At 37.2% G+C, this 72,089-nt stretch overlaps 1 protein-coding gene across 2 annotated transcripts; it reads left to right on the forward strand.

The window, feature by feature from the left end:
• The first annotated feature begins 38,633 nt into the window (after positions 1-38,633).
• Positions 38,634-53,732, forward strand: LOC121319745 (putative interleukin-17 receptor E-like). Of its 2 annotated transcripts, none has more exons than XM_041257514.1 (11): positions 38,634-38,983; positions 43,303-43,330; positions 47,895-48,029; positions 48,298-48,407; positions 49,228-49,336; positions 50,843-50,887; positions 51,494-51,633; positions 51,866-51,937; positions 52,255-52,309; positions 52,589-52,752; positions 53,321-53,732. In XM_041257514.1, the coding sequence occupies exons 1-11, from the start codon at positions 38,744-38,746 to the stop codon at positions 53,384-53,386; spliced, it is 1,164 nt and encodes a 387-aa protein (XP_041113448.1). In that variant the 5' UTR covers positions 38,634-38,743; the 3' UTR covers positions 53,387-53,732. The 2 variants fall into 2 exon arrangements, with proteins under 2 accessions (XP_041113448.1, XP_041113449.1); XM_041257515.1 differs by lacking the exon at positions 53,321-53,732 and adding an exon at positions 53,165-53,224.
• Positions 53,733-72,089: the final 18,357 nt, after the last annotated feature.

Raw genomic sequence — 72,089 nt, forward strand, 5'->3', positions numbered from 1 at the left:
GGCAGTAAGCCAGGCTGGAACACAGTGGCACCACAAAACCCGGTTGTTCCTAATTAAAATCAGTGCTCATACCAAGGAACATTTTTTATTGACTTCAAGGGAGCTTCTGAAGAACATAAAATAAGTTGCCAATGTTCCTACTCTAGTGTACACAGTTGTTTTTTTTTTTATAAGAATAATTTGAAAAGATGCAGAAAAGTGTACAGTCACATATGCAAATGTTTAAGAGATTAAGAAAAGAAAATTATTTTTTTTAAAAAATATAGCAATATAAAAGTAATATAAAATCAAGTGAGACTTTTAAGTAATATATGCAAAACTATATACCCGGCTTCGTGGTGTTCCATCAGTTATTTTTTTTATCTGTAACTATCATGGGGTTTCCATGCAATTTATTTTTTTAACTTGAGACATTTACACAAGAAAAATGCCTTGTGTAAAATGCTTTTTTGGGTTTCCATTCACTCAATTTATTTTACTCAAGTATACTAGGCTTTTCACAGGACTTCATGCAAATGAATGGGAAAGGTGGGGGTTGATATGTAAATTAGCTATACGTAAAGTGCAGAGAACTGGTACACGAGTAAATCTAAGCTAATGTAATAAAGCAAAATACCTCATGTCTTGCTGGTTAATAATGTCTTTTACTACTCTTGCCCAAATTGTTTTTCAAATGTCATTACTAGTGAATACTGTTTCAACTAATGTATCTTACGACTGATTAATTAAAAATAAACTTGGAGGTATAAAATGAAACTAACCAACAGGTATTGCAGATCACCATGGATGAAAACTGGTGAAGATGTTTTATATATATATACCAATACAGCATATAGGGGAGCTGCATATACTACCCTGGCTTAGAAGCCCTACCTGTCCAGACGGCTGACAGCTGCTAAGAAAGCATTCAACACCACTCTTGGGCAAATACTGGTAGTGGGCACTTGAAAGGGAGGTGGCTGATACTGGGTTTCCATGGATTTCCCATGGTTTTGTCATTTACACGAGTAAATGAGATTTACCCTATACCCTCTCTTTGGCTGTTTTTTCTGGCCACAAACCTGATTTACCTGAGTAATTCTCCTAAATGTGCACGCCATTTCACGTGTAAATTGACCGCATGGAAAACCCCATGTATGTCAACAATTATGTATTTTTGAGATTTGTAATTTTCAGATGATTTCCCCATAAACAACTGACCACATATGGATGATACAATTAAATCTTAAATTTTCATCACCTGTTCAATGTTGTTTTGTTTTTATTCCATTTAGTTGTTTTTTTTTTTAAACATTCTATCTGAAAGTTCTGCAGTCACGTTGCATGTGATAATGCCATCTAAAGCAGCTACCTAACTGGTGGATAAAAGTTCTGTGGTTTAGTAGAAACAAAGCTTTACATTGGAGCATCAGTTATTTATTTGTAGGATTGTGCAACAATGATCTTATTTGTGGGGATCAAAGTGCATTGCCACAGCCAAGAAACAAGCTTTATTTGGGTTCCTTAGCTTCTGCACAAGCGCATACAAGAGTACAGTCTCACAATTGGAAATTATTCCATGTTCGAACATGAAAATCTGAATAACACAGTCTATTGCTCTAATTATCTATAAATTACATGCAAAACTGCCACTTCATTTGGTCTACTATGTATTGTATGTCCCCCTGAAAGATCCCAAACTAATGCTTCCTTCATCCAAAACACCTGATTATCTGCTGTGTTTGACATTTCTTGATTAGATTCAATTTGACAATATTTTATACTTTCTCATCCAGTTATTGATTATGATTGATGCTTGAGATTTTAATGGTAAACTGTTAGAGGAAGCAAGACTTCTCAGCTCTGATTTATAAGTTTCATTTGCGCCTGTTTAATATGGGTCATGTATGCATGACTAGAATGAATTCAGCTGAATGCTTCCCATTTAAAAAATGACAGCTCTGTAACTAAGTTAGAACTGTTTTTAATTATAAAAAATGTACATTCTAGAAATGACTTCGAAGTAATGTATGACACAGAATGTTCATAATTATGTCTATTCATTATTTAAAAGATATTCAGTCTTAGAAAGTGATTTGAGGCTGAAAACAATATCTACAGTACTATAATACTGCTTTACAAATCTTATTAGTTTTCTATGCAGTATATATTTGGGAAGCAGACTCTTTTTTGATGATGCTTTGTTACATTTTAATTTTATTAAATATTACCATTTGTTATAAATGTAGATGTTAGATTGGTAATACGATACATCTACAATATATATGATATATATATTATATATATATATATATATATATATATATATATATATATATATATATATATATATATATAGGGTGCTTGTGAACAGGATGGTTTGTGGTGACGTCAGGCCAGGAAGTATACAGACCACAGTTTTGTGAGTGAAGGCGCTGATGCGCACATTTATTGTAAAATAAATTATTTAAACAGACAAAACACTTTCCAAAAGAAAATGGCATGGTGGCCAAAACAGACAGACAAAACACAACACAAAACAAACACTAAATCAAACAAGTATCGTGCCGGTTTAAAGCCAGCATGAGTAGGAATTGTTTAAATTTATTTATTTAATTCTTACTGTCTCACTCATTCCACCTCTGAACGTGCCTCTCTATATACAGCTGTGCCGGGACTCAATTGCTAATTAATCATTCACTTGAATCCCAACACGTGAGCTAATTTTTGCAATCCCCATGCCCACATACTAATATACATTTTATCTACACGTGAAGTGCTTGTGCAACCCCTGTGCCTAAATAGAAATATACACTGGAAATCACTCTTGCTACATAGCCCAATTTATACCCTGTGCACTAATATATATACACCAACAATAACACACTACATACAACATAAAAAACTAAATACGCGCAGGGGTGGGGCATCCTGCAACAAGCAGATATCCACGCCATGAGACATCAGAGCACAGGCACACTCGCGGCTCAAAAACCTAATACAAATCTGACACTGAATAAAACCAGATGGCTGTATCATCACATCGATATCTATGTAACCACTTCAAAGGTGAAGTTTGGCCTCCCGACCAATGGAGGTCCTGTTGAGCTAGTTTTCCTGCCTTGTTGGATGTCTGACATTAAGTCTATAGCCGGGTTGAAGATCCTGCACAAGTGCTCCAGGTTCCTCTCTATCAGGTTCTCCATTTAGCAATATATTAATCAACTAAAAGATTGGCTACTGTGGGTTTGATGGAGCAGAACCTCGGATATAGAGAGAGCGGTGGTAGCCCAGGAAACGCTAGCTCAGGAGAGAACACAAAGGCTGCCCAAACAGGTGACTAACAAAACTGTGTTTCTCTACTCGTCTCTGTGATCAGGGCCGTACCTTTTGAATGGTCTCCCTAGTGACCAGAGTGTTATCCAAAGTACTTGCTGGACATTTCCATGGAGCTGCTCGTGCTGGCTCTGGCTACATTAAAACACCTGTACCTGGGTCTGGTGCATGCATGCCTCCTTGCTTGCCTAAAGGTTATTCATTGTTTTGTAAAACCACTAAATATCTGTAAATAAATACTTTGGTCACAGGGATTAATACAAATAAAGGCTGGAATGTAATCTACTTCCTGGAAACTCACTTTGTGCCCAACAGAATGGAACTTGTCCAATGGCACCATTTAATAAAGCTACTACATTGGATCACTGATGAAAAAAAAAAAATAATAATTTTGCACACCAGGTGCTAGTCAGGGTTTTAGTTTTGTGGCTTTTTGTTCAGTTATTTACTTGGGTAAAGACAAATCAGACAAAATATACATGAGGTGGAGAATTGCTTACCTCCTGAAAAACTATCAATATGTAAACCATACTTTAATGAGTAGCCTATGGTAACATGTACAACACCTGCTTTTACACTTTTTTTGTCTTGCTATAAAAAACAAAAATCGGTTAAAAAATTCCAGATGCACAAGTTGAAATAGCTGCTTTCACTAAGCCAGGCATACGAAGGTCACTTAATTTAAATAGTAAACTACAAAGTATTGTTTCTGACGAAAATATTCTGATACTCAGCTGGCTTTTTTTTTCTCATGGCTTTCCCATCATTTTGATGCATCTGCCAGTCAACTGTAATCACCATTCGGCTACTTTAAAGATCTGCAAACCTGTTTTTGAAGTTTGTATACGTCTGTTATACACAAATGGGGTGTATACATAAATACTGGTACAATATATTCCATGTGAGGAATTGAAAACACTTTTTTTAAATATGCCAGTCCTATATTAAAAACTCTGCTGGATATTGCAATTACAACTTAATTGATCAATTAAAATTCTGTTGGACAGCTATTGAACTGTACATTTACCTATTTTTAATGAGGCATTTAAAACACTGCTCAAGTCAGATATCCAAACGAGGGGCTATTACAATGAGTATCATTTTATCACTGCTCTCCTGAAGCTTAGCCAGCTTTTATGGTCAATTTCATGCTTCAAAAACATAACCATGTTGCCGGAGATGACCCAAAGCTTCTTTGGAGGTTAAAACGTTGTTGTCACTGTTCCCTAGATAACTTTTAACCGCCACACAAACACCACTTGAGCCATATTCTAGTGGAGTGCAGCAATTCTAAATCACTAGAAACTGAACATGTTTCTGCAAAATAGAAACAAAAATATTGTTGAGGTTTTGAATGTCACAAAATTAACTTTGTTATTTCTATGGATTTCATAAAAATGTCTTTAATATAATTGTTGTGACAGCAATGAATCTCAAGATGATAGTGATTACCTACTGAGAAAGAAGTTTGTCATTTAACCATTGATCAAATAAAGTGAATAAATAACCTTAGTCGTGTATTTTGTATTGTATTTTTTGTGAATTCCAGCTATTTTATGCATTCAGTATTTATTTTTTTAATTTTTTTAATGATTTCATTAGCCCAAATACAGATTAATAATAAATATGTTATATATTGATATGTCCTATAATTGAGTGTGGCTGTGGCCTATTTAGAAGTTTGGACACTAAAACCAAAGAATCATTTATTGGCAAACAAGACAAAAACACAAAGTACACTATCTTTGATATAAACCTTGTGATGACACCCAGGTACCTAAAACTGGCAAGAAAGGCTATAGACTCACTTTTATCTTCAACTGTAAAATAGTCATTTTAAGAAAATAAAAATTACTCTTACTGTTACTCTCTCTATATGTCAGGGTTGGGGTGACCAGGGGTCACCACAAGTAAATAAACCATTTGAATAGTACCAACTACTCCACCTTTATGATCGACTAATCATTGCCTTCCCAGAACAAGTTCTTTTTTTTTTCTTTTTTATCCACGGGGGTCCAACACATGCACACTCTAAAGGGAAACCCAGGTTGGTTAAAACTAATTTTATTGTTTCTCAACAGGGTGCTCTTTAAAAAAACCACACAAATGCGCAACAAATAGAAACAGTTAAAAATGAAGGAGAACCCCCCCCCCCAAAAAAAAAAAAAAAAAAAAAAAAAACAAACTGAGGTAACCCCCTCCTGTTGGTCTCTAAAAAACATATAAAAATAATGTTCATGTTTAGCTGCCACACAGAGTCCAGTAAAAGTACTGGAAGTGCGATTTAAAGTTGATTCCCAAACCGTTCAGCTGCCCACTCGTCCCAACATCCATTATCCCACATATCAAACCACCAGCGGACCTCACTGCAACAATATGCCGACCCACTGAAAAAGATGAAGGAGATCCTGGGAAACCTGAGATGGGGAAGGAGGGGCAAAGAAGGAGGCCTTCCGAAATGTGTACAACGGTAAGTAAAGCTTTCTCATGCACTCCTGTGTTCCAGCTGGAAACACAAACATCCCAAAACAGCAAAACAAAGGAATCAAAATTCTGTTACACTTCATATTGGATGGTTTTATAATATAGGATTAAAGATGTTCCAATTGTGTCTATAACACTGCTATAGTGTCATCACATGTAATAGACAGAAAAGGAAAAGCTCTTGTCCTATCATAAATCATCATGATGCCTCCAGTGTAAAGTACAGTTTATTTTCCAATGTTCATTTCTGTGATCTAATCAAAAACAAGCTTTTGAATAGTTTGTCACTTCGTGTCATGTTAGACAATTATGAGGTAAAGTAGTTTGTGTCATTACTTTTGTGTGATTGGCAGAACTGCATTACATAATTAATAATGAGTTAAGTGACTATGTAAGTGGTGAAAAAACATTGATGTAATTCCACATTTTAAGATATTCCTGCATTCAATCTTTATTTGTGTGATTTATAATAAGTTAATATGTTATGTGTAGGGTGCCTCCTATTGTATAAACATCATCATTTTGCACAGTCTGAGAAGCCAGAATCACTCAACTTCTCTTCACGGTTCTCTCATCTAAACTGCACAAGATGGCATCTCATACAATAAGAGAAACCTACACACAACATATTCACTTATACCACAAGTTTAAGGTTTCATGGAGGCTGTTTGTTTTCTGTCCAAGTGTGTCATTTTAGAGTTTTTATCACAAATAATTGATTGTATCATAATCTTAGGTATATGGAGGCTGTCTCTCTGACGGTTTATATGTAGGTCACACTAATTATTTTAAATGCATCCAGAGAACCCCTTGTCAAAAACTCTTCAGCACAAGTTATTGAGTGTATCATAAGCTGGGAGTATACGGAGACTGCCTGTCTATCTGACCATCTGCTTATGTAGTTTTTACATATATTTAGAGAAGGACTTATTCAGTTGCTATATAACTTGGTTTGGCCAAGCTATTGAGCGATCTATCAGAATCTGGGGGTATGTGAAGGGATCTGTCTGGATGTCAAACATACACGTGTACAGTGAATAAAGTTCATGGCCATCTTTTTCATGTTACTGATAGCTGTAATTTTGAATTTACAGGCATTGCACAAGGTGACTGTCAGGCATGCTTGTTGCTTAAGGGGTATCTTTACACTCAGGATTAATTATCTTGGGAGACGGTAACTTATTCCTAGAGTACAGAAATTGGCAGAAACCATAATGTACTATATATATATATATATATATATATATATATATATATATATATATATATATATATATATATATATATATTTTCTTTTCAAATCGGTAACATTACATTTCCACAAACAGAAAGCTGGTAAACTGTTGCCTCAAACCTCTTTGTGTCTTTGTGTCTGTATCAAAAAAGATTCAATACGTTGACTGTTTAAATATCTGTGTGTTCTCGTTCATCTGCTTTTGGAAAAATGAATAGTTCCATATGTTCCTTTTAAGAACTATATATGAATGCTTTTAGCCGGTACTGGTGTTTGATGTATGAGACACACACACTTTGAATTAGTTCTTGTCATGAATGAAAGGAGAAAGCCTAATCATACCATGAGGTGTGTGGTTACATGAAAAGTTTTTGCAGGTACATGACTTGTCTCTGGAATGGAAAAACAGTCAAGTTGGCAGCAGATTTGTTGGCCAGCTGGTAACTTTCAAAGGCCTTGCAATTCTTATGTTATCATAGCTTCTATGATAAGTTCCCAAAACTTGTGTTTATGATAATATTTTTTTTTTTCTGCAAATGTTTTAAGACAAAACTTTAATGCATTCAGAATATGAAACAAGACATTGAAATATTTCATGAAAAAGTACATTGAAGCTAATCTATTTGAACAAAGCCACCACAAACAAGTACAGACTGGCCCCTCAATGCAAACCAGTTTAATAGTCGTCAAATCTGCAAGGTTTCTGAACTCAGCCATCTATTTTATCACACCACTTCTGATTCTGCGAGCTACTTCTAAATGCCCAAAACCCAGCTCTTTTGTTTATTCATTATGGGGATGTCCCATGCATGGATAGCTCTAATTTTGCATAGCATGGGTCACCATTCAGGAATAAAAAAGGTTTCATGAATATCATTGTAAGCATCATAATATCTGGCACCAAGATCACTAAAGGTCCTGAAGTGAGCACCTGTTGTGCCAGCTAGCATTACTGGGACTCCTGTGTTGATCCAGCAAGTGATTTGCCCCTGATTGAAGTGCTACTGTGGATATGGATGGTGGTATGCAGACAGGACAACACAATGCTATAAAACTTAATATTAAGAAGCTGATCAACACTTGTTTCCTGTTGAGGAGGAAATCCAATGTTCTCACTAATGCCCACCCACTCCTTTTTTTCACAAGTCAATGTGCAAGAGAGAAAGCTAATACAATATTTGTTTATTAAAAGAGAACCCCAGAAAGACTCCTCTTTCAATCATTTTCAGTAAACAGATTTAGATTGCCTGTCGATTAGAACAATTAAAAAAAGAAAAGCAACATGGTCATACTCTATTTCTACCCATATAAGGCATTTCCAAGAAGCCTTAAATCAACAGAACGATCTCAGTTAGGCCACAGTTTAGAGTTTGCAGCAAAAAAAAAAGAAGCATTGTTACTGTTTTGTTAATCATAACTTTTAATAAGTTGGAAACTCAGCATCATTATAGTCAATTGCTCATTTAACAGGGAAAAGAAAATAAAGGAACATACATAACTGAGGTTTCCTTTATACATAGACAGGATGGTGAACATACTGTATGTTGTGGTCCTAATAAATTATAAAAGTAGCCATGATGAATTAAGTACATAATAAATTTAGCTGGACTAAAAGAAAAAAAAAAACAGAATTAAAATGGTTTTCAGTCTGGATCTCTGAAAAAGTAATGGCTAATACAATCTGTGACAACATTATATCTCATGGACATTTTTCAGAGAAGAATAGATTATTTGCCTTTGGATAATAAAGGTAGCCTGTGTACAATAGTGCTTCAACATTCAATTCTGTTATCTTTAAAATAATAAAGTTAAAGTCAATTCTCTTAAGTCAACAACTGTGTTTCTTGCAAATTTGCTTTGAGTTTGTGTTGCACAGCCATTCTGCTAGAGTGATTCGCTGTTCAAAAATGCTGGTAAATATATAGATATATTGGACCAATATGAACAACAAAAGACAAAGCAGCTGCACTGCCAATGCTTGCCAAATCAAAAACAGTATCATAGCACCATCTTGTGGCACTGCACATTTTATGCTTGAGACTTGTGAGGGTTGCCATTTTATTCCAAATTGTATGACACATATATTTTACCTAGAGGAAGCAAGTGTTCCTTGACTCTGTTCTGTCTGATATCTATCCTATGAACTCTATAACATTGCATGACAGTAAATATTCAGAAATGTTCTGTGTATGGGTTAACTACCCCCTATCCCCACTTTAGAACATAGAACTGAACTCTGGTAAAGGTGACGTTCCAGAAACTTCAAGATCCTTCATGAGTCTTCCTGTGCATCAGCATGGGGTTTTGTCTCCCATCCCCATAAAACCATCACTAAAAACAAAATGACTATTTAAGCAAATGGATGATAGACAAAGAGAAGGAGATGTGATACATTATATTGGACTAACTAAACAATAATTAAGCACAAGCTTTCAAGACCTCAAAGGACTCTTCAGGTGAAAGTAAGAAAGACAGCTTAATGTTTACATTCAAAGGTGGCATCAGAGCTTTAACAAAAATAACCCATTTTGAATCACTATAATTCTAATACAAGGAAAAAAAGTTGTATTGAAAAAAAGGAGAGTGGCTGCATGATAAACAATATAAAACAAAATAAATACATTATACGAATAAAATGTAAAAATTGTAACAATAAATAATAATAGGGAAATAGTGGAGATTTCAACAGTCAGCTGGAAACATCAGCAATGGACAGAGGAGAGAAGGAGGAGGGCATGAGAGGCAACTGGAGGAGCGTCAAGGCAGTCAAACTGGGTTTGTGGTGGGCAAGAGTAGAATAGGTGTCGATTTCCTTCTGAAAGAAAGAGGAGAAATCATGACAGATAAGAGAGGAGGATGGACGGGAGTTGGATCTGTCGGTGGCTGGATGTAGGATTTGGTCAATGGTCTTAAAGAGAACATTGGGTTTACTATGTCCCACAGTTATGATTTCAGAGAAGTACCTAGTCCTGGCCGTGGCGAGTGCACACCTGTAACTCGCGAGATGGTCTGTTCAGATCTCTGTGAACTGTTAGTCCACCTCCACTTACGCCCAAGCTCAGGCATACTTAAGTACTCAAAGTTTGAGGGTGTACCATGGGCAGTTTCGATTTTTCTTGACAGTTCTGGTTGTAAGGAGGGCAACAGTGTTGATGATCACCGCATCATCAACTGAGAATGGGAGAGTACCAGTTAAAGGGGATGCAGAGACACATTCTGAGAGTTTCAGAGGATTCAGCGGATTCTTGGGACAGAAGGAGATAACAGTATCAGTAGCAAAGGAAGGAGCAGGGAGATTAATATTAGCAGTGATTAAGAAATGGTCAGGTAGGGAGATATGAGATGGAGAGATTTGAGGGGTCAAGACTCTTGGTGATGAGTAGATCCAGGGTGTGTCTTTGGGTGTGAGTGGGGATGTTGACAGATTGAGAGAGCCCAAGACAGTCCAGAAGCATGCTGATGTCAGTCACTAGGGGGGAGGAAGGCAAGTCAACATGAATGTTGAACTCACCTAGGAGTAGGATTTTGTCAGTAGAAATGCAGACCAGGGAGAAAAATTCTGAAAACTCTGCAATAAAAGCAGAGTTGTTCTTAGGTGGATGGTAGATAACAGCAATGGTGAGGGACATGGGAGAGGGGAGCTTGATGGTGAGATGCTCAAATGAAGAAAAGGCAGGCAAAGAGAGAACTGAGGAAGCAAGCACAAAATTAGCAATAAAAGCAGTGCCCCACCTCGGGCCAGTGAGGCGAGGTTTCTCAAAGAGGGAATAGCCCTTTGGGGTAGCAGAGTGCCAGCTTTCAGCTAGATAGAGAAGATCAAGATTGGTATTGGTTATAAGTTTGCGGAGAAGGAGAGATTTGTTAGTCAGAGAGCGACAATTGAAAAAGGAGATTTTCAAGTTTGTAGCAGGCAGCGTGGGGGTGGGGGGAGTTAGTAAATAAACTAATAAATAAACTAACCGGAAACACAAATTCCAGCCAGAAGTAGGAGCACAAGTGTTTGCAGATTACACTCTTAAACTAAATAATTGCAGGGTTTTAGCTGCCAATATATGTGCAGGGAGCCACAGAACGGACAAATACGCCCCCTATTTAGAGGACAATAGAAAGCTAATCTGCGTCTAATAGAGTGCCCTAAGGGTTACGTACAATCCATCCCTGCGACTCTCCGCAAAATCATCCGAGAATTACACCCAATTTTACCTGAAGATTTCACCCTCTCAAATATTTTCTTGGAAAATATCCTACAGAAAACCACCTAACCTGTCCCATCTTATCACTCGGAGCAAACTACCAACTGTCGTAAACAATGCACACAACGTAATAAACCCTGCAATATCAACAGATGCAAAACTTGTCCACATATCTCCATGGAGAATACCGTCCTCACAGCACAAGGGCAACAGGAAATAAAAGGATAATTTTCCTGCAGATCCAAACATGTAATCCACATGATTAAATGTGATGGGACCTACATAGGGGAAACCAAACAACATCTTCAGACAAGGATGAATCTACACAGACACACCATCAGCAACAAAATTACCAGCACTCCTATTGGCAACCATAAACAACAATTTATAAAATTCCTGGACTCAAAGAACAAAGGACTCAATATACCAATATATATCTGTGTATATATATATATATATATCTATATATATATATATACATATATATACACACACACACACACACACACACACACACACACACACACACACACACACACACAGTATTATTTACTTTACATTTTTAACATTTTATTTTTATTATGTATTTATTTATGTTGTCTTTGTTATTGCTGTTTATTATGCTGTTTTTTTTTTTTTTTTTTTGTTTTTTTTACCACACCTTGTTTTCTAGCATTAGAATTGTAGTGATGGGTTCTTTTTGTTAAAGTTCTGATGCCACCTTTGAATGTAAACATCAATCTCTCTTTCCTACTTTCACCTAAATAAACCTTTGAGGTCTTGAAAGCCTGTGATTAATTGTTGTTTAGTTAGTCTAATAATAGGCATCTCTTTGTCTTTCATCTCTGGACTAATACGGCTACCATTTCATCTATCAATGAGTGAACGGATGAAAATACTATCACTCTTGGTAAAACTAAATCTCTTACGTATTTAGCTCACAAGATAACTTTGAAGGATGACTAGCACAATATAATTTATGGAGGCTTCAAACTGAAATACATAATTGTGAAAATAGCTTGAATACAACAATTCACATCAAGAAGTAAAACAAGGCATTTGCCAAACAGAATCTTGTTTTTAATTTTTATATATTTTTTTGTAAATCCTTGTAAAATACTCAAATCTCGAAAAGCTGTATTTGTCAAGCTATATAAAAAACAAATGTAAAACATTTAAAATAGATATCAGCTGATATAATATATCTTTCTCCGTAGTGTCTGCCAGCATAAAATTGCTGAATCTAGCATGAGGGCTGCACAGTTTCAATAAGATAACCTGTGCCAGCATATGACAGTTTAGTGAGCAGATGATCATTTCCTACCTTTTTCATCATGTTCTCAATTTGAAATGATAAGAAAATATGCAAATTAAAGTCTATTTCTATTTCAAATTTACATTTTACTCTATCTTATTTAAAGCAAGTGACTATACTAATATGTTTTAATATATGTACATTAAACTTACAATACAGTAAAGTTTTTCTAAACAAGAAGTACTGTTGTACTATGAGGCTGAAAAACTCTGACCCTATAGTCTCTTGCCCAGTGAAAGTTTGTAGTGTTAACATCAGAAATACTAAAAGAAACTTCCGACATTTTGACTAGAAGTCTTTTTCAATGTCTTCAGGTCATGAGGAACAACATAAACTCATGGTGATAATTATTATTATACTAACTACAGTTAAAAGTACTACAACAGGTACTAACATCTACTGCACATCCAGGGGCTGGCCAGTTTTAATCATCTTCACCCACAATCAGTAATAGAGGACATCTTACGTTCCCACCCTAAACACAAATCAAAGCATTACAATGGATAACCATTAGAAATATTTATATATGATACATAAAATGAATGTATGATACAAATAAAAACTAATTCTGTTTTAAAACAGTACACTGAGAAATGAAACAGCAATTCTTTAGATATTAATTGTATTTTCTGGACTTTCTTGTCTGGATCTGTAGGAATAGGCAGAATGTGGTTTCTCCAGATAATGTGATTATTCTCATCAACCCTCACTGATAATGGATTAAGGCATTTAGAAAAGTGTGTTGTTATCTTTCTGCTATATTAGACTTTCTGTGAAGTACCCTTTAATTATTAAATACATTTAAAATTCCAGATATCCACCATGTATTAAGAATGAATTTTAACATTATAAACATGATCTTAATGCTTAAATGTAGATATTTAACTGTCATATTGCATTGCTATGTTATGAATGTTGTAGGTATGTTTTGTTGCCCTCCATTTAAATTGTATCTGGGTGCCATTTATTGTTTTAATTATAGGTCAATTTGGCAAGAAAATTACATAGAAAACGTGACTGCTGCTTGCCAAAACATAACTAAGAATAATTTTTTTTTTTTTTTTTTTGCAATATTAATCAATATTTAATTAACCTTTAATATAATACATAAAAATGCTGCTATTTAGCTATTTAAATTTAAGTGGGTTAACGCTTCATATTAACATGTACAGGAAATCTATTAACTATTTTATTCACCTGTCAGAGATGTATGTACATTCAATTCTAGAAACTCACACTACAAATGATACAGCTAGGTGTAAGAAAATGTTATTTTGGTGCAGGAGATTAGTTTCTCATGAAATACTTTAAGGTAAAACACTCTGTAATTTACTTTTGTTGTCACTAAGACTTATAATATGAAAAGCGTCCCAAACCACATTCATGGACAAGTATTATATCTCAAAAAGAACAATCTTTGGAAAACCTTAATTGTTACTAACAAAGGCTGTTTCTGAATATAACGATTTGGCTGTGTTCAGCAAAAGAGTGCAGGACATATTGTGCTATCAGTTTACGTACAGTAAATAATGTGAACAGTGATCAGATTAAGAGCAACTCACGTTTCCATTTCTGTGAAGACACCTGAAAGGGATTCTTTTACAGGAAAAACATGGCTTCCTCTGACACAAACCTTTTGTCAGGTTGCATATTAAATAAACAAACATTAGCCTAATATTGACTTTTTTTTTTGTACACAAACACCTCCATCACAATAAATACAGTACTTAGAATCCCCAAATACACTAAAATAGTATATCTTGCTGTTTTGTTGTCTGATTAATCTCATTTTACTATGCTAATATCACAATGTACTTTACTATGTACTGTACACAAGCACCCCCATCACAATAATCCCCAAAATAAATAATAATAGTAAATAAACACATTTTGTAGATTAGCAATCTGCTGTAGTGGTCTCCACTTCAACTGTGCATTAATTAATCACCAGCCTCACAGACATCCCATATAATCTGGTAATACATTGTCATAAATCTTGCTCAACAAGAATTAAAATGACACATTATGTCTTAATCAAAATCATAACAAAACATTAAAGCACGATATGTTAATTTCACAGTACTTGAGTAAGAGTATCCTAGTATGATTTTCACAAATGACACCCTCTCTATATATACAAGCACACAATAAATATGTTACCTGGTGGAAGGAAGAGTGTTCCTTGAACTACAGACTCCTAATGCCATGTACCAGCTCTCCATAACAGTGCATGCCAATGCAAACTTCTCTTTGAAACCACTGCTAATATGCCCATCAAACACATACATATGAACTACACTTGGATTTGGACATCTATTTTTCTTAACCCAAAATATGAGGGAAAGACTGAATGACATATTGTATTCTGAAAAAAATGTGTTTTATTGAATGCCAAAGTCCTTCCAATGACTATTATAGGATGGAAACCGTATGCACGGGACTATTGATATGCCAATATTACCCTTACACAGAAGCTTGCTGTCCTATAACTTACCTATTAAGAATACTATATTTTTGTTCTAACCATATTAAAGATACTGTACTTTGCAGTCTGTAATTTAAATACTATTAATTAGGTTGATAAAACCCCAAGTCACCAAGAAGTACTGTACAGGTACAGTACTTTAATTTGTTTATGAACAAAACTATTGTCTTTTTTCTTTTTTCTTTTTTCCTTTTAAATGAAGCCTTACAGTACAAGCAGCTACATGTATTCATATGCATAGGTCAGACCATGTATATTATGCTGCTGTTTTATACTTATTACAATTCAGGTTGAAGCAGTGAGTCAGTGAAAGGGTTTATTTGTAATGAATACCACTGACATTGGAACTTAAGAAAGAAAATCAAAGAATACAGCTGTGTACCAAACTCCAAGTGTACTGTCTCTAAACAGCTTTAACTCCAAAAGTGGCATGACCTCATATGGCAGCCATACTAGGTGAGAGATAATGGTCACCAGCACATTGCATATGTACGGTTTATATAACCATGACAACATGAAGTCACTACAGCTAATGGCTTCTGTGATTAGAGGTTTCACACTGATAGCACTAGCTTTGCAAAAAAAAAGAAAATGGGTCAAGAACGGGTTACCTTTTCTTGGACGACACCCACGACCAAATCAGAATCATCGGATACATATGTGTGCCAAGTCACAGGTCAGGGGATGGAGAAGAGTCGTATTGCATGTGATGGAGAAGCATCTTATTGCATGCGATGGAGAAGCGTCTTATTGCATGTGATGGAGAAGCATCATATTGCATGGCAAGTGACTTTAGTGCTTGCATCTATCAAGTAAGTTTGACAAGGCATAAGTAAGTAACTAAAAATAAGGAAATATTATATAACCCAACATTGTAGCTTCTGTCTGGAGAGCTCCTACACAACTTCAAATGCTCAGTATGTATACTAATGAAAAATACAAACATTTTTTTTTTTTTTGTGCAAGGACATTATCCAGCTGAGAGGAATCGTGAGTGGAGTCAGTGTAACACGTGCAGGGGTTTGGTTACACACAGACTGTGCAATGTTAATCCCTCCTACTACACAGAAGGAGATTCAGCTGTGGGTGCATTGTGCCTGCTCCAGGTTTGTTTATTGATTTTTTAGAAACTATTATTAATTTCCTTTTAAAATAACTAAAACTGTGATGCTGTAATGTACATCTGGACTGAATCCATCTTGTAGGTTATTTACAATGTTTGATAAAATTTAATTGTTGTTGAAATAATGTGACAATATACTGAGACTATTTTCCTCTTTGATATATATATATATATATATATATATATATATTATATATATATATATATATATATATATATATATATATATATATTCTTTTGCAGCATAAGAACAATTGAAAAACAAAATTGAGGTGTTGGTGCATTATTGGATAAAAGTAAGTGTAACATAGAAGGTGGAAAGAAGCTTGAAATAATTGTATTTAGTGCTTTTATTTATTCATTGAGCTGTCTCCTTTATCCAAGACAAAATGTTGGGCATATCTGTCTTTCTATACATACATATATACATACACAGAATGTCAATATGTTTTAATTTCACTACTGTATACATTCATGGAAAGTGTATAAGTATGTAAAATATCTTTGTATTTAGATAGTATCTGCATGTATGTTCTCATGTTTTGAGCAATGTATGTATTTTCTCATGTTGTGATTGTGATATCTTTTCTGGGATACACGATTTGGAGAATGCCATAATTTGAGGAAGTAAAAAATCCAACAGGATGTTTCTTTTTACTAACCCTACATACATGAGAATATTAAAGCAATAATTGAAAACAATAATTTGTATTTTTGATGAAAATAGGGTAAGTCGTTAATGTTACGGTGATGTTTTTATGTGGTATGGCTGCCTTTATTAATAATCTCCACACCGTTTGTTTTCCTCTTTAGACAACTGCTTTATTAGATCACATCAAGGTAATGGGTTTCTGTACCAACCTTCGTAACACAACATTAATCCTGGATGTTCTTGGTCCAGAGTTAAGACCTCAGCATACAAACATATTTATGGAGTTCCTGTTACAATAATATAAGAAAGCATATTAACAGATGTGAATCACTCAATAGGGTCCGTTTGTACAGTTGTATGAAGTTACTATCATGCTGAGAACTTTCAGATTCAAACTTCAGTGTACTATAGTTTGTCCCAGTTAAAAGTATACGTGAAGCTTCATTTTAGCTCTGGAGTCTTGTGACAGAGGAGAATCTGTCAGGGCTATGTAGTCATGGATAGTCTCTGAATGACCAGATGCACACTAGGACTTTTGTTTTTTATTTAATTTTTCTAATGCCCATTTTGCTTTACAGGTTCAAAATCATTCAGAAGCATGAAGGTCTGTGCAGATGCAAAGTTGAGATAGCTCTTGTTAAAGCAGACTGCATAGAATGCAGTGCAGGACTGTAGTGTTGCAGTAGCATATTAGGTAAGTAAGGGCCTTTCACTGAGTGTAAATGTAGCGGGACTATGCCAATGAAGGAATTGCACCTTCAAAATTTAGTTTTAATTTACTAAATCATATATAATATATACAGGTTTGTTATATTGAGCAATATACTATACTGGGCAAGAACAAAGAGAGACCACCAAGAAGTAAAAATGTAACAATTTATTTATAATAAAAATCTCTTTACCAATTAATTACTGGTTAGTCTATGCATCAAATGTACAAAACTTGCAAATATTTGCATAGAGAAGAAAGGTTGATTCTAATACAGTACTAATAAACAGATCAGAAGGAAACTTTTACAGCCACATTCAGTTAAATAATGGCAAGTTATTGACAGAGTTATTCAGAACAGCGACCATTAATAACCAAACAAATGACTCAGCCAATAAACTAGAATCCTTATATAAAGTGCAACTACTCAATCAAATATTCTATTAGCAGCAATGCTGTAATTAAAAATAGAATTCAGGAGGGGGAGTTTCAATTACTGACAATGGTGTAACAATTAACAGCAGTGAGATAGGTAAACAGAGTTTAGCATAGGGATGTAACAATTCGCAGCAATGGAATAGTTACAGAGATGTTTTGTTTTCTCGTTATTAGATGGTGCACTGTTTATTTATTTATTTATTGCTTTTTTAATTGATCCAAGCAGCACTGTTTAATACTTTTCTTTTAAATTTGAATTAATACAACACATTTGTAAAAGCTAATGCAGCTGGAACTATTGTCTATGGTACCGGGATACACACACACAAAAGGTAAATAAGCAATGGCACAATACAGCTGGGAGGAAATAACACACAGCATGCAAACAAACAGGGAATTCAGTACATAAACACAAATGCATGGATCACTACAATATCTATGTTTGATGTATTTTAACAGTGCATTTAAATTTACTTGAACCAGTTATTTAGAAATTTTGAAAAAAAACTGAATAGTTTCTAGCAGTTTAACTAAAAATGAAAAACACTTTTTCAGTTGGGCTTTTCTGTTTAGCATCTGGAGAAGCCCCTACCTCCCTTTATTATTTTGTAATTTTCTATTTTATTTTTCTTTCTTATAGATATATATATATATATATATATATATATATATATATATATATATATATATATATATATATATATATATATATATATTTGTTTTAGTAATGTTTACTGATTATATATGTGTAGGAAAAATAAACTTGCAACAACTTTGCTCAAAGCATCACCTGTTTTATTTGGTATACCTAGACAATCCAACTAAATAGCATTAATTGTGTGCTGGCAATCCCAAAGCTCAATGCATTTCATTGTATTGATTATCAGACAAATATTTGCTGCGACAGCCTAAAGAAAGTCTGCTGTTAAGTTGAAGCTTCCATGCTTATATACATTATGTCTTCATCTCTTCCTGGCTTTTTATTAGATGTGCCCCGCAGATCCTGTTGCAAAGCAAACCCTCATTTACACATATTTCTTAAACTTGACTTTCCTGTTATATAAAAATGTATTAGAACTTATGACTCAGCTGTTGCTAGGCAAACATGTATTTTGAACAGACGCCAAACAACCCTACTTTCCTATTCTTGATGATTGTTTGTTTTTAAACTTGTGGTTTGAACACTGTTTTTTTTTTTGTTTTTTTTTTAACTTGCACACATACACAGACAGACCATTAGAACAAACAGTTCATCCCAAGTCAGAGCATGTGAGCGGAGTGCAGCACTCATAAACGCCGCTCCTCGCTCTCCATCTTTGAGACCGCTCACTCCAAGGCTATCATTTCCCCAGTCTGCTCCGCTCCTGTGCTTCTAATTCTGCAGCCAGCTCCTCTCCACTGCTAGTGTAAATCGCTTCCAAAATGTAGAGATGTGCGAACTGGTTCCTGCTTGGGTATCGATGAAACGGATACAAATATCAGGGATCCAGCTCCAGTGAGTACTATTATGTTTTTAGTAAAACTGATTACATCGTGTAACAATTTTTTTAAGTAGTAGTAGTATTTACAGTATAATTGTAAATCTCGAAAAACCACTCACTTCTAAATCTTTTGTAGTCATTTTTGTATTACTTTAGTATAAATACATGTTAATTTGGACTCGTATGTTGTTTTTTTCTGACTTTATGTGAACGAAAAGACACACATTTGCCCGTTTTCCCATTGGAAATAGTGATATTTTGAAATATCACTGTCCTGGTCACAAAAGCAGTTTGTGGGGAATAATAGCCATTTTCTATACTTTTGAGGCATAAGCAATTAGGAAATAACACTTACTACCCAGGAACAAAAATTGTGTTACATAGTGTTATTAAAACATTAATTTCTGTTAAATACATTTGATAACTGCAACTGACACAGTCACACTTATTTATTCACAAATATTTATTCCAGCAATATTTCTTTTTTTAAATTTAAAAAAAAAATATATTATATATATATATTTCCCTGGAGAATAATTGAACCTCACTTTTACATGAATTGATGAAAGCATATTGGGTAAAGTGAATCTTCTGCACCTTGATGGGATCATTTGCAAGACAACCCCAAGCCGAACACGACACGATTTCAGCTATCTAAAAAAGTAGTTTAACCCCAAACCGACGGGGTCATATTTCGGCTTGAGATCAGTTTCATTTTATACCTCCAAGTTTATTTTTAATTAATGCATCGTAAGATACATTAGTTGGAACAGTATTCACTACTAATGACATTTGAAAAACAGTTTGGGCAAGGACAACACATTATTAACCAGCCAGGCATGAGGTATTTTGCTTTATTACAGCAGCGTAGATTCACTCATGTAGCAGTTATCTGCGCAAGGAAACCACATTTTCAGAGAAGTGCAATAGTAATCTACAAAAACAGCAAGAGTGCTTTACGCATAGGTAATTTACATATCAACCCCCACCTTTCCCATTCATTTGCATTACGTAGAGTGAAAAGCCTGGTTTACTTGAGTAAAATAAATTGAGTGAATGGAAACCCAAAGAAGCATTTCACAAGACATTTGTCTCATGTAAATGTCTCGAGTTAAAAAAAAAAAAAAAAACTTACATAGAAACCCCATGAATGAAAATACAGCGGGGTGTATCCGGGGGTTGGTCCCGAATAATAGTCCCCATCTTATTAGTACATTTTGAGCTGTAATTTCTGTAAACTTAATTTATCCTACTGGGAAATAAGTATACTTTGTGGGTCAGTAGCGTAAACTAGTGTATAACCTAAATCATTAGTATGCTTAATAAGTATGTACTTCATTATGTTTAAAGAACACGTTTTAAAATGTTGACAGTGAAGTATAGTTCAGTCATTCACTTTTAAAGTAAACACCAGTATAGTGATTTTGTTTAGGTAGCAAACCTGCATGGGATGTAATTATTTGTATACCAAAAAACACTAATTTTGTTACATTGTTTGTTTATTTTCAAATACAGAAAATTATTTTTTACATTGATAACTTTCCTTGCCAGATGTGTTGTGTTCTCGCTTTAACAAAATCAACCTCAACATGAGATACTCCAAATGAAACCGGACATAATTAAAGTTATATTAAGGGCAATCAAGACTGAAAACTGGACTTAATACATGAGCTCAGGAGACACTCCCCAGGACCAACCCCCCCACCCCCCCCCCCCCCCACCCCCCACCCCTCCCTCCTGTTAGTTTGTTTTAACAATAACTGTTACAGTAAATTGAATTTAACTTAGAAAATCAATCTGCAAATAATGCACAGATATAAAAAGATTGAAAACCTACTCTGTATTTATTTACTCTTTACATACTCTTTTACTCTTTACAACTGTGCTCTGAATGAACTGCTAGCTTATTGTGAAAGCGTTCAATAGAACCATGAAGGTATTTGCAGGACAAACCCCATATAATATATATATATATATATATATATATATATATATATATATATATATATATATATATATACACACACACACACACACACACACACATGCAGTGTAATAGAATCCTATGCAACTGCATGGAAGTAAGAACAAATCTAACATTTCCTGGAATCAGCAAGTCTGTCAACTGGGAAAGATAGGTATTTATATCGTGACTCAGCAAATGTGGCAATTAGCACAGTTGTTTATAAAGTGACACAACAACTGTGTCAACAAGAACAGGTGATTACATAGTGACACAGCGACTGTGTCAACAAGTACATGCATTTATATACTGACATGGCCCACCTGGATTCTCATGCTGTTAGCTGTGAAAGTCCCCAGAATACTGTTTACATGAGCAGAGAACAGCTTCTCAAGAAATCATTCACAAGTCATCGTGTTTGATGTAAATGTTTATTAAAGATCTGATCTGAAGGTGGATACTGCCTATTTTTTAAATTCTTTCTTTTAGTGTTGTCGCCCACCCTGCTTTTCACACATCATCTGTATATATAGCTTCATCATTTGTGATGTACTTGTATGACTGTTTCTGCTAAATAAAAGACTTGGAATATTTAGTATTGTTAATTCCCAAGAAAAACTCCACACCACATTTTATGTTGGGAGTAGGTCAAACAATATTCGTACTGTGTATTGTATCAAGCTGCCTCATCATATCCTCTTCCCTTATGGATATGACACTCAAGTCTCTTCATCGTTCCAACGGACGTAAGTGGAGGATGGACACAGGTTTTGCTTAGACATAACTAGGATAAACTGCATGGGAGTATAGTTATACACATTTAAACATAGAGTTTACAATAAAGGCATTTTGGCAGTTGTTTGGAAAGTGTATTCTGAAGTACTGTTTAGTAGCTCTAACCACCTGAATTCACAAACCCACAATGCAATTTATCAAGCATTTTTAGGAACAGTTTTAAACAGAAATTTGAGAAATACAATCTGCATGGTACTTTAAAAACACATTTATGTGTATGATGTATCCATGTATGATTAGCATTATGCAGTGTTCTAGGGAAGATGGAGAAAAAATGGGGATATCTGCAACATCAATCTGATAAGGGAAATACTGCAAACAAAACATGAACTTCCCTGCTGCCATCTTTGTACCATGGTAACCTACGTATAACCATGTGACTTTAGAGTGGCTTTAGCAAAGGACTTGAATGAGCTAATTTTCATGAGTTGTGTTTACATGTGTAAGTGGGCGTTGATTTCACAAGCATTTCCTGGAATCTCACAAGAAATTGAGACTTTGACGGTGAAATACTGAGACTGTTTTTTGGGACATTTTCGCAAACTTTCCTTGCCAAGTTTCACATGCATTCTCCATTCACACGAAACAAACCACACATGTAAACTAGCCTAATGAGTACAGGTGCTTATATGGTGACACAGACCCTGTGTCATTGAGAACCACGTTTATATACTGACATTCCCTGTGTCAATTAGGACAGGTCATGTTAATCTGTTTCCTGGAAGTCAGCTTTGCAGTGGCTCTCTGTCCATGCATAAAATATTATCAAACCAAGGTGAAAACTTTTTCATTAAAGAAAATGCAAAACTCTTTGACTTCATTTTAATTTGATGAAGAACTTATGTTATTTTTCTACTATATGACATATTTTGAGTTGATACCTCATTACTGCAGACTGGATGAGAGTGGAAACACTCATTGAGTTTTTTGCAAATATGACGTCCCGGATTTAGGCTTTGGAAAGTTGATAACTTTAAGTAGTAATAGTGCATCCAAATCCGTTTTGGGATAGGATAAATACATATGGGCGATGTAGAGGGGTTTTTCCTTAGTGAGAATCAACGTTGAAATAAGTATCCCAAAGTGATTTTAACCCTGCAATATCCCAGTTACTTATTCAATTTGTGTTACATTTACTGGATGTGAATAAGAAGCTGGCTGAATAAGAAGCCAATTTCAGCACTGTGTTGTTTGGTGTGGCAGAGACACATCAAAAGCTGGGGTTGGCCTTGATGATCATTCACTGAAATTAAAATTACTCTTGACTTCATCTTCAATGGAATTTAAGGACCAGTTTGTTGGAGTTAGACTGTTTAAATTGTTGTTCAGTGCATCTGATATTGCCTTTTACACACCAAGATTCACCATAAATTTTGAAAGAATGTTACTAATACTAATAAAATGGAGAACATAATATAGTTGTGTTCTCCATTTTTCTCCATGTTCTCCATTTTCTGGACAATCTGTGGCACAGAAAAATAAAGATTAAGGCACATGAGCAAGTCCTCCAAAATGATTTCAAGCTACCTTATAATCATTGTGCCAGAGCAGGGCCCTGCCTGTAAATAATATTATTTTGTTGTGTTTTGGGTGTTTTGATGGTGGTTGGCAGGGATGGGGTTAATTTCCTACCCCTGCCAAAATACATGTGATAATGTGACTGGAGCTGATTGAATAATTAATGATAATCATTTTTTGAGGCTGCAAAGGTGTTTGACCATACCTTGCCTCAATTAGGGGGACAACCCAAACTTCCCAATTCCTGATCCCAGATTTTAACAACAACCAAGTTGCTGTAAGATTTTTGAAAAAGGTTATTATAAATATTAGAAACAACCCCTCGGATTGACTTGGATGGATCAATTGAGTCTGCAACTGGATGAGATGGCAGAGCCGCAGCCCATGGTACACCCTAAGCACGTATAGCTGACCTAAGTCTTAAAAACATGAAATAAGAGAAAGCGGGAAGGAAATATGCCTCCTTGATGTCTTGGAAAGTACGGAGACCACCACCATCAAATATATCCTTAAAAGAGGCAATACCTCTTACTAACCAGGCTGGATAAATAAAGGGTTGGTTTCCTGTCAGGAGGAAGTAGTTGGTCCAGATTGGAGAAAATGTATTACATTTGTAAGAACCCCCCAAATGTTTTTCAGTGCTTTTCCAAGTTCTTAGTGAATTAACTATAATAGGACCAAATTTCCAATCGATATTTCTAGAGCCAATACCAGAAAAGGGCAGATCTTGCAGTCTGTGAGGTGCACCAGGGCCTGCTCCACAGAGCGCCAGGGAACATGAGAGTCGTGTTCCATCCAAGTTCTCAAAGCTTTAATTTTAAAAGCCCATTAATAATATTTAAAATTAGGACCAGCCAGTCCACCTGCCAGTCTAGCTTGCTGGAAAGTAGATAACCTTACACGTGAGCGTCTACCCCTCCAGATAAATTTTGATATCATTGAGTGGGCTTCTTCAAAATATTTTGGAGGAGGGTCTAGAGGTAGCATAGAAAAAAGAAAATGAACACGTGGTAAAACATTCATTTTTATTGTAGCTATCCTACCTTGCAACGAGACCTGCAAAGCAGACCACCATACCAAATCTGCCCTGACCTCCTGCATCAATGAATTATAATTATTCCTAGAGATCCGATGTAAATAGGGATAGATTTGTATGTTGGGAGGTAATACGACTTTCCTGGCAGCAGAATTTAAAGAAAACAAAATAGACTTGGTCCAGTTAATTTTGTAACCTGACATCCTTCCAAAGGTCTCAAACAATGTTAAAACATGAGGTATAGATTCCAAGATGTTGGCAGTGTATAAAAGGACATCATTGGCATAGTGAGAGATGGCATGTTTTGAACCTTTAATTTCAATGGGAGTAATAAGAGTACTTTGTCTAATGGCTTGTGCTAAAGGTTCAAGAGACAATGCAAATAGAAGGGCAACAAAGGACATCCTTGCTGGGTTCCCCTTTCCAGAGAGAAAGGGCTAGAACGAGTGCTGCCTTTATTTTGTGTTCATTAAAAATGCGCATCAGCGCTTAAACTGCAGTTTTCTTGCCTCTGAGTCTCTGTACCTGCCGATACCACCTGGGCACGTAACAGTGTCCTGTCACAATCATACATATAAGCACATAGATATAGGGAGGCTAGTGCTCCAGTATGTTAAAACAGACAGACTTGTAATGTGTAGGGAACTGTTTGGACGAGTATTAGAGAAAAAATAATTAAAATATTAGACATGCTTTAGATTATTATTATTATTATTATTATTATTATTATTATTATTATTATTATTATTATTATTAAGTAATGCCTCATCATTTTAGCCTTCACATGGAAAGTGTATGCCTATCTTCATCACCGGAGTGCACTAATGCTCAAATATGAGGTCTAAACTAGTCATTTTCATGGAAAAGGATGAACATCCAAATGCATTTATTTATGCGTCTATAGGGTATGATAGTTTTGAATGTACACAAAAGGTTTAAATTAGAAATAAATAAATAAAAATAAAAGTTTTGGACAAAACCCCTTCAGTTGAGTAGAAAGAAAAGCAAGCACTTGTTATTTTTCTATGGATGATACCATATTTGTTTGGTGGGAATTGGTATGTGTATGATTACAAATGAATGCATGTGTTTCACCAAGCTTTCCCTAGTCCAGGAGACCTGTCCTGTTTGTTTTGCAACGTAACAATTTAAAACAGATTAATAGAAACAATGATCATTAAACTTACCGTATTGTGAAATTTTGGTGTGATGAATCACTGCCACTAGATGTAATTTTTTTTGTAATCTTATCATAGTTTTAACCTTGAACAAATTTGTATAATACACAGTGTTATGGTGTAAAAATCTACTTCACCAACTTGTTACGGTAAACTAGCAGGGCGCTTTATTGTGTGTCTTATACATTTCAAGCACGATGTCCTCACTGCTGTAAAGCAAGCACACATGCTTACCTACCGCAACACAAATAATCCACACAGAGCGACCCCCCCCCCCCCCCCTCACACACATCCTGAACAGTAACAAACACAGACAACCACACACAACATTCCCCCCTTCTCCTGCACAGAGTTCAGATGTGGAAAGAGCTCACAAAGTCCTGCAGGTAGCCCGGACGCTGAATAATCCGGCCAGGCCGTGCTGCTGGGTCTCTCTGTAATGCAGGAGGGTCTGAAGGAGAGCTGTTTGGAATGCGCAGCATTGGGCCAGGTGCGCTCAGATGCCGTTCTTGAGGGTTTGATTAAAACGCTCGACCCCCCCCCATTGGCCTGTGGGTGATAAACAGCTGTGCGGATGTGCTTCATCCCCTTGTCACTGAGGAAAGCGGAGAACTCGGCAGAGATGAACTGTGGCATTATCAGTGGTAATGGCCTGAGGCAGCCCCCAGCGGGCAATGATGATGTCTGGGATGTTGATAATGGCTTGGGAGGTGACTGAGCCCACTGGGAAGACTTCAGGCCATTTGGACTAGATGACCACGAGGAAGAGTTGGTGATGGGGTACCATGTTCCCATGGTTTGGATGGGCAGGTCAGCGGTTGCAGAGGTGGCAGAGCCGGCTGGTCAGTTTTCCCGTTGAGCAGGTAGGCCGTACAGTCCCTGACCATTACCTCAACATCGTGGTCGATACCAGGCCACCAAACTAGGTCCCTGCATCGCTGCTTCAATTTGACGATGCCCAGGTGTCCCTTGTGTGCTCTAGCCAGCACTCGTGCCTGCAGAGTGCTCATCTCAGAAAGGGGTATGCAACAGCTGAATCAGGCCATCTTTCATGCCCCCCGGCTGGTTGGCAGGGTCAGGAGCGATGACAGCTCTGGAGAGCATATCTGCTACCACGTTGTTATGCCCTGGGATGAACTGGAGCTTGAAGTTTTACTGTTTCAGACTACCCGCCCACCTGTACAGCCAGAGTGGTCTGTGTCTTGTGCCTGAGGTGGACATCAAGGCTGTGAGAGCCTTGTGGTCCATGCGGAGCATTAACGTCTGGCCATAGCGGTACATGTGCCAATGTTCGCACGCCCAGATGCCAGTGCCTCACCCTCAGACCGAAGGGTATGCGGGTGTAGCGGAAACAACAACGTGTGTAACTAAAGTAGTGAGGTCCCTGCTGCTAGGGTGTAAAGGTGGGTGGTGAGCTCCTCCACTGTAAGAAGTGGGTATTTGTCCAGGATGATGGCTGTGTTCACAGTTCTCAGATCCATGTAAATGCGGAGCCCTGCCAACTTATTCTTTGCTATCACCATGTTTGAGTTCCAGGGTAAAGCGATTGTGGGCTCAATAATCCCAGAATCCAGTAGGGCCTTCAGCTGACACCTGATCCCAAAGGGCGAGGGGAATACAGCACAGCGGCTGGATCACTGGGGTCACTGCAGGATCAACCTTGGGTTGGTGAATGAAGGCGGAGGGGCAGCCCAAGCCATCAAACAGCGCCAGTAATTGCTGGGGGAAGGCAATCAGTAGGATCTCATGATGCAGCTGTCAGTCAATGAGAAACCGAGCCCCGTGAAGAGGTCTAGACCCAGGAGTTTGGCTCCCTTCCGTGTAACATAGAATGAGAAGGCTGGCAGAGACGTGGTGCCATAGCGCACTGACAGCGGGAGGGAGCCCAGGACTTAGATTCTAGCATGTCCATAATCACTCAGAGTGGTGGAGGGGCGCTGAAGGGGCAGGTGCGAGAAAAAACTGTTTGTAGGTGTCGAAATTAAGCAGAGACACCTTGGCCCCAGTGTCCAAGAGCAGGCGAAGGCAGACATCCCTGGTGTACATGGCACAGGTCTTAAAGCCAGTAGAGTTGGAGAGCACATTTTGGATTGTGGCAGGTGCTGGTGCTGCTGCTGCTGGTGCAGAGCGACACCACCTTTCAAAGTAGTTAAATTTATTACAGTTGCTGCAGGTTTGCCTTCGTGCTGGGCAGTCAGGAGCTCTGGACTCATGCCTGTTGGACTCACAGTTTCCACAGCACTGCCTAAAACGAGCAAGAAGGGAGACCAGGTGCTGTGTCCTGTTGCAGTAAGGCAGGCTGGATTTTATGCACTGCAAGTTCAGTAGTTGTAGCAACAGAGTGAGCCCCAGTAATTTTAGCAGCACAGGCAACAGCAGACTCTACTTGGCAAGCTAATTGAATGGCTTTGGCCAAAGTTAAATCATCAGATTCGAGCAACAGTATCTCATGCACTTGCACACTGGAGGTTTTCTCAAGAAGTCCTGAATCATTTTTTCATACAGTGTTCCAAATGTATATGGCAGTGCCAATTCCCGCAATGCAGATGTATATTGGAGAATAGACTCACCTGGCCACTGTCTGAAGTTGGAGTAGGATGCTCTGGGTGGCAGCAAAATGCACTAGGAGTGCAGCGACAGCTTCAGTGTATCTGTCATGTGGTCCCAAACTGGAAAAGACACACTGTCCCTCTTTCCCCATGCAGTGCAGCAGCAGGGCGTGCATGCGGGCATCACTCATATCAGCCAGATCGAGTGCAAGCAGGTCTGGAAAGATGAAACCCAGCGAGTCCAGGGAACAGGTGGCTTGCCAGGTAGAGCCAGGAAGACGGGCGGGGGTGAAAGCGAAACTTCAGCTATCCTCGTCGACAATGTTATGATGTAAAAACCAACTCCAACAACTTCTTACACTAAACTAGCAGGACACTTTATTGTCTTATACATTTCAACCATGGCATCTCTCTGCCGTAAAGCAAGCATGCACGCACACCTACAGCAACACAAACAATCCATGCAGCACGACACCCACACACACACACGTCATGAACAGTAACAAAAACAGAACAACCAACCACAACACACAAACCGGAGTCAAATGTTTTTAACAATAGGCCCCATTGTATGTGGCACCTCTATCAAGTCAAAATCGTGGTGCTTAACATACCAGTGTTTATAATACATGTAACTAACAATAAAAAGGAATACAATGAGCCAACAGGACTATCTGACCTCACCATCTGAATCTCAGATATGTTTACAAGAAGAAAAACTTCAGTGTAGAGACATGTAGATTGCTGAAACTGCATAGTAATAAGTTTGGATCTTGTGGAGCCAGTGGAAAGAGACATTTTCTGAGAGGAATAAAACAATAATGGTATGAAACTAGCAGAGACTTGCAGAAAGAAGCTATTGTTCAGAGTTGTTTCTTGCTGACTTTATACCATTAAAGAATTTTTACTGTCCCTGTAAATTTTCACGATGTATGCAATTATTCAAATATGTGTTTTATTTTACTTTTTTTTATTATATAATCTGGAAAGTACTTTCAACTGAGACCAGGAGCTACTCTTCAGTTATAGTTGCCAGCATTTAAATTAGTAAGTTCCAAAATTATTATTACAGATTAATTTACCATTGTTGAATTACAATGCATAACACTATGTAACACAATTTTTGTTCCTGGGTAGTAAGTGTTATTTCCTAATTGCTTATGCCTGAAAAGTATAGAAAATGGCTATTATTCCCCACAAACTTTGCTTTTGTGACCAGGACAATGATATTTTGAAATGTACCTATTTCCAATGAGAAAACGGTCTTTTCGTTCACATAAAGTCAGAAAAAAACAACATATGAATCCAAATTAACATGTATTAATACTAAAGTAATACTAAAATGACTACAAAAGATTTAGAAGTGATTAGTTTTTTGGGATTTACGATTATACTGTAAATCACTTTCACAAATCAGCCCCCAAATGTAGTCTCCCATCATGTTCTCATTATACTGTCCTTGGTAGCGCCGTTCAAAGTCCAGTATATCCTGGTGGAAGCGCTCGCCTTGCTCCTCTGAGTACGCTCCCATGTTTTCCTTGAATTTATCAAGATGAGCATCAAGGATATGGACTTTGAGGGACATCCTACAGCCCATTGTGCCGTAGTTCTTCACCAGAGTCTCAACCAGCTCCACATAGTTTTCGGCCTTGTGATTGCCCAGGAAGCCCCGAACCACTGCGACAAAGCTGTTCCAAGCCGCTTTCTCCTTTCTAGTGAGCTTCTTGGGGAATTCATTGCACTCCAGGATCTTCTTTATTTGTGGTCCGATGAAGACACCGGCTTTGACCTTTGCCTCAGACAGCTTAGGGAAGAAGTCTTGAAGGTACTTGAAGGCTGCCGACTCCTTATCTAGAGCTCTGACAAATTGTTTCATAAGGCCCAATTTGATGTGCAGTGGTGGCATCAGCACCTTCCGGGGGTCCACCAGTGGCTCCCACTTGATGTTGTTCCTCCCCACAGAGAACTCGGTCCGCTGTGGCCAGTCCCGCCTGTGGTAGTGCGCCTTGGTGTCCCTGCTGTCCCAAAGGCAAAGATAGCAGGGAAACTTGGTAAAACTGCCTTGGAGACCCATCAGGAATGCCACCATTGCAGCCTCTTGATGCCATCTCAGAAAAATGCAGATATGTATCCACTTAGGCAGCTGGAACTAAACTGAACTGTTGGGCTTAAGGCCCCTGTATTTATACTACTATTTATTTTACTGGAAAGTTCTAGAAGTTACTCCAAGTTTACTCAGCACTGAATCTATCTGGAATGTTCTGGAAAATAGGTAAATTTCAAAATATCGCTGTCCTGGTCACAAAAGCAAAGTTTGTGGGGAATAATAGCCATTTTCTATACTTTTGAGGCATAAGCAATTAGGAAATAACACTTACTACCCAGGAACCAAAAAAAATAAATAAATTGACACAATAAAAGGTTTATCTTCCGAATTTATTTTCACATAATTGTTTATTGCTAAATAAGATTCTGGGAAGCTAAGCAATCTTCCTGAGAACTGATAAGGATTACGTGTTTGTTTATTCAAACACAAACAAATGTCTCTGAGAATAAAGACAATGATTTACTGAACACAAAATATGAAGCAACAGTAAATAAATAGGTTTTATAACATTATAGGGGAAGCTCCTTGATTATTACATTTGTCCTTAACTGCATGTTTTCTCTCAACAAAAATCTATGACATCCTTAAATTGAGGCATATTTACTGTTTGACATTTATGGTTACATTTACTTAGGCGTCATGGAACAGAGTCTAATGTCAATAATATTGTATTTATCTAAGAAGAATAAAACACTAACGGTGTAAAAGCATGATTTACGCTAACTTTTCTAGTTAATTACGTAATTGTGGCAAAGTGCCCGCCCCTGTGTGTATTTTGTGTTGTATGTTGTGTGTTAATGTTGGTGTATAGTCATTGGTACATGGGATATAAACAGGTCTGTGTAACACAAGTGTTTAAAATGTATATTTGTATTTAGGCAAATGTATATTTGGATTGCACAGCACTTCACGTGCAAGTAAAAAGTAATAATATATGAGCACAGGGAATTGCACTTTATTAATTCACGTGCAGTTGTACCGCGACTCCAGTTGAATGATTGATTAGCAATCGAGTTTCGGTACAGCTCCATAAAAGCTGCATGTTTTCACTCACTCGGGGTTGTGTGTTTGGTGAGTGGAGAATGGGATTGGAGACGGAGGTAATAATAAGAAGAGTAATAATAATAGTAGTTAAAAATATCTGCTCACCGTGTTTTGTGTGTATAGTCCGTTTTGTTTCTTTTTGTTTTGACGACGAGTGCCGTTTCCTGTGTTTTGTTTGTCTTGCAACCTTTATTTTCTGTCTGTCTGTGCAATATTAAATGCTGAGCGAGACCCACTTCTCTGTTGTTTATTTCCTGGTTCCTGTTTTTGGTCTGACATCCCCCACTTCAGCCGTCTTTGTGACATGTGGTGTCATCATGAGATTACCAGCACTTCCTAGACGTAGACCAGAGCAGGAACTGCAGTTTCTTGTTTAAAAAAAACAAAAAAAAAACCCACAAAAAAAACAAAAAAACAAAAACAAAACAAACAAACAAAAAAAAAAATGTCAGAAGACGCTGTCAGGTTGAGGGACTGGATCCAGGACAGTGCTGGGCTGGAGGTCCAGTCCATGCCCATAGCCATCCGGGTCCTGTGGCTGATGGACAGGGAGCGATGGGAGGCGTACGAGAGGGAACACACCCCAAACTCCCTGGAGGAAGGGGTGGAGTTGGTCCTCTGCTACCTGGAGGCAGCTATAAATAGAACAGCAGCCCAGGTAGCAGGGTCTCCAGCGCCCAGGCGGGGGGACCACGAGAGTCCAGCGCCCAGACGAGGAGACCGCGGGGATCCAAAGCCCGAGAGGGAGCTGTTCCCTCTTCCACCAGCAGAGGATGAGTGCCTGCTTGTATCACTTCCCCTACTTTCACCACCTGGAGGAGAGGAGCAGGTGTTTGTATCACCTTCCCCTGCAAGTGAGGGAAAGCCGCACCAGTCCCCTGTAATAAGGATAGACTACACACTGCTCCCATCTCCGCCACCAGGAAACTACACGCCGCTCCCACCATCGCCGCTAGGAGACTACATGCCGCTCCCACCTCTGGCGCCAGGAGACTACACGTCTCCGCCACCTCCATCGGCAGGTGCAGAGCAGCAGGAGCTAACTCTGCCACTGCCACCTTCACCGGCAGGAGACTACATGCCTCCGCCTCCTCCACTGGTAGGCAGCAGCAGCAGAGAATGAATGCCTGCTGGGTCCCCATCCTCCAGCGGAGGGTGAATGCCTGCTTGGTCCCCGTCCATCAGCAGAGGGTGAATGCCTGCTGGGTCCCTTTCCACCAGCAGAGGATGAATACCTGCTGGTATCACTTCCCCCACCAGCAGAAGATGAATGCCTGCTGGTATCACTTCCCCCACCATCACGAGGAGAGGAGCTGGAGCTGCCTCTGCCTCCATCATCATCAGGGGGAGAGGAGTAGGAGCTTTCTCTCCCTGCTCCAGAAGGACCAGGAATAGATGCTGTTGGTCCTCAGAAGCCCTTGCATAGGCTGCTGAGGAAAGCACGGGGAAGAACCGCCCGGCCGCAGTGGCCAAGAAGAGGGCCAACATCCGCAGCCCAGCTTGTCCTGACTCCCTGCCTCGCTTCACCCAAGGATGCCTGTCTCGCTTCCCCCAAGGATGCCTGTCTCGCTTCGCCCAAGGATGCCTGCCTCACTTCACCCAAGGATGCCTGTCTCGCTTCGCCCAAGGATGCCTGCCTGGCATCGCCTGGGGTTACCTGCTGCTCCGCATCGCCTAGGGTTGCCAGCCGGTCCACATCGCCTGGGGTTGCCAGCCGCTCCGCATCGCCTGGGGTTGCCAGCCGCTCCGCATCGCCAGGGGTCGCTGGAACTGCTTCGCCAGGGGTTGCAGTCAGCTCTGCTTGACCGCAGGGGTCAGTGTGACCGGAGCCCCACCAGAGGGAGCTGCCGGCTATGAAAAAAGGGGGGAGAGCTCGGGAGACCACCTTTCCCCGCAGCAGTTTCGCTGCCGGAGATCTTGGGGGAGGTCTGGAGACCACCAACCCCAGCAGCTTTTCCGCTGCTGGACTTGCCCTGGCTGAAGGAGTCAGTCTGGGAGCTGTCAGCACGTCTGCTGACACCTGCACCATTGGCAGCATTTCCGCTGCCAGTGGTACAGCGGGAGGAGAGATTCGCCCCACTGTCAGCACGTCTGCACAAAAAATACACAAAACACGGAGATGGAGTCCGGTTTCAAAACTGTTTATTCTAAGCCACAGCAAAACACCATACAAAACAGAGCATAATCCATAAATCTGTTACTTGTTATCTCATAACCCCGTGTGACAGGGTGGCCTAGTGGTGATGAACAAAAACAAAGTAACTACAATGTAAAGCTATGAGGCGCAGTTTTTATTAAAGACAACAATAAAATAAGGTTTGAACAAAAAATACTGACAAAACAAAAGTTTTAACAAAACAAAATCACAGACACAAATTAATACGATCAGGCTGGGAAGTAGCCTTTACTGATCCTACTTATTTTTATCTTTGATTTTTACCGTCCTCACTCGCTCTTGTTCACTCCTCCGAACACCCACCCAGAGTGCAGACAGCTGCAGGCTTTTATGAGGTGATTTTAACAACATAATTACAAACACTTCAACAATAATTCAATAAATGGCAGCAGCCACATTCTCACGAGATGTCTGGCAGATACGACCTGCTACCATCACATCTGCCAGACCACATCCAAACCAAAACAATACCTAAGAGAACTTTGCATTTTTAAATAACACAACATCCATTCAAATCAACAATAACAACATACTCGGCTATCCGCCGTCCTTTATACATAATAATAGTAATAATAATAATAATAATAATATATAATAATAATAATAATAATAGTACAAAACAAATATACTTTAAAGAAGCAGGGCTTTGCCCTGCCCTCTTCTCATGTACAGGACTCCGGGCCCACCCCGTAATCTGTAACTTGTTCTCTCATACCTCTGTAATCTGTTACTTGTTATTTCATATCCCTGTAATCTGTTACTTGTTATCTCTTAACCCTGTAATCTGTTACTTGTTATCTCATAACCCTGTAATCTGTTACTTGTTATCTCATAACCCTGTAATCTGTTACTTGTTATCTCAAAACCCTGTAATCTGTAACTTGTTATCTCATAACCCCATTAACTGTTTTATTCGTCAATTCTACGCAGCCTATTACATTATGCACATAGTATACTCCATTCACATATAGCTATATGATACTGAAAGAACCGCTATTACCCCAGGAAGCAGATGGCCAGGAGTATGATCCACCTCATCCTACTCAGGTCAGCGGCCGCCAGACGCAAAAAGTCCCAGGTGTTTTGGCATTGAATTTCAAGGAGGTTTAATGACCAGTGGTGGGACTTGAAACCAAATGTTTTTCACAGAATTTGGAAGACTGGTACCTAACGGTCTTACAGCAATACTTGTATTTTAGGACCCACATCCCCTACAGGGTAAAGGTTTAGGCTGAAGTTCGAATAAAACTTGTTAGTTACCCCTCGTCTGGCAATTTGTCAGAAGTGAGTAGGATGCTCCTAGTATTTTTAAACGGAGATGGACGGGAAACGAAATATCCCTTTTCTGGTTGAGTTGGCATAGAATGACCCTAATGTATCCCTCCTGATGCTATTAAAACACATCTTTAACACACACACCCCTTGGGAGGGGTGTCAGCCCAAATCTTGTAGAACATTCTGTACTACGTACTTAACCCAATGTCCTAAATACTATTTTTGAACAGTATACAAAACTACTTCTATCTAACTTCTTTTTTCTTGTCTAACAGTTTCTCCCCCACACTGGCTTCGCTTGGCTGTAGTCCCAGAAATCTGCTTGTATATTTTTTGTCCCGTACAGCAGATTGCAGAGTTGCTTAACACACACTTTAATAAAGCTTAAAGCTGACATTACATTTAGCTAAAACCCTGTTAATCATATTTTTCCCCTTCACTAAGAATGATAAAAAAAAAAAGGTCAGAGCCCTTGCTAATTAGAAGTAATGAAAAGAAACCTATCCAATACTCTATACCAGTGGTGACCAATACACCAAACACTGCGATACATTTTGGTGGATCTCAATGGGCTCTACGATCCACCAGTTGACCAACAAGTATTAGCAGGATTTAATATAATGTCCAATACGTAAGATAGCAATAACAACAACAAAACAACCACAACAACGGAAAACTCGCAATCAAAACATTCTTAATATTAAGTACATGTAGTTAAAACTAATGTGATATACAGTAATCACACACAGAGAGAGAAGGCTCTTTTGTACAGTGGTATCAACGCCATGCTTTAGTGCGAGAGGTCCCGGGGTCGTGCCCTGACTTTTGGTGCCCTGTTAAAAATGCAATCTTGCCTGCCATCAGTTCCCCTGTATCCTGGCAAAACATGGATATTTTTTTAACACTGTCAAACGTAAGCCAAGAAAAAATTTTGCCACTGTTGGTTGAACTTGTATGTTCTTTTGCTACGTACAACTGTGAACATGCTATAAGTAACATAGCCCATTTCCCTCAAGTATGAGCTGCACTCTGTACTGAACCTTGAACCAGTGGACGGTAGTGGTCATCTCACTGGCTAACCCTTGTTTTCTGCAAAGTCTGATAAGAAGAGATGGCCTGGAACAAAAAATATAGGGAATGTTTGAACATAATATGTATTTAATTGCAACAACAAACATGTAATTATTTAATTTGATAACACCGTGTAACACTTTTTTTTTTTTTTTTTGGTTCCTGGGTAGTAAGTGTTATTTCCTAATTGCTTATGGCTCAAGAGTATAGAAAATGGCTATTATTCCCCACAAACTTTGCTTTTGTGACCAGGACAGCGATATTTTGAAATTTACCTATTTTCCAGAACATTCCAGATAGATTCAGTGCTGAGTAAACTTGGAGTAACTTCTAGAACTTTCCAGTAAAATAAATAGTAGTATAAATACAGGGGCCTTAAGCCCAACAGTTCAGTTTAGTTCCAGCTGCCTAAGTGGATACATATCTGCATTTTTCTGAGATGGCATCAAGAGGCTGCAATGGTGGCATTCCTGATGGGTCTCCAAGGCAGTTTTACCAAGTTTCCCTGCTATCTTTGCCTTTGGGACAGCAGGGACACCAAGGCGCACTACCACAGGCGGGACTGGCCACAGCGGACCGAGTTCTCTGTGGGGAGGAACAACATCAAGTGGGAGCCACTGGTGGACCCCCGGAAGGTGCTGATGCCACCACTGCACATCAAATTGGGCCTTATGAAACAATTTGTCAGAGCTCTAGATAAGGAGTCGGCAGCCTTCAAGTACCTTCAAGACTTCTTCCCTAAGCTGTCTGAGGCAAAGGTCAAAGCCGGTGTCTTCGTCGGACCACAGATAAAGAAGATCCTGGAGTGCAATGAATTCCCCAAGAAGCTCACTAGAAAGGAGAAAGCGGCTTGGAACAGCTTTGTCGCAGTGGTTCGGGGCTTCCTGGGCAATCACAAGGCCGAAAATTATGTGGAGCTACTTGAGACTCTGGTGAAGAACTACGGCACAATGGGCTGTAGGATGTCCCTCAAAGTCCATATCCTTGATGCTCATCTTGATAAATTCAAGGAGAACATGGGAGCGTATGGAGGAGCAAGGCGAGCGCTTCCACCAGGATATACTGGACTTTGAATGCCGCTACCAAGGACAGTATAACGAGAACATGATGGGAGACTACATTTGGGGGCTGATTCGTGAAAGTGATTTACAGTATAATCATAAATCACGAAAAACTACTCACTTCTAAATCTTTTGTAGTCATTTTTGTATTACTTTAGTATAAATACATGTTAATTTGGATTCATATGTTGTTTTTTTCTGACTTTATGTGAAAGAAAAGACCGTTTTCTCATTGGAAACCGGTACATTTCAAAATATCACTGTCCTGGTCACAAAAGCAAAGTTTGTGGGGAATAATAGCCATTTTCTATACTTTTCAGGCATAAGCAATTAGGAAATAACACTTACTACCCAGGAGCAAAAATTGCGTTACACAGTGTAATCGTAATACTAGGCTGTGGTTGCTATTCTAATTATTACTCACGTACTCACTTGTATCCTTACTTTTTTATATTACCGCGATTGTTGTTTTTGTAATACTGTCATAATGTTACAAAAGGTTAGTGGTAAATGATGATTACAACAAAGCCAACAGCGCAAGAAAGGAAAATTAGGGAGGTGAAGATGAAGAGGAAGGCTGTTCTGGCCAAACTACATTTTATAATCCTTTTATCAACATGATAGGTCACTCCAATACAACAAGACACTTTGCTAAGGAGTCAGACCTGGATGAGGTCATTCTGAATCATCAGTGTGAGTCAGTACCTCTGGCAAGACTCAAGTACCAGTATAGAAATACCGATCTTAAGCAATTCTGTGTTATTGTTGGAAGTCACCATTTGTAAATACTATACCCAGTGGTTTCAAGGAATTAAATCCCAACCCCCTAAAAAATCTGCATTTGATGCATATGTGTGTTCGTCCTTTGGTTATCACTAGCAGTTAATATAACATTGATATTTAGCATGCTAGATATTTTACAATATATATTGTGCTTGGGAGACTTATTACATTCATTTGATTCATTTATAAGTAATTACTGAGTGGCAACATGATTTTATTATACAGAGGAATTCTATGACTACGTACTTGTTACTATGCAGAAAGCATTACATAATAATTAAATGGTCTTACAGGAAATTAAGGAACTATATGGTACTATTTTCATGAATTACTTTTGTAGTGTTCCCCCCACCATAAAGGAGATCATAATTATCATTTATAATTTATAAATGATAATGTATAGTTTTCTCTACTTGGCTTCTCTTAAACTATAAGACTACCTCCAGCAAGAATAGTCAAACTGGTCTATAAAATATAAATAAATAACAAATCTTATAAGACCCCAAGTTATGTCAAACTGGATATTTGTAAAGAAATGCATTGGTGTATACACTATTAGTGATAATAGATATGATAGTCAGTTATATTTTATAACATATAAGTAACATATATGGCTGCTTTTACAGACCCTATTTAGCCAGGGTAGTCCAATATTACTGCTAATCAGGGTCTGTATACCCAATATCAATCACAAGTAAAGGCACCTTTTAAGAAAGATCTTACAAAGAGTTAACAGGGCTGCACCCAAACAGCACAGAATGGGCGGACCTATGCCAGCATCTCAATTTAAACCCCAGCTAAACAACCAGAGACTGCACACCTGTGATACAGCTGATACCTGCTGGTGGCTGAATATAATAAGCATGGCTGTATTTCTAAGTGTTCAAAGAAAGCTGGTCTTAGAGATCCTAGCTGTTGTTACTATTTGTATGATGAGTCCTGTGTGGGGCTGGGAAAGAATTGATAGAATTAAAGAATGTGGGCATCAGTGTTCTCCGGTAAGTTGACACTTTTAAACAACTTTATTTATTTACCAATGTAATATATTTCAGAGATAACATTTTCACTTGTAATATTTTAATGTAGTGTTTGAATATGTTTAGAGCAAACATCTGATAGCTTGCCAAGATTCACTACAATTAATGTATGAGTGTTGTCAGGAAGCCAATAAATAGACAGTATACATCTTTTGAACAAGGCTGCATTATGAAATATAATAAAACAAAAACACAGTTATATTAACATGTCGTTCTGGCACTTTCTTGATGTAGTAATGATTGCTCCAAAATAAAAAAATAAGCTTGCTAGATTATACACAGTTTCTTTTTTTTAGAAATGAACAAATTAAAATAAATAAATACATTGCATTTGGTTTATTTCACAGTACTATGGTGCTATGGGGTATTCTGTTCAGGGCTTAATTCACTAAGTAGATACAAAGTAAATGTTGTTAAATATAGTATTTGCAATGTTTAGCCATTGTACTTTTAGCAATAGATTTGAGAAGATATAGAAAGTCCTTGTAGAAAGTCCGCTGTGCATGTTCACGGCGCGGTATTCAAGTCTGTACCCAGACACACAATATAAATTTACTTATAAGGACAAAAGTTTTGCATCACCTAGTAGAATATTAGCATGCAGACATAATTTAAAAGAAAAACCCTATATGAACATAATTTCTATATATTTTATTTAACATCAAGCAATCTAAGACACTACAAAATGGTATCTCAGAAGTCTACCGGAAACTATAATAGTAGTAGGCCTACAGTATTTCATATTAGATTTTGAAATGTCAATTTTTTTCAATTTTTGGAAAACTGAAAAGCTATATGTAATTTCAATATGTCAACGTAACATTTTTAATTCTCTTTCGGATTGATGCAAAACTTTTGGCCATAGCTGTAATGCCCCTCGTATAATCTACTAAACAAAAACACTGGTTTGTTTTTCTGTCATATATATGCAGGTGTATGAATTGAGCGATCTGAGCTTAGCAAAAAAACATATAATGCATTGCTGACATCAAGTAGCCTACTACTAAAGTGTTATAAAATATATCCTTTTACAGCCAGTTATTTAGTAAATATAGAAGTGAACTACAGAAATAACAAAGGCAGGAAAAATGCTTATCAAGGGCGATGTATAAAATATGGACCTGCCTGTCCTTGTATGAAATATGGGAGGGATCAAACACTTCAGGGTGCTTGGACACCTCCGTTGACAACAGTTTTGTTAACAATTTTTCCTGGCAAGCACGTGTTGTAGACATTTCGCTGTGATTGATTAATCCACCGATAGTCCCGCGCAGCAGGTAGAAAAAAATCACTCTGGATTGGAGTTGAGCGGTACCGCTCAGCGCCACCGCGGGACTAGCGGTATCGCCCCGCGCAGATCTGTCCAACACCATATGAAAGGAATGGCAGTGATACAGGCGGCAAAATGCCTTGCGTGCTGCGCTACGCCTGTCTTTATCAATATTTTAGCACAGAAAGAAAAAAGTATATCCTACTACTGATTTGGTGAGACTAGAAAAAATTGTGAAACTCTGAAAAATATGTCCTGATTTTTTAATTTTTTTTCTATTGAAATTAATATATCATGGAAATAGGATTACCTGATTTATTTGCCTCTGATTTCTACTTCCTTTTTAGTATTATCATGCAATTTCAGCTGAATGTGTATATTGAATTCTTATTCTTTTGTATTAAGTCCATATGTATTAATTACAAACACAATTTCCCATTCACCATGAACAGGCACTTTTTAAAGTTGGAGTGGAACCTTAACTTACAGTCATTTAGAACACACTACTACTTCCTTTATGAAGGCTGGTTATTTGTACAATATTAGAAAATCTCTTTGTCCCCCATCTAGCCAAATGTGATGCATGTTATTACTGCATTCACCTTTGCAACCAGTGCTTCTATTTGTTTCCTTTTAGAGGTGTGACATACAGTATTTATTTTTATATTTTGTTGAAATAATTTTTCAGGGAAGGATGTCTTCCCATTGGCTCTGGGGAAACCCCTTGTTTCTACAAATATGGGAAGGCAATCAAATAAAAGTAAAAATTATTTCCTCTAGATATTTTAGCCAAGTTTTTACATGAGTCATTCCCAGATCAACGGCTGGTAGCAGTAAGTTGTAGAGATCATATAAAACACATTTAATGTGTGTTTGTTAAAAATAAATTTAAAAAAAATTAATGTGGCTACATAAATCCTATTGGCTCTCTGACAGCATTCATGACCACTGCTTGTGACAGAAAAGTTTGGATAGGAAATATGTTTGTAGCTCTTTGGTGAATGCTCATGTTGTTAATAAAGGAATTTCCTGCCTTCAAAGTGTGAAATTATAATTTTAGAGGCTTCAACTGACTCAGCAGACAACATGTTCAAATGCTGTTTATTACTGTTAGTGTAGATCAGTGATAGACCAGTAAACTGCTGGTTTAGGACTGAATACCAACCAGTAATTCTTAAAAAGTTTACTTGCAAGACTTTTCGGAAACACTACTCGTACTCTCTTTCTAAGTTGTTATAAATAATCCAAACTAGCCTGCACTGTAAGGATAATCTTGATGTACTCTATCAAACACCAAAAACAAACTCAACTGCCACTATTACTGTTACTAAAATGCAGCCGCACCAATTAATTAAACACAATCACTATTGTGATTATTACTTGTTTTTCATAGCATTTATACTTAACCCCCCCCCCCCCCCCAAAAAACAGAACGGTTGTACTTGGCTCACGCTGCAACTAGATGGTTGTCAGGTGTACCGCAATGGGTGTGACTAATGCTTTTGCATTCTTAAATTCAATCATATAATTATACCAAAGTAACTTTCAGTAGTGTACATAAAAACTAGCATTCAATTATGTTCAAGGATTACAGATAATACTATATATATATATATATATATATATATATATATATATATATATATATATATATATATATATATATATATATATATATATATATATGAATGTTAATGCAGTGTTTTAGTGTATTGTCAATAGTGTGCAATTCCTGCAATATAGTTATAATAAAACATAGCTAATTTGCTTACAAACTCTGAAGTTCTCCTTGACTGATTTCATAGCTCCAGATATCAATGTGCCTTGATTTCGGCATCTCATCATGTCGCTCCATGATCCACCATTTTACAAGAAGCTTCAGAAATTGTATACGGTAGAGCAGTATTGATAATTATTCTCAACTCCTTGAGGCACCTGCTCTGATTATTGTATTTGTAATGTCCATGCTCAAAATATATCAGAAAGCATTTTGTGATATTGTAGGAGATACAAAAAATGTAGTTCGGTATTACAGCGTCCACACATCTGGCAAACCACACAGCCTGATGCGATCTAATTTAGAACAGGACTGCAGAATACCCCCTGAGATGGTCTCCAGTCCGGTATTAAATGCTGCGAGGTGTAGACACTAACCATAATTTTAAGCCGGTTTAAAGGCAACTAATACAGTTTAAAAGCATAGTGTGGACAGGGCCTAAGAGTTAAGTGCAGTGGGTATAAAGCAGTTTTCTGTAGTTAGTCAGGTGAACTTTGCCTCATACCCCACTTCCCAGGAAAGTATTTTAACTTACAGTCCTTTTATTCAGCGTTGTCAGGCGCATCAGGTCCAATTTATTTTCACACGCACCGTTTATTTTTACATAAGCTGTTTAAAAATTTTTTTTTCACAGTAAAACAGGTTTAAAAGGCACTGCATATCAAAAGGACACTCAGTACTGCATCTCAAGCCAAGCCCCTTTTTGATGATGTCAGACTGGAAAAGGAAAATTGTAATGTCGGACCTGGTCGGACATGGGACCGCAAAGGGTTAACACATCTTTCACCTAGGAGTGCAAATTGAGGCAAAAAAAAAAATCTTAATGGATTCCCACCCATCTTTCCTAATACGGAAGGCTTTTCCAGGGAACTGAAGTTGAATATCAAGTTTAATTTTAAATGAGGAAAAGACAATGTTCACCACATCCACAGCCAAGTGCTTTATCCAAATAAATATACAAAATAAATATACAATATATATATATATATATATATATATATATATATATATATATATATATATATATATATATATATATATCAGTATATATCAGTATACCTATAACTTGGTTTGTTCACAGTACTAACATTCTGTTACCTGTGTTGAACCTGTTAAATTTATAATTTAGGATATTTTGATTATTTCCTCTCAAGCATGTCACGTTCAGTTAGGAATTACAACTTTTTAAGGAATATTATCAATAGTATTAACCATGTGTCTTTCTTGTTGCAGGGATTGTACTGCAAAAGTAAAGCATCATGTGAGTATATTTTAATATCAATCCATATCCTTGCAGGTTATAAGAAATATATTACCGAACTGCAACAGTGTCTTTCCAGTCTGTACAGAATTGTTGCAATGTTGCCCCGCCCCTGTGTGTATTTTTGTGTTGTATGTTGCGTGTTGTGTGTTAATGTTGGTGCATAGTCATTGGTACATGGGATGTAATATGGGTTACGAGCACAAGTGTTTAAAATGTATGTGTATTTAGGCACGAGGATTGCACAACACTTCACGTGCAGATAAAATGTGATAATATGTGAGCATGGGGAATTGCACTTTATTAATTCACGTGCAGTTGTACCGAGACTCCAATTGAATGATTGATTAGCAATTGAGTCTCGGTACAGCTGCATAAAAGCAGCATGTTTTCACTCACTCGGGGTTGTGTGTTCGGTGAATGGAGAACGGGATTGGAGACAGAGGTAATAATAAAGTAATAGTTAAAATAATATCAGTCTGTGTAGTCCATTTTGTTTGTGTATTTATTTTGGCTGCAAGTGCTGTGTCCTGTTTTGGTGGCTGTGTTTTGTTTGTCTTGCAACCTTTTATTTTCTGTCTGTGCATTCATTAAATGCTGAGCGCAACCGAGCACTCAGCGTCACCAAACTCCACGTCTCTCTGCTGTGTTGGTTCCTGGTTCTGGTCTGACGTCACCCACTACAGCCGTCTTTGTGACAAGAATCTATAGAGATTTTGGTCACGGTAAATTGTAAATTGGAGACTGGGTGAGAAGCAACAACACTGCACTTATAATCTAGCATCTTAACTACTATACCAAAGAGCTAGTCTTTTCTGCATTTGTGGTTATATAGTTTTTAACTTTATCTCGCTACACAACACTTGAATATGATGTAAGTAAAGTGTAGGTCACATTTTACACATTTTAGATTCTCCTAACATTCATAATTTCAATGGTGCTTAATTACATGGCATTTTATTGCTAACCTAGGGCCTACAGTAAGAGTTTGTAAGAGGTCCCTAATGCAAGATGAGACAGAAAAAACATTTTATTATACAGTTTAAACAATTGCCTTATAAAATAAAGTTACTTGGCTGTAATTTAGAAATGAAGCTTATTGTGTAACCAATTCACTAAAGTAAAATGAACTGATAACAAAGACGTAGTGGGGAAGTGAGGAACAATGGGAGCTTGTTTTCTGTTTAATAAAACAGAGCTGAGCGTGCCAAGCAGACAAAACTTAACTGGGTTACCATAATAACAGAACCACATTAAATTACAGCACATGACAAAATGTTGTGATAGAGTGAAAACAAAAGAGAAACGCACTCCATCACTATGATCATACATCGTTGTGTAACAGTCTTTTTAATTATGGTTGTTTGTGATTAACATTGTGAAATAGTAACAAATTGCTATGAAAAGATACAGTAACAGTTAGTTCCTTTTCAGTTCAAAGATGACCACAAGATATATTTTTGGGATATGCCTGCTTTTCAGGTATTCACTGACCATTTCATCTCAAAGCTGCCGATAGGCCCCTCTGCTGAGTGATGTCCTCAGTCCAGTCTCACCAAGCTAGCTATGTGCTGCACCGGCCGTGCACTGCACGCGGTCCAGACGCCATCTTAGGTGCTCCACTCCACTGCAAGCTTCGCGCTGCAAAGTTTGTGTGACTGCACTGCAACTATCTACAGGCTACGCTGCACAACGTTACAAGCTACGTGCTGTTCCTGGTTGTGTGACTGCAAGCAGCCCAGACAAAGACATGCAGCCCACTACCTTGGTGCTTTGCCCTCGGTACTTGGTGCTTGGTTTTTCGGCGCCCCCATGTCGAGGCCTTGACGCCCTCGGTACCCTTGGGTCCTCGGTGCCTCGGTGCTTCAGTGCTTTCAGTGCACTAAAACCTCAACACCTTGGTGCCTTGGCCCCCTTGGTGTTCATGCGCTTCCCGACATCGGTGCTCCATAGCCTTGGTGCCTCAGTGCTTTGGCATCCTCGGTGCCTCGAGAGTTACATGCTTCGGTGCTTCGACATCTCAAGGCCTTTCGAGCCCTGTGCAGTGCACATTTGGTGCCACGCTGCCCCATAGCCTCGGTATCTTGGTGCTTCGACACCCCTGGTGCCTCGAGGGCTCCATGCCTCGGCATTTTGATGCCCTTGAGGCTTTTGAACTCTACGCATTGCGCCCTTGGTGCCACTGCACTCCATAGCCTTGGTACCTCACATCCTCGGTGCCTTGAGGACCATACGCCTCAGTGCTTCAACGCTTCAAGGCTTTTAAGCTTGTATTCCTGTACCCTCGACACCCTTGGGTCCCTGGTGCTCCTTAGCCTTGGTACCTCAGTGCCTCACCTCTGCGCTTCAACACCTGCAGCGTTTCACCCATCACACTCGATCCCCTCAGGGCTTTTTTGTGCCTCGCTGATCTATAGCCTCGATGGCTCAGTGCTTCAGCTCCGTTGACGCTCCAGAACTCAACACCTCGATTGAGGATGTCTAACTTCCATGTCCTGCAGGCGGAAATTGCCTCTGCACGACAAACACACCCTGTGTGTGAAGTGCTTGGGCATTGAGCACGCCTCTTCTGCCTTGGCAGACAGGTCGTCCTATCCTATTTGTGCAGGGTCCAAGGAGAAGACCCTACAAAGCAGAATGGCACACTTCTCAGACGAGACCCTTACTGCCAGCCCTGTGTTCCCTGGGTTAAACCGCATAGCTTTTTGGCTACAAGGCCCACCCTGGGAGATCCTGCTGTGCATGGATCTCCTCAGCCAGGTGATTCTGTGGGTCTTGCCCCTGAACAGGACTGTCTGTCTGCCTTAGGGCTCTCAGACGCTGTAGTCGGTACACTGCAGAACGTTAGGGCTTTTTTCACTTATACGCCTACAAGTGGAAATATTTTCAAAATTGGTGCATGGCCAGAGACCATGATCCCCTGTGTTGCCTTATAGCAGTTATTTTACAGTTTCTGCAAGATTTGATAGAGGTGGATAAATCCCTGTCTACATTGAAAGTGTACCTAGCAGCCATATCTGCTTGCCGTGTCCCCATTGACTCAGTATCCCCGGGCGCTCATATCCTGGCGACCCGTTTTCTAATGGGTGCTCCGTGGTTACGTCCTCCTATAAAGGACATCCTCCCTGAATGGAGTCTGGATGTGGTATTGTAGGCTCTCACTAAGGCCCCGTTTCAGCCCACATTCCATTGAAGTCTCTCTATGAAGACAGCCTTTCTATTAGCCATCACCTCTGCTAAGCAGGGTAGTGAGCTGCAGACTCTGCACATTGCACAGTGCACAGTTCCTGTATGTACTGTGGGACAATGGAAACATGGTGTCATTGCGCACGAACCCTGCTGATTACAGATTTTCACTTGAATCAGTCAGTGGAACTAGAGACTCAATCCTCCTCCATCTGCAGAGGATTCGGATAGGAGATTAAATTCCCTCTGCCCAGTTCGGGCATTGAGATGCTATGTGAATAGAACGAGAGCGCTGTATCAGTCTGATCAGCTCTTCATTTGTCATGGTGAACGGACCCGAGGTCAAGCCCTCTCTAAGCAGTGACTGTCTCATTGGATTGTGGACACGGTTTCGACTTTCTATACCAATGCCGTCGTACCCCCACCTGGGAGGGTGGCCGCACACTCTACCAGAGGTGTGGCTACTCCATGGGCCCTGTTTAGAGGTGCCTCGTTGACCGATATCTGTAATGCGGCTATCTGTGCTACTCCACATACATTTACCAGTAGATCGTAGATCCTTCTATGCCTTCAATAGTAACTAGGCTCCTTGAGGTCGCACTCTCACACCACCAACAGTAGATGGTGGTAGTGAGATATTCCTTAGATGCTGTCCGATCATTCTCCCTCACGACGGCTCTGGTATACTTTCCAAAAACTTAAAGGGAATGATAGGTTATGGATGTAACTCCGGTTCCCTGAAAGAGAAGATGATCGCCAACCTTGTGAGGTCGCTTCACTTGCATTCGCGGGTTCAGTGCAAAAGAGGCTGAGATCTCCGCGACTCTGTGACTATGTATTACCTCAGTGGTGCGGGACCGAGGACATCATTCTGGCAGCTTTGATATAAAATGCTCAGCGAATACCTGACAAACGCTTGTTAATATTTTTAAAATGCATTTCATGTTTTGAATAAATGCAAACATACCGGAAAGTTGGTGTAGCTCTGGACGCAGCCATCTTAGGGGGCTTGCATTGACATCTGGCTTCGTTAGTAGCCGTGAGTCGCGCTTAATAATAGTTAATGTGGGGCAAATATATCCTTTAGCTGGGTTTTAACTATAGTATGCTGAACTGGTGAGAGTGGGTATATAACGTTTAAACAAAGGGAAATTACCCTAACATTTTAATGAGTGTGAATCAATTAATGCAGATACTGTAACATATCTAGTGTCCGAGTTAAATAACAGTTAAATAAGGGTTGGTGATGGTAAAGCCAGCGATTTTGTTTTGTTTTGTTTTCATAAAACAGCTGTGGAGACCACTCTACAGAACCTGGCACTGTACTTGTACAATATTCATAAACTAATACCATTCTTTTCTTTCTTTTTTTTTCCAGTTGATGTATTTCAAAGACCCCAATCATTTGAATCTCAGCCTTTTCAAAGTGTGAACATCTCCACAGTAATGAAGTGTAGAAAAGAAAGAGATTGCTTGCTATATCTAAATGTTAATGGAACTTTTCAACTTGATGGTATGTAATAGCTTTTTGTTGTTGTCTTTAGATTTCATAATGAAGTACTTAAAAGTGAAAACTACAGCATATAAAAATGCATTTCAAATGTAAACTTGTTATAGTGAAGTACATTTGCATATGAGTTTTAAATGAGAAAACACACTGTTAAGCAGCAGCAGTGAGAATTCCAAATCGTTTGGCATTGTGTTTTGGAGAGTGATTACAGGATGACATGGTGGTTGCCCTCTTCAGTTATCATGATCATTGTTTTTTGTTTGTTTCCCAGAGAATAAGCGGGGGGTAGAAATCTGTTCCCTTTCACTTTCTACTCTCAAGCGTCAGTGCAGAATGGTCAGATTCAAGAAAACTGAAAGTATGAAGCTTCATGGGCAGCAGGTGAGGAATCTATTACAGTATGTGAATAAGGAAGAAACAAAACTTCTAGGTATCTACTACAGCATGAATCTATGCTTTCAGTTCAATTTAGAAGTTAATGTTGTTTATGTGCTCTATTCTTACTAAATACAATAAGTACATTACATATTGTAAAAGTAAACACATTTGAATTCAATCTACGGTATTTACATACTAATAAAGGTGGTTTATACCAACATTTTTGTGTTTGATTTTGAACATTTAATATATTTAATGTATTTTTACAAAAAAAATAAAAATAAATAAATAAATAAATATATTTTTTGAAATTGTTTTTGTAACATGTTATACAAGTATGTCAGTAAGATACATACATGCCATAGCTCTAAATTATTTTACAAATATCTCCAGAACCTGATGCTCTCAATAACTTATGCCAAAAGATATTAATACCCATTGTCATTACAATTGGATAAGTGGTTCTCCAGACATATGCAGAAATGTTAGTGTGACACAAAGGTGGAGTCATGTACATACAGCCAGTCACCCCGTATATCCCCAAAATCAGAAATTCTCAATATCTTAAACTAAATCATGTTAATTCCAAGTTTCATGACAATTGGACAACTACGCCTACATTTTGCTTTTTTTAGAAACATGCATTTACCAATTTTATTTACATTTCAAATGCATACAGACTGTTGCACATGAGAAATTGAAAAAAAAAAAAAAACGTTCTTATTAATGTTTCCTGTTCTGTAGAATTCAGGCACCCTCTTATTTGCATAAAGGAATTATATTTCAACAAGTAAAAGCTTGCATTCCCTTTTCATGTTCCTAGGTGCATGTGCAGTACAACTGTTTTGAAGTTGGGATTGCCCAACAGATTCTTGTAACGCTAAAAACAATCCCAGATGGAAACAGGCAAACTATGGAGTACCATGTTCAGGGTATGGATTTATTTTGAGTAAAAAAAAAAAAAAAAGAATGTTCGGTCTATTGATTGATGATAAAAAATATGCTTATAGAACTGGATCAAGTCTTTTTCATTTCTGGAAACCCATATACAGTACTTGTTGTCAGCCATACATTTGCTGCAAAGTTTTATGCCTTTATTCACCCTTAGCTGTCCATTTATTAAGTGCTTGTCAGGAGAATCACATCCAATTTATTTTCACACGCGCTGTTTATTTTACACGCACTGCTCAAAAGATTTTTTTTTTCAGAGTAAAACAGGTTTAAAAGGCAGTGAATCGCAAAAGGACACTTAGTTCTGCATCTCCAGCCAAGCCTCACCCCCTGTTCACTATTTTTCACATAGCCCTTTATAGACATGCATACTGATAAATCCTCTTATTTTATCACCAAACTCCTCAATAATGCGATCCAAGTCATTATTTTATTACTATAACATCTCAAAAAGCTCTGCAAATGTCTGTGATATTCTTTGAGCGCTGGATGCAGAAGCAGCTATCTCCTTTGTTTGAGTCTGTCTTATCTCTGTGGTGCAGCTGCTACCTCTATTGCTCAGATATGCCCCCTTTTTTCGGCTTCATTCGGCTCCTATCGGTCTCACTCCTCGGACTGGAAAAGGAAAATTGTAATGTCGGACCTGGTCTGACATAGGACGTCGAAGGGTTCATATAACAATTTTAAAAGACTGAGGCATAGTTTGTTTCCTCAGTAGTTTCTCCTAACAAAAAACTAGTAACTAGTATAAACTTATGGCAAGCCAAATTATCATTTAGAGATACCTCAAAATATATTTCAAGATATCTCAAATTCAATACGTGTCCTGTTTGAGATCTATCAAGTTGAATTTCTCCAAATGACTTCCTGTCCTGTTTGAGGTATCTTAAATTAAATTTAAGATATCTCAAATTGACTTCCTGTGAAAATGCTCTATGGTTTGAATGGACTTCCAGCCCATTTCAAGATATCTCAAACTAGACAGAAAGTCAATCTGAGATATCTCTAAATTAGTTAGTTTGAGATATCTGCAATTCAATGTAAGATATTTTGAAATGCATTTTGAGATATCTCTAAATGATAATTTGGCTTGCCATATAAACTTGCATACTGTAACGTAATGTGTTTTGTGATGCTAACACAGAACAGGTTTGAGGGAACAGGGCTACGAAATAGGGAACATCATAGTCATAATCATTCAATACAATACTAATGGGGGAAAAAAGTGGTTTGAGACATGTCATGTTACCCACAGGGGATTTATCAGTTTATAAGATGCGTTCAAAGCTTGTACTTCCAATTAAAACTACACATTACATGACAGATATTATAAAGCAGGATATGTCAATTGAGCTGTTCTTTCAAATGTTATGTTTTGTTCGTTTGCCAATGTGTAGTTCCATGAAGTGTTGAAACATTTTAATTAAATATACACTATCATCATTAAAATCTGATGTGAATCTTTCTCAATGTTTTTGTGAATTTAGGCTGCAATAATGAAGATATAAGACAGAACATTCCAGTGTGCATCGGTAAGACAAACACCTGTGAGAACAAAAAAAACCCAAAACAACCTGAATAATATGATTATGATGAAATGCCAATGGTGCCAAAATTGTTTTCAGTTTCGTTTATTTACTCCTTGTTAAGTGTTCTTTACCGGCATTTAAATATGCTATCTGATTATTTCTCAGAAATAAGAGTCAAATAGACACTCACTCCATTTACAAAGATCAATAGAATTAAGATAGCATATTGCAATAAATAAAAACTGAATTTCATAACAACTGGATATGTTGTTTACTTATAATTATCAATAAATATCCTTTTGGTTATCAAAAAACCAATCTAAAAAAAATAACAAGGCCTTTTCAGAAGGTGTTCATTTTTTCTGCTATAACTAATTAGTTATAGTAATCTGAAACAACTGGCCAAATGATGTATGAAAAAAGGTTTTACTACAAATTAAAAAAAAAAAAAAAATGTGGGAAAGAAAAAAATGTAATACAATCTTTGACATACAGTACAGTACGTTGTGACGCATAAATCTTATGGAATTATAAACGTATTTTGTTGTCCTTTTCCAAACAATTTAAAATGTTTTTTTTTTTTTTTTTTTTGGTGTGTGTGTTTACCAGCTGGAAAACTAGATTACTCAGTTGATCAAAAAGAGAAGCTGGTTTCTGTGCACGTCTCAGAGTTTCTTGAAGACACTGACTATCATTTGAGGTTATGTCATAAATGGCATTCCTGTGAAAGTACTGGAGCTTATGTACTGGTATGTAATAACATATATATATATATATATATATATATATATATATATATATATATATATATATATATATATATATATATATATATATATATATATATATATATATATATATATATATATATATATATATATATATATATATATATATATATATATATATAATATATTAACAATTGCAATGTATTTTGTTAGTTATTTCTTTGTTTATTTGTTTGTTTATTTTTTTTTATAGATAAAAAGGGAAGACCCTGTGAAAAAAGTGACCTTGCCATATTCCAAGTTGGTGCCCTGTCTTTGCATTGAGGTAATTGCTTTAATTGTGTATTGACTTGGTGTAAAATCTCAGCTGGAATCAAATTTGCACAAATATACAGAATGTTTTGCCAATCTGCTGCTCTTTTGTGATGCGTTTCCTGAGGTATCCTTTTTCCTCCTTAGCCACGCATTGTACTTGTGTACTACATATGCATAACATGACACCATACCTCGGCATCAGTACTACAGTAGCTTTAAAGCAACTACACTGAGATGCAGTGAAATCTAGCAGATATTTTTAAGATAATGAACTTTAGAAGGTGTCATATTTTATTCTTGAACAAATATTTTTTTCTTTTTTTTCAGGGGTGGTCTTCAATTCCAGATTCAAGTAGAATACAACTGTGTCCATTTAAAAAAAGTGAATCTATAAATTAAAGTGATTTTTTGAAACATGACTCAAAATCATACCAGTGATCCAATCTTGGAAGTGTAATTTCAAAGTGATATCTTATATTCTTATTTACGTTTTGTGTGCTTTTGAGGTTTTAGAAGTCACGTTTTACCTCATCTTTATAAACCACACTTTGCTTTTGTTCTTAACACTTTAATTTCTACTTACCTTTCTTTGTGCCATCCATTTTTAAATTAAACCTTGTACTGTACATTTAAATGTTTTCTTTTCCTCCACTTTCCTCAGATACTGAAGAACTCTGGAGTGGAATCACCTACAACCTAATATCGCAGGAGCTAGTTTGGGAGCTGGCCTGTCCCATTGAAGTTAGGGTTAGCCTTTGTTGGACAACAGAACACATTCATTCCTGCACTGACCTTCCAAACTCTTCAAAAACAGTGCAGAACAAAGTAAGAATGACACTCTGTTGAATCTTGTAAATATAAGAAAACCCAAGCAAGTGCAATTACCACATACCATAAATTATTTGGCAGTCAGAATTGTTAGAGAGGGTAATACTTTGTACTACAGATCAATGACACAGTATTAGATGGCAAACCACAGGATTTCCATAGTACCACAAGTCTGATAATAAAACAGTAGCTTTTTTGTTTTGTTTTGTTTTAAAATGCAAATTACATTATTTAAATTTCTGTGAGATATTCAAACTTGGGGGTTATGGAAAATCATATTACATATTACACTTGCTGCAATTGATCAGTAACTAGCAGGGTGTTTGCCAAGACGTTAAATTACAGACCCACATATGATAATGAGCATATAATGGGTGTTTTTTTTTTTTTTTTTTTTTTTTTTTTTTAGGAGAACGAGCCATCGAAAAACAGCTAAAAACCCTTAGCAACATAATATTACATTGTGGGACCTCAGTGAAAATTTGATTATTAATAATAATAATAATAATAATAATAATAATAATAATAATAATAATAATCCCTTATGTATTTGATCTATTTACAGATTAAATATGTAGGCATTGAGTCACATCCAAGACTGTGTGTAAAGGTAAATGATTTATTCTTATAATATTACTGTTGGTACTGTTGAGTATTTTCTAGTTTTCAAGCATTTGCTTATAACTCACTTCAATAATTACATGCCTGTAAAGCTCCTGGAAATTGATGACAATGATAGTTGTCATACTGACTTTCATAGAAAATAATGATTTATATTTATTTTAACTTGCTGAAACTACAGTTGTGAGCCACGTTTCGCCTCCCTGTACAGGATATGCCAGATTTATCAGGCATGTTTGGTACGTAAGCAATGTACTGGAAAACGAAGTTAATGAATATGAAACATGAAATGTAACAATAAAGTTTCAAGAAAAAAAGGCTTCCTGTGTGGACTTTATAAACTTTTTAGGTATGTAGGGGGAAGTTATGGTTTTATACATAATTTGCATTTAGATTTGTTTTGATATATATATATATATATATATATATATATATATATATATATATATATATATATATATATATATATATTTTTTTTTTTTTTTTTAAAGTTTACAACCACGAGTGGTTCATGGATAAGATGTCCTTTTGCAAATGGATATTTTCCAGGTAATTTACTTAAATACGTCTTGAAATAATTATATCATGCACACCCTTGTTACAGTAGGTCTCTATACAAATATGGTAATATTAAGTATTTATTCACTGTGCGTAAAAAAAGGTTACACTTCAAAAATGATTGTGCAAATGGATATGAATTTTAAATGCATTAGCTGATATACCAGTGGTGCTCAACTGAAATTCATTATGAATTTGTGGCCATGCAAAAAAAAAATACCATTAGGACTAGAAACATTGATACAAAATAACAACACAAATGTGTTATTCAGATCTAACTCCAGTGCCAACCTATGATAACTTATGAAACTGATGACATTATTTATAAGTGTTAAAAATAAATGTCCCCTTCAGTACCTTCTTCCTTTTATTAACTAACCAGCTGACATGCCCTGTGCCAGTAAACATGCTCAACCCCAAAGAAAGTAAAATGACATTTATGTAACAGTGTAACATACTGTTATTCCTGGAAGACAAAGCAAGCAAACAGAAACAGTATTTGACCTAGTCTAGTATCTGAAGTAGTGTTTTCAAATGTCCACAATGCCATTTTCTTTTGAAACTGCCCATTTAAGACCCACAGTGAAAGCAAGTGGACAACACGTACAATCGATGAAAGCATTTCATTAGCTACAGCCATCTTTAGTGCAGGCATATTTGTTTCAATTTTTTAATATTTATTTTAATAAAAAATAACTTTAATATTCTCTGGCACTTGCAGTTTGGAACATGAAGGTGGTTCTAACACCAGACCAGTACCAAGTAATCATCACATCAGTGATGGATGTGGTGGTTTCTTTAACTCTGTGCAACAGGACTGCACATTCAATCTGCAATCCTTTAGGAAAGGATCAAGTTTTAATCCATGTAGTAAGTATAGTTCAACAGCAGACCTTCAGATTTTTATCTTGAAGGAACTACTTAATGTACTTGCCTGCACATTCAACAAATTACTCTAATTGCTCATTTAAAAAAAAACAAAAAACATATATTTTGCTGTTGAACACAATATAGACCAGGGCTTCTCAAACTCAGTCCTGGGTACCCCCTGTGTCTGCTGGTTTTCATTCCAACCGAACTCTCAATTACTTAACTAGACCCTTAATTGAACTGCTAGTTTGCTTAAACAGACCTTTTTACTTGTTTTCAGCTCTTGAACAGTTGCATAGTTCAAGTTAGCTATAACATTTTATAAGTAAATTGAACTGCAACTGTTTAAGAGCTGAAAACAAGTCAAAAGGACTAATTAAGCAAATTATCAGTTCAATTAAAGGTCTAGTTAAGTAATTGAGAGCTCAGTTGGAATGAAAACCAACAGCCACAGGGGGTCCCCAGGACCGAATTTGAGAAGTCCTGATCTAGTCCATTTCTCTTTTTACTGAGGTGTAATAAAAAGCTTGTAGAAAAGTGTTAGTTGTACTGCATCAATACATGTCTTAGTGTAAGTCATGAGCTACACAGATGAGCGGTTAATCGAACATCTGTTCACACCCTGTGCTTTGGAATTTGAGAACGCAGTCCAGCTGTGTTGTTTTGGAATTTGAGAATGCAGCCCAGCTGTGTTGCTTTGGAATTTGAGAACGCAGTTCAGCTGTGTATGACTCATGAGAAACTCCAGACTACCCCGTACATTTTTTACTGTAAACACAACTGCCGCATACCCACCTAGACAATGTTATCATAATAAAATGCAAAATGTTCTTTCTATGTGTTCATCAGGACAAGTCAAATCCAGTAACAGCTAACCTAACCAGAGACATGTGCCAGTCAAATATTTGTATCCAGGTAAGAAGTTTATTTTTGGAAATGTAACTTTGTGACAATCATATCTTTGTAACTTCAATGAGTTCACTGATGTGTTTCTATTGGTATTTACAGGGAAGGAGGATAGATGTCAAGTATTCTGTACCAGTTCAAACATGTGAATTACAATGCTGTGAGTAAATGCCTGATTTTATTTTTTTATTAAATAGAAAAAGAAAAGCTATATATTCAGGACCATTGGGGCATACTAACATAATCCAGATCCTTTTTGTAATTATATGCATCTGTGAAATTAAACTTTTCTGACTCCTTGCTTCATTGTTAGTGGGTGTGTTGTGAAGCTAGTCAGCCATTGCCCAATGCAAAGTTAACCTGCGTTCAAAAAATGTTTGAAAAACTATTTTCTTAGACGTCATTCCTGAAGTGGCGTGGTCAACACTATACCCCAACTTCAGCCTATCTCCTGTAACTAGGGATACAGTGAACGGTTACTGATTTCAAATGGTAACATTTTTCTATAGCTCTTACACTTGTTTGAGCTACACAGTTTTGTTTAGAGATACAAAAATCCACTTTATTAGAAACCCCAAGTTAGTTGATGTTCCAGCTTTTGTATGGTTGAGCTGTATGTTTAAAATCATATGATACAGAGGGGTATGTTGAAAGGTTTAATTGTAAATGAGTTACTGATTCATTTAACCTGAAGTCAGCGAAGACCTACTCGTCAGCTCAAATATTGAAGGTTTGTAAAACTGAATTAAATCCTAACATGTAGGCTACATACATTTGAATCTGTACAATAAATTGTTTTTTGCTTCATAATGAACCTCACAACAAAGTTTGCATTCAAAAGCACCTGTTTTACCTGTTTAGTTTGAATGACAGTGTTTAAAAGATTTTTTTGTCTATCTGCTATTGGAAACTGGATGGTAGCATTATTTTGTATACAATAGAGCTTTTTGTTGCTTTAATTGAGATGTGATTAGCCTTCATGTAACTTATGTATTGCTTTACCACAATCTCTTCTTAGGGATCAAGTCATTTTTGTTCATTAATGCAAACAAATAAATAAGCAAGACCATTTTCCCTTAGATTTCCACCAAATGCCATCCTTTACATTGATGTACAAATATATGTGTACATGTTAACCGTTCAGCGACTCGCCTTGAAACTTTCTGCAACCACAGTTTGGGAACCGCTGATCTACATCACTGTTTTGTGACATCGGTGTAGGGCCAGAAAGTGTACATCGTCAGAATGTGGTAGACGTGCCCGTTTAACACCAGAAAATGGTACTCTGTCAATGCTGTGATTGACTCGGTTTATAATTTTAGATAAACCCAATTGTCACGTAAATTTGCTGAATTGTGAAAACAATTATATTAAAAAGAACTAAGGGCCAAACTCTGTATGTCATAACCCTTTTGAATGGTCGTTTCTTTGTTTTCTGAGCTAAAATTATTTGCGCATGCCCGGGCAAGCGGAGTACATGATGTACCATGTTTTAACACATACCACAAAACAACACCACACCGGTATTACTATTTCTTCATGCGACTGTCACTGTCAATAGTGATTTCAGTGTGTTTTATAAAATATAAATTTAGTCATTTTTTATTTATGATATGAAAACACAGTTTAAATATTATAGTTTAATAATACAGGAACGAGTAGTTAAATTAACAATGGCAGTCTGTTTTGGTTCACACTATTTTGATACTAACTATTGATATGAAAACATATGAAAATGTAACCTCTGTGGAAATATTATGAGGTTACCATTGGGTAGCTCCACTTTTCCACCTTTATCCAAGGCGACTTACAGAGACTAGGGTGTTTGAACTATGCATCAGCTACAGTGTCATTTACAACAACATCTCACCCAAAAGACAGAGCACAAGGAGGTTAAGTGACTTGCTCAGGGTCACACAGTGAGTCAATGGCTGAGTAGGGATTTGAACCAGGGATTTCCTGATTACAAGCCCTTTTCTTTAACACTGGACCACACAGCCTCTCAGGACTACTATGTTCTTATTATATATTATAAAGGCACAACATAATAACTTTTATATGAGAGATGTTATGTAAAACTAAGTTAAGTAGACAAATATTAATCAGTATTACCCTTACCCTGAAAGAACAAGCTGAAATTTTTGTCTACATGCACGCCTCAAGCAACCTTTTTAAATGTCTAGATATGGTTCATCAAGGTTATTATAAATTTGACAGATTTCAATAGGTCTGATTGATTTTTAAAATTATTTTGTTACAGCACTCGTAGTTTCTCATTCAAATGATGGCAAAACATATGTCTGGATGGTGACCCTGACATTTGCAATACTGACTGTTGTGTTTGTGGCAGCTCTTGTTGGGCATGTAACATTAACAGGTATGTCAGTTTATAACTTAGGACAAATATGACAATAAATGTCTATAGTTTTTATGTTTAATTTAATTCTACTGATATTTTTTTAATTTTTCAGAGAAAAAATATGGGTTTAAAAGGCAGTTGGAAAGTGATAGTCCAACCTTTAAAACAAAATGCAGGTGAGATTTTTTTATTTCTTGTGTAAGCTCTTGTCAAGGATTATCCAGATTTGAGCAGATACAGCATTGAGTCGCAATATGTAAATAACATTTGTATTTGTAATATAATTTGTAATTGTTTGTGTGCTCCCCCTCAAAAATGTATCTGTTATTATAATATTGGTTAATAACATTACTAGCTGATGGATCAGTTTAGAAAATAACCATGGAAATCAATTTCTAAAATGAAAGTCAATTTATAAAATGGTCAAAGCAATATTGGTTAATTTATACTTAGAACAACTGTTTAATTTTTTTTTAAATTACTGGTAAATGGAAAAAAAACATACACAAAATCAGATATGTTATGAATGTAAAAATTGTTTTCTTCATCATATTTCAAGTGATGATATGATTCTTTGTTGTTGTTTTCAGACTACACACTTCAGCTAAGAGTGTCCCTTCTCTACTCTACAGATGACAATAGGCATGTTAGCTTGATTACAGCATTTGCAACATTTCTCACCAATCTTTAGTATTGTATTACCCTTACTAATATAAAATATAGATCTATAACACAGGATTTCCTAGGGGATCCTGATGGTCTTCTAATTCTTGTTTGGTCCAAAGGGTGTAATAAACCTGTTATTAAGAATACATGAAATCCTGTTCTGCCAAATGCAATGAACTCTGTGCCTTTATAATGTGTTAGGGGTGATATTGTCACCTACTTCAGGGATACTGTGAAGGTATCTGACATTCCTAGCATGTTCGGTGCTATACCTATACGTAAACTGAAGGAACATTTCACAGCACTAATGAAACAATCCAGGATCGATCCTCAAAATGCAATGGTGCATCATGATCCAGTGCTCTCTTTGAAGGGATATAGAAGCAGATAATCATCCAAACAATTAGCGATAGAGATTCAGGGCGATAGTGAGTCTGAAGACAGTGTTACAGGTTGCCCAGATGATGAAGAAACTTTACTGAGGCAGAAAGGTTGTTAAGCCTGTTCCTTGGGGGAAAAAAAGTGCAAATGCAAACACTGCAGAAATGGACCAGGTTGTGCTATCATTTCACCAGTTCCTTTCAAAATGTTTAACTCAAATGTATTTTACTACTGTTGCATGTCCCATATATTTTTTCTGCCTGTGTTTAATAATAATAATTTAAAAAACAAACAAAAAAAGAAACTAGGATGTATTGTATTAAAGAAGTCTGCCTACAGTAGTGCTGTAAAGGATTGCTTTATAAAAAAAACAAAGATGAATGGTGTCTGTGTCAGTGAAACATTTATTTTTCAAAAGGTTAAGCTAAATCTGTCACAAGGATGTGGGTAGAGGAACTAGTGTCAATTAAGGAAGCACATTTGGTGCTTTGCATTTCTGGTAAAGTTAAAATAAAGGGCCCGGTGACAAGATTTTTATGTTCTTTTTTTCTTTTTACTACAATAATAAGCTTCTGTGTCCTTACACACAGGGGAATTCTTTGTTTAAGATTTCAAGTTAGCTTTAAACCCTTAACTGTGGGTGTTGATTACTGTATATATGTATCATACCAGCTTCTTGAAAATGACACCTGTACTGTATAAACTGCACTGGCTATCGGGTTGACTACAAAATTCTGCTCCTTACCTATAAGGCCTTAAATGGTGCTGACACTGTTTATTTGAGATATCTTTATAAAGTGCATTCTAGCATGCAATTTAAGATCCATGGATGCTGCATGTCTTATTCAACCTAGGACTAGGTTCCTTCCTATTAGACTTGGTGAACATAAAAGTGCAATAAGACGTAATGAGCCGACATCCCCGGTGGCCAGACACTTTAAAGATTGTACACGCAATGTAAATTCTTTGACATGCATAGGTATTGAAGCTGTTACACATAGTAGAAGGGGAGGGACTATCGCAGTCAAACTACTGAAACGTGAAACTTTTTGGATTTTTAAGTTAAACACTTTAATGCCCAAGGGACTCAATGAAGACTTCGAGTTGTCCCTGTTTTTTTTGTTACAAGCAGTAATTATTCTGATCAGCTGATTAACTGATCTTCTATTGGAACTCTTTAATGGGTATAAAAATACTTGTTGCATAATTATGCTGTATTTTGATATCTCAAATGTTACAGATCCTTCTAGATAGTTGCTTGTAATCTTATAATCACTAAATTACCATAGGATTAATGGTCTTATAAGTATTTTGAACCTTTTTTTTTGCTAAATCTCCATTTGTTCTAATGAAAATTGTATGATGTATTAACATGTGTCGACTTTATCTTTTGATTAGTTTTTTCAAATTGAGCATGGCATTTGATGATTATGATTGCTAATGGATGCTTAAATAGATCGCTGCATTTTGTCAATTGAAAACACTGATGAAGTCTACGGGCGAAACGTGTTTTTTCTTTTCTTTGTGTTAAATTTTCGCAACATGTTTTAGAAATTAAATAAATTATTATTAAATGAAAAATCCTTGTGCGGACCCTTTCTCATTTTTTCACTATATCCTTTTGGTCTATGCACCGTATTATGTTGCTGTTTTTGAGTTGCTTTTTTGAGCGCAGGGTTTTCTTTTGTTAATTGTCCTTACTATGGGAGACCAAGCTTTTTGTAGTGCCCCACCGCGACTATGGAATGTGCTGCCCAGATCTGTTCAAGATTCTGAGTCTGTGGATAGTTTTACATCTTGCTTGAAGACACACCTTTTTAAGGTAACTTTTCCTGATTTATTTTAACTTTTGTTTTTTTGAGCTGGTATTTTATCTGTACCTTTGTATATTGTATGTTTGTATTGTTGTTTTTGTATAGTGGTTTGGGTTCGAGAAAAAGTGGTCTATAAATAAAATGTATTATTATTATTATTATTATTATTATTATTATTATTATTATTATTATTATTATTATTATTCTGTTCTGGTCACTTCTCTGTGACCCAGTGTCTCAGTAATGGGTCTTTAATGCACGTATTTTAACCTTCTTCAAGTTTTTCATAAATGGAATACTGGCACATCCCTAAGAAAATCCAGGGTGTTAGAAGTAGAGGGCTTAATGGGTACTTACAGTATAGAGTTTCCCTTTGTTTTTCTTCCCTTTGAAAAGCAAATCTGGTTAGTTTAACTGATAAGCCACAATACAGAAACAGCCTGTGAACGTCATCCATTCTCATATACCTTATGCAACGATACACCACGGTAAAGGGCACCCGTCTCTCGGGTTTCCACAATGGGATGGTTTATGATGTGCACTCTTTCTTCCTCTTTTCATAAACCACACAAGTCAAACATTATATAATATTGGCCACCAATATGTTATAATTATTGGGTTCAAAGGAATGAGGTCATTTTACAAAATCAGACTGGATTTATTTAAACAGTGGCTTGCGAAAGTATTGACCCCCCTTGGCATTTTTCCTATTTGTTGCCTTACAACCTGGAATTATAATGGATTATTTGGGGGTTTGTATCATTTGATTTACACAACATGCCTACCACTTTGAAGATGCAAAATATTTTTTATTGTGAAACAAACAATAAGACAAAAAAACAGAAAACTTGAGCGTGCATAAGTATTCACCTCCCCCAAAGTCAATACTTTGTAGAGCCACCTTTTGCAGCAATTACAGCTGCAAGTCTCTTGGGGTATGTATCTATAAGCTTGGCACATCTAGCCACTGGGATTTTTGCCCATTCTTCAAGGCAAAACTGCTCCAGCTCCTTCAAGTTGGATGGGTTCCGCTGGTGTACAGCAATCTTTAAGTTATACCACAGATTCTCAATTGGATTGAGGTCTGGGCTTTGACTAGGCCATTCCAAGACATTTAAATGTTTCCCCTTAAACCACTCGAGTGTTGCTTTAGCAATATGCTTAGGGTCATTGTCCTGCTGGAAGGTGAACCTCCGTCCCAGTCTCTAATCTCTGGAAGACTGAAACAGGTTTCCCTCAAGAATTCCCCTGTATTTAACGCCATCCATCATTCCTTCAATTCTGACCAGTTTCCCAGTCCCTGCCAATGAAAAACATCCCCACAACATGATGCTGCCACCACCATGCTTCACTGTGGGGATGGCGTTCTCGGGGTGATAAGAGGTGTTGGGTTAGCGCCAGACATAGCGTTTTCCTTGATGGCCAAAAAGCTCAATTTTAGCCTCATCTGACTAGAGTACCTTCTTCCATATGTTTGGGGATTCTCCCACATGCCTTTTGGCGAACACCAAGCGTGTTTGCTTATTTTTTTTCTTTAAGCAATGGCTTTTTTCTGGCCACTCTTCCGTAAAGCCTAGCTCTGTGGAATGTACGGCTTAAAGTGGTCCTATGGACAGATACTCCAATCTCCGCTGTGGAGCTTTGCCGCTACTTCAGGGTTATCTTTGGTCTCTTGATGCCTCTCTGATTAATGCCCTCCTTGCCTGGTCTGTGAGTTTTGGTGGGCGGCCCTCTCTTGCCAGGTTTGTTGTGGTGTCACATTCTTTCCATTTTTTTTTAATGGCTTTAATGGTGCTCCGTGGGATGTTCAAAGTTTCAGATATTTTTTTATAACCCAACCCTGATCTGTACTTCTCCACAACTTTGTCCCTGACCTGTTTGGAGAGCTCCTTGGTCTTCATGATGCCGCTTGCTTGGTGGTGCCCCTTGCTTAGTGGTGTTGCAGGCTCTGGGGCCTTTCAGAACAGGTGTATATATACTGAGATCATGTGACAGATCATGTGCACACAGGTGGACTTTATTTAACTAATTATGTGACTTCTGAAGGTAATTGGTTGCACCAGATCTTATTTAGAGGCTTAATAGCAAAGGGGGTGAATACATATGCACGCACCACTTTTCTGTTATTTATTTTTTAGAATTTTTTTAAACAAGTTATTTTTTTCATTTCACTTCACCAATTTGGACTATTTTGTGTATTACATGAAATCCAAATAAAAATCCATTTTAATTCCAGGTTGTAAGGCAACAAAATAGGAAAAATGCCAAGGGGGGTCAATACTTTCGCAAGCCACTGTACACCAAATTGGCCACATAATGTGTTATGGGTGATATTGTCACCTACTTCAGGGATACTGTGAAGGTATCTGACATTCCTAGCATGTTCGGTGCTATACCTATACGTAAACTGAAGGAACATTTCACAGCACTAATGAAACAATCCGGGATCGATCCTCAAAATGCAATTGTGCATCATGATCCAGTGCTCTCTTTGAAGGGATATAGAAGCAGACAATTACCCAAACAATTAGCGATAGAGATTCAGGGCGATAGTGAGTCTGAAGACAGTGTTACAGAGTGCCCAAATGATGAAGAAACTTTACTGAGGCAGAAAGGTTGTTAAGCCTGTTCCTTGGGGAAAAAAAGTGCAAATGCAAACATTGCAGAAATGGACCAGGTTGTGCTATCATTTCACCAGTTCCTTTCAAAATGTTTAACTCAAATGTATTTTACTACTGTTGCACATCCTATATATTCTTGTGCCTGTGTTTAATAAACAAAAAACAAACAAACAAACAAACAAACAAAAAACACTAGAATGTATTATATTAAAGAAGTCTGCCTACAGCAGTGCTGTAAAGGATTGCTTTATAAAAAAAAATATGATGAATGGTATCTGTGTCAGGGAAACATTTATTTTTCAAAAGGTTAATCTAAGTCTGTCACAAGGATGTGGATTCATAAACAAATACTGTAGAGGAACTAGTGTCAATTAAGGAAGCACATTTAGTGCATTGACTTTCTGGTAAAGTTAAAAGGGCCCAGTGATGTGATTGTTATGTTCTTTTTTTTTCTTTTTTACTGCTATAAGCAGCTTTTGTGTCCTTACACATAGGGGAATTCTTTTGAGATTTCAAGTTAGCTTTAAACCCTTAACCGTGGGTGTCAAGTATTGTATATTATTATCATATCAGCTTCTTGAAAATGACAGTTCTATTCTGTTCTGGTCACTTCTCTGTGACTCAGTGTCTTAGTAATTGTTCTTTAATGCACATGTGTTTTGACCTTCTTCAAGTTTTTCATAAATGGAATATGGGCGCATCCCTAAGAAAATCCAGGGTGTTAGAAGTAGAGGGCTTAATGGGTACTTACAGTATAGAATTTCCCTTTGTTTTTCTTCCCTTTGAAAAGCAAGTCAGGTTAGTTTATCCGATAAGCCACAATGCAGAAACAACCTGTGAACGTCATCCATTCTACATATACCTTGCGCAAGCGTATGCCACGGTAAAGGGCACCCCTGTCTCTTGGATTTCCACAATGGGATCGTTTTATAACATGTAATCTCTCTTCCTCTTTTCATAAACACACAAGTCAAACATTATGTAATATTGGCCACCAATATGTTATAATTCTTGGTACAAAGGAATTAGGTTGTTTTAAACAATTAGATTGGATTTATTTAAGCACCTGTGAGGGTGAGACCCTCTCTGTACAGTCATCCATTCTACATATACCTTGCGCAAGCGTATGCCACGGTAAAGGGCACCCCTGTCTCTTGGATTTCCACAATGGGATCGTTTTATAACATGTAATCTCTCTTCCTCTTTTCATAAACACACAAGTCAAACATTATGTAATATTGGCCACCAATATGTTATAATTCTTGGCACAAAGGAATTAGGTTGTTTTAAACAATTAGATTGGATTTATTTAAGCACCTGTGAGGGTGAGACCCTCTCTGTAATACTGAATTGACTGTTATTATGATTGTTATTCTACTGGCAACAGAGCCATGGTTTATTATGTATTGTGCATGCTGTTGATCAAGTGTGTTTGATATGTGACGGTTTATTGTTGTATTTAGATTAAGGTGCTTCCCTTAATGAAGTTGCCATAGTTGTACATGTGGAACAAGAGTTTTGTTATAGCCACATGTTCGGTAATTTTCCAACAGAAGGGGTAATGCTAATTTTCAGTGTTTACTGGTCATAGTTAAGGACTAAAGAATAATAATGACAATGATAATAATAACGAGTAAGCAATAACAGTTCAACAATCGTGTTTGGTAAACAAGGATTTGCAGGTAAAACAAATATGTATAAATGAGAAGAAACATGTGTCATGTCAAATATGGGAATGTTTTATCGTAAAAGTAGGAATGTTAAATAAGAGTTTACTTGTATAAAACCATGCAAGGTGGAAATGTTAATTCAATAATTAATCCTATTGGGAGCATGGGGGATTGGGGATTAAAAAATGTTGTGTCTTTCCTTAGGAGAGGTATTATTAGGTCAGTTGTGAGCTTGTCTGTGAAAATGTCAGGCACTGCATGTGCAACATGTTAGTCTGTGAGTATCAGTTGTCATTTGCAATTTGAATGAAGTATTCAGTGCAAAATAAACATTTATACCTGTGAACACTGCCAAGTGACTGTTTTCCAGCTTTGTAAAGACCTCCTGAGTAATGTGATTGTGGGTGGGGGTAAGCTTGGACCATCACCACCTTACAACACAGATTGGCCACATAAAGAATAATTGAGGTGAAAATAAAATTTCAGACTGACAATATTGCCTGACTTGGAGGATGTAATGTGCAAATGGCTCATGATTTGCTATAGAGTCACAAACATCTGTCTAATCTAAACTAACATTAACACAGGCTAAACATTTCTTTAAACATTAAACATTTGGAAAATTGAATTATCTTTAAATGAAGTTCAGAGAAGTAAAATAAATGCCATCAAACAGATTTTTGAAAGGTGAGTTTAAACTTTAGTCAAATCTACATTTCATACAGGTATGTAGAAACGCAAATTTAGAAGTTAAAGACTATAAATATGAACTTATATTTGTACGGGTACGTTCTTAGATATATCACTGACTAACACAGGATTTGATACAGTTATGATACCCGTTTTCACATGACACCTGGGCTAATTCTTTTTTTATTAACCCTAATATATTGGATTTTATAACTAAAATAGGATACTACAAGGACAATATATAAGTATATATATATATATATATATATATATATATATATATATATATAATATATATATATATATAAAAGTGATTTAACTATCAGCCAATTTACAATGAAAACCATCCCATGGTCGCATCTACTTGCCAAAGGACAATGCCAAAGTAATTTAAGAGTCAAAACTGTAGAAAAAAGGCATATCTAAAGGAGTGGGCTGAATATGGCAAGGATATGGGAAGGCTTTGTGACACCACAATTCCTTGCAATAGCATTGTACTTTTCCTATGCACATCTTTAAACACTGATCTTTCTTGTACCTTTGTGTGCAACATGTTTGATGTTGTGGCTGGGTGTCCCACCCCTGTGTGTGTGTGTGTGTGTGTGTGTGTGTAAATCCCCTCCAAAGAAATGAATATGTTACAGGTCCTCAGTATCGCTGTCGAGTCCCGTGGCAGATTCATTTTTCTGAATATATCAGACAGTCAGTGTTGCTGCTTTCACTTCAGTGGTTAATGACGTTCCATTTAATTTCACAATTTAAAATAAGATACGTTCTTACAGAAAGAAAACGTTGTGTTGCATTAGTACATATTTCAGATACAAACATTCAGTTTTCAGTTTTGGTAACAATTTATGCAATATTATTTGTGTTATTTCTATCCATGTTGCACATTAAACACGTGGTCACATAGTCTTGAGAGAGATATATTCACAGTTACACAACATTTAATATCTATTTTTATAAGCTTTGTAAAGCATAATTAAACAAGAAGATGTTTATATCGTTCAGCTAGTCCTAACCAACTATTTCTTTATAAAAATATAATAAACCTCACATATACTAACCTGGCTATACCAGTTAATAAAGACAGAGTCAGTGTTACTGTTTTCACTTCAGTGGTCACTGACGTTCTGAAGAGCGATTAACAATACAGATCTATAACTATCTCTCTCAAATGGCACCACCAACAGGCTGCTTTCTAAACTATAGGACTTTATTTTACACAAAAAATATGCATTTTCCAGATATTACACAGGCTTAAACAGGTAAGTATTTTCACTTAAATCTTGTGGGTACGTTAATCACAGAAGTTAACTGTGATTAATTGACAGCCCTAATTTTAAAATACGCTTACAATATACACACCAAGGTACACCTAATAAAGGGACGAATCCCATTTTTATAGAGGACCCACCGATAGGTCATGGAGTACAAGGGGCTAGTAGTTTGTCTACGGCGGCCTTCCTCAGGAGTGTATTTTGTTCAAGGAGCTTTGTGTTTATAACAACTACAATATATGGAAAGTATCATTTATATTTAAACCTAAATTAAAATTCAGAAAACTCCTTTCCTTAGATCATGCTCTGCATGTGCCTAAAAATGCAACGTGATTTGGAGCAGTGAAATTTGGCCCATCATTCTGAAGTTGGATTTAGGTGAAAGCAAGATAGATTCCAAAATTAGATGATCCAGTGAAAAAAATCTTCACTCAGAATACAGAATAGTTATTCTCAATGTATAGTGTCTATTCTGTGGGTTGTTTGATGATAGAATATGTCTAATATTAACATAATACTGACAGTTTGTCCTTTTTTTGGTAACATATTTTGTAACTCTCCTCTGCCATCAAGTGGTCAAATACCACTTTGCCAATCAAGTGCTAGACAGGGAAACTGAATGCCTAATACTTGATTCAAGTTCCATTGTATTTTTAATTTTTTTTGTACGTCTGTTTGTATAATGTGTGCGTGTGTGTATATACAGTGGCTTGCGAAAGTATTGACCCCCCTTGGCATTTTTCCTATTTTGTTGCCTTACAACCTGGAATTAAAATGGATTTTTATTTGGATTTCATGAAATGGACATACACAAAATAGTCCAAATTGGTGAAGTGAAATGAAAAAAATAACTTGTTTAAAAAAATTCTAGAAAATAAATAACGGAAAAGTGGTGCGTGCATATGTATTCACCCTAAGATCTGGAGCAACCAATTACCTTCATTCAGAAGTCACATAATTAGTTACATAAAGTCCACCTGTGTGCACATGATCTGTCACATGATCTCAGTATATATACACCTGTTCTGAAAGGCCCCAGAGTCTGCCACACCACTAAGCAAGGGGCACCACCAAGCAAGCGGCATCATGAAGACCAAGGAGCTCTCCAAACAGGTCAGGGACAAAGTTGTGGAGAAGTACAGATCAGGGTTGGGTTATAAAAAAATATCTGAAACTTTGAACATCCCACGGAGCACCATTAAAGCCATTATTAAAAAATGGAAAGAATGTGACACCACAACAAACCTGGCAAGAGAGGGCCGCCCACCAAAACTCACAGACCAGGCAAGGAGGGCATTAATCAGAGAGGCATCAAGAGACCAAAGATAACCCTGAAGTAGCGGCAAAGCTCCACAGCGGAGATTGGAGTATCTGTCCATAGGACCACTTTAAGCCGTACATTCCACAGAGCTAGGCTTTACGGAAGAGTGGCCAGAAAAAAGCCATTGCTTAAAGAAAAAAATAAGCAAACACGTTTGCTGTTCGCCAAAAGGCATGCGGGAGACTCCCCAAACATATGGAAGAAGGTACTCTAGTCAGATGAGGCTAAAATTGAGCTTTTTGGCCATCAAGGAAAACGCTATGTCTGGAGCTAACCCAACACCTCTCATCACCCCAAGAACACCATCCCCACAGTGAAGCATGGTGGTGGCAGCATCATGCTGTGGGGATGTTTTTCATCGGCAGGGACTGGGAAACTGGTCAGAATTGAAGGAATGATGGATGGCGTTAAATACAGGGAAATTCTTGAGGGAAACCTGTTTCAGTCTTCCAGAGATTTGAGACTGGGACGGAGGTTCACCTTCCAGCAGGACAATGACCCTAAGCATATTGCTAAAGCAACACTCGAGTGGTTTAAGGGGAAACATTTAAATGTCTTGGAATGGCCTAGTCAAAGCCCAGACCTCAATCCAATTGAGAATCTGTGGTATGACTTAAAGATTGCTGTACACCAGCGGAACCCATCCAACTTGAAGGAGCTGGAGCAGTTTTGCCTTGAAGAATGGGCAAAAATCCCAGTGGCTAGATGTGCCAAGCTTATAGATACATACCCCAAGAGACTTGCAGCTGTAATTGCTGCAAAAGGTGGCTCTACAAAGTATTGACTTTGGGGGGGTGAATACTTATGCACGCTCAAGTTTTCTGTTTTTTTGTCTTATTTCTTGTTTGTTTCACAATAAAAAATATTTTGCATCTTCAAAGTGGTAGGCATGTTGTGTAAATCAAATGATACAAACCCCCAAAAAATCCATTTTAATTCCAGGTTGTAAGGCAACAAAATAGGAAAAATGCCAAGGGGTACTTTCGCAAAGCGTTCGGGTGACATACATATATATATATAATCTATATATAGATATATATAATATATATATATATATATCTATATATATACACAACTTTGGTAGCACTGCTTTTACTTCTTTGGTACTTAAAAAATATTCCTGCAGCCAAGCTTTGCTCAAAATGTAAAACACGGATCGCCTTTGTTCAGTAAATGGCTAGTTTAGAATTAATATAATGTAGAAATTGTTGGACTGAATGCTTACTGCCAGCCCACAAATAACTGACGTTGAAGGAGACTGTTCAAACCATTTTGACCTTAATGGACTAAAGGACTGATTTCAAATCACTTTCAATTCCCAGTGGCAAATGGACACATGAAGTGGAACCCAGGCATACTATACAGAGGAATATTTTAATGATATTAATATTATAGGTTTTATTGGCATGCCTATGATTTGTACTTCTGTTTTTTACTGTATTGAAATGAATGAATAATACAGTGTTCAGCTTTGATCCCTGGCACATACGACTACCAATTATAACAGTAGATGGCACTATTGTAATTGTAATTAACCAGGTAGGCCTATGTCAATTCAATTTCCTGAAAGTAGTACTGTAGACCTAGCTATTTGGTTAACAGTACAACCATTATTATTTATTTCTTCAGGTATTGTAGTCATTCTGGCTATAGACTGTCTCACCAAAAAAAAAAAATCATGGCAAAATTAGCAAAATTAGGCCGCCGTTTCTGAGGTAAAATAAAACAAATATGCCCTCTTTGTAGTGAGTTTGGACATAATTATCAGAGAATTCCCTTTGAGTTTTGGCAATAATATAGAATTCATAAGGGCTTGTCTGAGCTAATGGATTGTCTTTCGAGTGAATTAAGCCAATGGTCTTCAATACTTTTCAGTCTGTTACTTTTCTCCTTGATTTTGAGATTCTAATACAATCTATTATGCCTGGTAAAATCGATAGGCCTTGGGGATCAAAATAATCACCTTTTCAACATTCTTCTGAAACGCATATCTTTTTCATAGTTTAAACAGTTTTTCAGCACACCATCTGCTCCATGCTGTTGTCACAGGCATGGCAAAATTATTAAAAACACTGAACAAAAACAAAAATGACAACTGCTGATTTCAAAATATCAGGCAGATTCATTTAAGTAATACCGGCTTGCTAAAATTATCAGAACCAATTTAGCTGAACAACTAAATTAACATGTAAACAGAACCGTCAACTTTACTGCAAATAAAAATATTGCAGTAATTTAAATAAATAAATAAAGAAAAGAGATTTAAATTAAAATTCTGTGTAACCAGGCACAATCTGGTTCACAAAATTTGCTATAGTAGCACACCCTACATGGGCTGCTGGTAAAATATTTTCAATATCATCATCTATGGGTAACATTAAAAACCAATGAGATCCTCATCTTGGGACATTTCATTAAGCATTTACTCACTAAAATAGTTAGTGTTTTTGCAAAGAGGAGACAATAGACTATCTAGAGATACCTCAATATCTAGTGAGCAAGGTGTCTAAGGGGGTAAATGGACAAAACAAGCAAGTAATATAGAGTACCGCTGTGCTACTGATAAAGATTTGTTATTATATATATATATATATATATATATATATATATATATATATATATATATATATATATATATATATATACAATTTCTAAATGGGTCTTCAGGGGTGTTTTTCTGGTTATTGGTTAAAACCAAAAACTTTGAGTCCTGTTTATATGTTACTATGCTTTGTCTGTGTATGTTCTTAAGCACGTTGTAAAGGCAGACTTGTGTAAAGTTACTGATAAGGACACATTCTTTAGTTGGGTATGATATACAGAGGTGTCACAAAGACGGCTGAAGTGGGTGATGCCAGACCAGAACCAGGAACCAACATATAAACAACAGAGAGGTGGAGTTTGGTGAAGTTGAGTGATTGTTCTCGCTCAGCATTTAATAAATGAACAGGCAGAAAATAAAAGGTTGTAAAGACAAACAAAACACAGGACACGGCACTGGCAGCCAAAACAAAGAGACAAACAAAACAAACTATACAGACAAACACAGTGAGCTATTTAACTGTTATTCTAACTGTTACCTCCGTCTCCAATCCCATTCTCAACTCTCTGAACACACAACCCAGAGTGAGTGAAAACATGCTGCTTTTATGCAGCTGTACCGAGACTCGATTGCTAATCAATCATTCAATTATAGTCTTGGTACAACTGCATGTGAATTAGTGCAATTCCCAGTGCTCACATATTACTACATTTTACCTGCATGTGAAGTGCTGTGCAATCCTCATGCCTAAATACAAATATACATTGTAAACACTTGTGGTCATAACCCATATTACATCCTGTGTACCAATGACTATACACCAACATTAACACACAACACGCACCATACAACACACAAATACACACGGGCGGGGCAACATTGCCACAGGAGGTTATAGGTGTCTTGTACTCATCTACTGTAATCTCTTGTAGTAATATGTCTTATTAGCAAGGTGTGTGTTTCAAATGCATTTAATGTGAGTATGTTTATTAGAAGGACCAAGAGGGTACCAAGCTATACAGGAAAACAGTGACA

This window comes from Polyodon spathula, chromosome 8 (genome assembly GCF_017654505.1).
Source record: "Polyodon spathula isolate WHYD16114869_AA chromosome 8, ASM1765450v1, whole genome shotgun sequence".
Taxonomy (NCBI): domain Eukaryota; kingdom Metazoa; phylum Chordata; class Actinopteri; order Acipenseriformes; family Polyodontidae; genus Polyodon; species Polyodon spathula.

Excerpts from the sequence above, each read along its gene's own strand:
- LOC121319745 (XM_041257514.1), top strand. The coding sequence starts at position 38,744 with ATGGGCGGACCTATGCCAGCATCTCAATTTAAACCCCAGCTAAACAAC. Across the intron at positions 38,984-43,302 it reads GTGGGCATCAGTGTTCTCCG|GGATTGTACTGCAAAAGTAA; the intron begins GTAAGTTGACAC and ends TTCTTGTTGCAG. Across the intron at positions 51,634-51,865 it reads GTACTGGAGCTTATGTACTG|ATAAAAAGGGAAGACCCTGT; the intron begins GTATGTAATAAC and ends TTTTTTTTATAG.